The sequence below is a fragment of the Amblyomma maculatum genome, chromosome 1 (genome assembly GCF_055883805.1).
Source record: "Amblyomma maculatum isolate TAMU_Amacu chromosome 1, ASM5588380v1, whole genome shotgun sequence".
Taxonomy (NCBI): domain Eukaryota; kingdom Metazoa; phylum Arthropoda; class Arachnida; order Ixodida; family Ixodidae; genus Amblyomma; species Amblyomma maculatum.
This window is the reverse complement of record NC_139344.1, coordinates 132,382,583-132,454,671: the sequence shown is the minus strand read 5'-3', so window position 1 is coordinate 132,454,671 and position 72,089 is coordinate 132,382,583. Positions and strand designations below refer to the sequence as shown.

Genomic DNA, 72,089 nt, shown 5'->3' with positions numbered 1-72,089 from the left:
TATTCCAATCACTCTATTCTATTTATTCTATCCAATCTAATCTGTCGATTCTATTCTAGTCCACTCTTTCTGTTGTTTTAGTATTCTCTTTTGTCTATACCATAACGTTTTGTCTATTTTAATATATTGTATTCTTTTCATTCCATTCAATCCAGTCTCTTCTTTCTATTCTAGTCCATTCTATCTTTTCTATTCTGTCTATGGTATTCTGTATAATTTGTCTACACAATTCCTTTCCTTCTATTCTTTTCATGTTAGTCAACTGTTCTGTCTATTTATTTCTGCTATCTATTCCATTCTTGTTCTTTTCATTATTTACTATTCGTTCTATTCAATTCCATCTTTCTATTCTATATATTCTATTCTACCCTTTCAATTCTTTTCTGTCCATTCTTTTCTATCTATTCTATTCTAGTCCATTTTGTCTATTCCATTCTAATCTTTCCACTTTGTCTATAGTATTCTTTTTTGTCTATAGTATTCTATTTTGTCTATACAAATATATTTTACCTTTTTTATTTTAATCCAGTCTATTCTTTATATCCTAGCGCAGTCAATCTAATTTTTTATTTTTCTATCGATTCTATTCTTTTTATTCCATTTTATTCTATATTCTTCTATTCCGTCAAATCCATTCTATGTATTCAAATTTATTCAATTCTGTTCATTCTGTATTTTCTCTTCTATTCTTTCTCTTCTGTCTAAGGTACTCTATTTTGTCAATACCATTATAATTTGTTCATTCTATTCTGACCCATTCTATAATTTCTTTTGCGTTCATTGCTTTCTATTTTATACTATTCTGTCTATTCCAATCTATTGTATTCTATTTTATTCTTTCAATTCTATTTCATTCTCTTCTATTCTATTTCATTCTAATAATATTGTAGTCTGCTGTTCTGTTTATTCTATCCATTCCAGTCTTCCATTCCCTCTATTCTATGCTGTAATTTCCGTTCCGTTCTATTTTGCCTATTGTATTCTGTCTATTCTATTGTATTCTTTCTATTCCATTCTATTTTGTTTATTCCATTCTACTCTGTCAACGACATTCCATCTGTTCTGTGTATTCTAATCCATTCAGATCATTCTTTCTATTGTATTCTATTCTGTCTACTTTGTCTATTCTATTCTGTCCATTCCATTCAATTCTTTCCCTTCCATTCTATTTTATTCTACTTTGTCAACTCTATTGCGATCATTCTATTCTTTCTATTTGTATTGTATTTTGTCCAATCTGTCTATTCTTTTCTATTCCATTCTATGCTATTTCATTCTATTCTAATCTACTCTGTCAATTCTATACCGATCTTTCAATTCTATCGATTCTAATCTATTCTATCGATTCCATTCTAGTCCACCATTTCTATTCTTTTTATAGTGTTCTATGTTGTCCCTACCATTATATTTTGTGTATTCTATTCTATTTTATTCCATTTTATTCTATTCTAATCCAATCTCTTCTTTAGAATAGATCGAATGGAATTATTGGAATAGAATTGACAGGGTAGTATAAAATAGGTAGAATAAAATAGACGGAATGAAATTGATATTGATATTGAGTCCGTTCTGTCTCTTTTATTCTGTCTATTTTCTCTATTGTATTCTGTTTAATGCATTGTATTCTTTCTCTTCTACTTCGTTTCGTCTTTTCTACTGTCTTATTTTATTGCATTCATTCTATTCTATCCATTCTAATCTTTTCTATTCTGTCTATTCGATTTTAGTCAATTCTTTCTATTTGTCTTTAGCACCTATTCTATTTCAACTATACCTATATATTTTGTCCATTCTATTCTAATTCATTCTAATCTTCCTATTCCTATATAATCGAGTATATTCATTATATTCTAGTCCATTCTGTCTCTCATTCTGTCTATTCTGTCTAATGTATTCGGTTCGTTATTTCTTTACTCTATTTTGTCAATTTTATCCTATTCTTTCTATTTATTTCAATGCTTTCAATTCATTTTCATTCTATTCTAATCAGTTTTATTTTATTGTGGCAATTCCATTATATTTTATTCTTTCAATGCTGTTTTGTCTATCCTATTCTTTCTGTTCTGTTCCATTGTAATCTTTTTATTCTATTATACTGTTCTGTTTATTCATTTCCATCTATTGTAGTCTACTGTTGTGTTCATTCTATTCAGTTCTATTATACTCTGTCAATTCCTTTCTATCTATTCTGTTCTATCTACTCTAGTGCATTTTGTCGTTTGTATTTTTCATCCAATGTTTTCTACTCTATAAAACTTTATTTTTTATGCCATTATATCTTGTCTTTTTATTCTAAACCATTCTATTCTTTCTATTCTAATCCATTCTATCTAATGTTTCTGTTGTATTACAATTTTATTACATTCTGTCGTTTCCGTTCTTTTTATTTCATTTCGTCAAGTTCATTGTATTATATTCTACTCAGTAAATTCTATTCAGTGTATTCTATATATCTATACTAATTTATTCTATTCTGCTTATTAAATTCCATTTCTATTCTATTCCAGTCTGTCTATTCCATTCTATTATATTCTTGTCTGTAATGTCTATTCCACCAATTCTATTGTGGCTACTGCAGGCCATTCTAGTCTATTCTGTCCATTCTATTCTATTATTTCTTTGGTGTATAGTATTCTATTTTGTCAATTCCAATATATTTTGTCCATACTATTCTACTTCATTTCAAACAATTCTATAACTTCTATTACATTCTATGCTTTCTGTTCTATTTTATTTTGTCTATTCCAATCTATTGAATTCTATTCTGGCTATTGCATTCTAGTTTATTTTTTTCAATTATATTTAGTTATATTCTATTTCATTTAGTCTTTTTATTCTAGACTTCTGTTCTATTTATTCTAGTCCTCTGTTCTGCTTATTCTATTCTATTTATTCTAGTCTGCTGTTCTGTCTGTTCCGTTTTGCAATTCTGTTCTAGTATGTTCTGTCTATTCTATTCTGTGTTTTTTGTGTATTGTATTTTTGTCTATCCTATTCTTTCTATTCCAGTGTTTCGTTTATTACATTCTATTCTATTCTACTCGGTCACTTTTATTCTGATCATTGAATTCTATCTATTCTAAGCTTTTCTGTTTTGTCTATTCCATTCTGTCCATTCTTTCTATTCTGTTTTATTATTCTATTTTTTCTGTACCTTTATATTTTATCTATTCTATTCTTTCTATTCCATTTTATGATTTCTATTCTATTCTATTCTATTCCATTCTTTTCTATTCTATCGTTTTCATTCCGCATATTTTATTCTACCTATTTTATACTACCCTGTCAATTCTATTCCAATCATTCTATACTATCCATTCTATCCATTCTAATCTAATCTGTCTATTCTATTCTAGTTCATTCTTTCTTTTGTTTTGGTATCCTATTTTGTATATACCATAACGTTTTGTCTATTCTAATATATTGTATTCTTTTCATTCCATTCAATCCAGTCTCTCCTTTCTATTCTAATCCATTCTATCTATTCTATTCTGTCTATTTTGTCTATGGTATTCTCTATATTTTGTCTACACAATTCTTTCTCTTCTATTCTTTTCATTCTAGTCTACGGTTCTGTCTATTCTTTTCTGCTTTCTATTCCATTCTTGTTCTTTTCATTATGTACTATTCGTTCTATTCCATTCCATCTTTCTATTTTATATGTTCTATTCTACCCTTTCAATTCTTTTCTGTCCATTCTTTTCTATCTATTCTAGTCCATTTTGTCTATTCCATTCTAATCTTTCCATTTTGACTATAGTATTCTACTTTGTCTATACCAATCAATTTTACCTTTTTTATTCCAATCCAGTCTATTCTTTATATCTTAGCGCAGTCTGTCTAATGTTTTATTTGTCTATCGATTCTATTCTTTTTATTCCATTTTGTCTATTCTATTTTCTTCTATTCTATTCCGTCAAATCCATTCTATAAATTCAAATCTATTCTATTCCGTTCATTGTGTCTTTTCTATTCTTTCTCTTCTGTCTAAGGTACTCTATTTTGTCAATACCAGTATAATTTGTTCATTTTATTTTATTCTAACCCATTCTATAATTTCTTTTCCTTTCTATTTTATATGTTCTATTCTACCCTTTCAATTTTTTTCTGTCCATTCTTTTCTATCTATTCTAGTCCATTTTGTCTATTCCATTCTAATCTTTCCATTTTGACTATAGTATTCTGCTTTGTCTATACCAATATATTTTACCTTTTTTATTCTAATCCAGTCTATTCTTTATATCTTAGTGCAGTCTGTCTAATGTTTTATTTTTCTATCGATTCTATTCTTTTTATTCAATTTTGTCTTTTCTATTTTCTTCTATTCTATTCCGTCGAATCCATTCTATGTATTCAAATCTATTCCGTTCATTCTGTCTTTTCTCTTCTATTCTGTCTCTTCCGTCTAAGGTACTCTATTTTGTCGATACCTGTATAATTTCTTCATTCTATTCTATTCTAACCCATTCTATAATTTATTTTCCTTTCTATCTTATACTATTCTGTCTATTCCAATCTATTGTACCAAGATACCAGTAGAGAGTATAAAATGGAATAGAAAGAATAGAACGGATGAGAATAGAATAGATAAAATATAACGGTAGAGACAAAATAGAATACTAACAGTAGAAGGAATGGACAGAATGGAATAGACAAAATGGAATAGACAAAGCAGAAAAGCTTAGAATAGACAGAATACAATGATCAGAATAAAAGTGACCGAGTAGAATAGAATGTAATAAACGAAACAATGGAATAGAAAGAATAGGATAGACAAAATACAATAGACAAAAACACAGAATAGAATAGACAGAACGGACTAGAACAGAATTGAAAAACAGAATTGAATAGACAAAACAGCAGACTAGAATAAATAGAATGAATAGAACAGAAGACTAGAATAAAAAGACTAAAATGAAATAGAATAGAACCAAATATAATTGAAACAATAAAATAGAATGCAATAGATTGGAATAGACAAAAAAGAATAGAATAGAAAGCATAAAATGTAATAGAAGTTATAGAATTGTTTGAAATGGAATGGAATAGAATAGAATGGAGAAAATATGTTGGAATTGACAAAATAGAATACTATAGACCAAAGAGAAATAATAGAATAAAATGGGCAGAATAGACTAGAATGGACTGCTGTAGCCACAATAGAATTGGTGGAATAGACATGACAGACTAGAATATAATAGAAAGGAGTAGACAGATTGGAATAGAATAGAAATGGAATTTAATAAGCAGAATAGAATAAATTAAGATAGATATATAGAATAGACTGAATAGAATTTACTTAGTGGAATATAATAGAATAAACTAGACAAGATGAAATAAAAAATAGAAAAGACAGGATATAATAAAATTGGAATACAACAGAAACATTAGACAGAATGGACTAGAATAGACTGGATTAGAATGGTTTAGAGTAAAAAGACAAGATATGATGATATAAAAAATAGAATATTATAGAATAGAAAACATAGAATGAAAAAGACAGAAAAGACAAAATGGACTACAATTGATAGAACAGAATAGATAGAAAGGAATTGACAGAGCATAATATAATAGAATAGAAAAGAATAGATGGAATGGAATTGAGAGTAGAATAGAATAGAATGAACACAAGAGTAGACTACGATAGGTGGAAATGAATAATCAGAACAGTATACTAGAATAAAAAGATTACAATGGAATAGAACAGAAAGAATAGAAAAGACAATATAGCATTGAAAGAACAAAGTATAATGGAATTGTCAGAATAAAATAAAATTGATTATAGTAGAATAGAAATCAATAGAAAGCATAGAATTAAATAGAAAGAATACGATACAATTGACAGAATAGAGTAAAGAAATAACAGAATACATTAGACAATATAGACAGAATGGGAAAGACAGAGTGGACTAGAATAGAATGAATATACTACATTATAATGGAATAGGAAGATTAAAATGAATGCAATAAAATTGAGACAGTAGAATAGAATAGACAAAACGAAATAGAAGAGAAAGAATACAATAGAATAAACACAATACAATAGAGAAAATAGACAATAGAATAGACAGAACGGACTAGAATTGAATGGATATTACATAATAGAATACAGGGAACAGTACACTGGAATAGAGTAGACAGAACAGTAGAATATAAAAAAAGAATGAATGGTAGAAGAGAAAGAATAGAGTAGGCGAAATTGAACTCAGAAGAATAAAGTAGTATAGAATAGCCGGAATAGAATGCAATATATTAGAATAAACAAAATAGAATAGAAAGCATAGAATGGAATAGAAAGATTAGAATGGAATAGAAAGATTAGAATGGAATAGCCAGAATGAACAGAATAGACTAGAATGGATTGGATTAGACTAAATAGAATAGTGTCACGTAGTGGTGCCAAGGGCGGGCGCATCAAAAGAAGAGATAGACACACTCTTTATTGGGTTGACTTGGGCCCGAATGAGAACTAAGCAACTCGGTGGCGGCGATAGCAAAAAACTGCTCGTCGATCTTCGAACCAAGAATGTCAGTCGCACTCGTCAATGCTCGATTTAAAGGCTGCTCAGAACAATCTAGATTACGTTGAAAACTGCTATTAGCCCAACCTGGAACATTGTGAAACATATGCAAATAATCGCAATCTTCGAGACAGATCTCGACGCATCTTGCGCGACAACGAAACAGATAAATGTGCGTCTAGCGACATCGATCATTAACAACGAATACAGAACTGATACGCGATCGAGAAACAGAGTGACAAGGCCGCATGCTGGCGGCTGCAAAAAAAATACAGTTTGGTAGATTTCGCGGCATTACTCCCCTCTAAAAAAAGGCATCGTCTCGATGCCCCAAAATAAACCAAGCAACTTATATATAAACATTACAAAGTTTAAATATCGCGGATTTTTTAACGCGCGTAATAACACTTCAGACGAACAACATGTACGATTTCTGGGCGCGCGCGTTGCCATTGGGATGCTGTCGTACCGTCGGGAATTACTTCATAGTCGATTTGTCCGACGCGCCAAAGGATTGTGTAAGGCACAAAGTACGGACGCAGTAGATTTTCACTTAGTCCACGGCGGCGAATTGGAGTCCAAACCCACTCATGGTCTCTTGGATTCTACTCTGCGTGGCGTTGTCATAAGTTGTATCACCAGGTGTCGGTGGGCTGTTGGTCTTTAAAACGCAGCCATGCGAGTCATCGGGCTTCCTCTGCCCGCTGCAGGTAGGCGGCGACGTCAAAGTTATCCTGGTTGATTAAGTGCGGCAGCATTGCGTCGAGCGTCGTCGTGGGGTCCCTGCCGTACGTGGACGTGGAGTGGCGTGGAATCCTGGAACGGCCAGAATTTAAAAAAATGAAAATGCCGGGATGCAAGGATGGAGAGGGATAGCGTTATAGCGAGGAGACAGGTACAACCTTTTTTGGGGATAACCGTAGAACGGGAACAGAAAATTTCCTTCCTGAGGACGAAAGGGGAAGAGGGAGTGGAAGCAGCAGGGAGGAAGCCCTGCCGGCAGGTGCTCGCACACTCTTAGGCGCTCGATTCCACTATGGGGCGCAGGTGCGCCGACGACGGCGCGTTTCTTCCTGCTCGGTTCGTGCCGCAAGGCCCCGCTCGTGCTGACAGGCTCGGCCCTGGGCCCGCTGAATGGCCCCAAGGGGGGAAGGGGCGATGGGGGAAGGGACGCGTATTTCCATGCGATAAGAACCAGGCTGGAATGATTTCATTGGGTGCGGGCGGGAGAGCGCGCAGACATGCACTCTCGAAAAAATGTAATGACTGGAACAAAAGAAGAGCGGAAAAATAAGAGTTGCACACCGAGCAGCAGCTGAGAAGAGTAAAGCCCCAAGGGACTTTAGAGAAGAGCAAAACGTAGGCGAGAGGGGGAAAGGAGATGAAGAAAGCATGCCGCAGGCCCGCACCCGTATATATAGAGAAAAGAAAATATGGAAAGAATTCCGGCGGAAGGCAGCGGGCGCAGAGAAAAACTCTTTGATGGAGTGGGTTTCTGCTGCATACAATTGGTACCGTTGTGCGTGGCAGGCGACTGGGGCTGCTAGGCTTCCAGTTTCTGTAGGGGTGTGTGAAATGTACACCAGCAGCCCTTTCAGTTGGCGCAATGCAAGGAACGGTGCGTGGAAACAGCGCAGTAACTATAGAGCTCAGCCCGTAATCGATAATGCAGTAGAAACCTTATACGCTAACCAGACGCTGATTCGCCACTCCGCTTATATAGAAGCGATGTGGGACGTATTGCACAGTCGGCATTTCACCCTCGGTACTCGCAAACGTTTCAGATATTAAACCTTTTAAGCGTCAGATATCAATGGGTTACATTTGACGCTTTTCATGTACTTGCCCAGTAGACGACGAAAGTCAAGAGTACAAAAAATTCCTTTATCTGACTAGTTTCCGCAGTGACGTAAACTTTTATTTGCCACTTATTTTTGCCGTGGCTTCGGCTGGTTGGCGAAATGTCTCGCGAAAGCGGTTTTACGTCACGCCTTTGTTTCGCACGCGCACACTTCTTGTTCCTCAATGTTATGTCTCGTCTGCAACAGGGCAAACATCCTCGCCGATGCTCGCCAAACACCACTTCTTCCCGCTCATTTAGGCCTATTTCTCGCCGCCACTTATACATACTTCATTAAGGAAAAGGTAGCAAACCATTTAATGAATATTTAACGGGAGAGAAACATTAAAAGAAGGGGGAGAGCTTTTGCAATTCCAATAAGCTCGCGTTAGACCAGGACATACATTTTCACAGCTATTAGCATATTTTGCCCATGCTTTCACACAGCTATTTTTAACTATCGTATTCGTTACTTTCTCTGATGATGATGATGGTGGTTTTTAATGGCGCAAGGGCGACTCAGGCCAAAGAGCGCCAGACTCAAGGTTAACGGTGTACTCAAGTTTATATAATGGAATAGTTGTGATTTTTTATGAAAGAATAAAAAACAGTGGTGTATAGGGCCTAAAAATGTATTCGCTCTGTAAAATTGCTAAAAACAATGGTGTATAGGGCCTAAAAATCTCTCATTTGCGATATATAATGGATGTGCAATGTATAAGTAGATGTTTTAAAGGATCTCATCCGTCCCCTTAAGGAGGAGCGGGCTGAGACCCACGTCGATAAGAAATTTCATGTAAAAAGCCTACTTGTGATAAAAATTTAAGCACCTGTTTTAAAGGAAACATTGGGTTGTCGCCAATAAAAATGGATGGGTGTGCAGGTATTTGATGAGTGAACAAGGAGAGAAAATGACGTCTTCTTTCTTGTTCCAGTTGTACACATATGATTAAAACATGACTAACAGTGAGCCGATCACCACATCTCGAGCAGTGCGGTGCAGGAGAGTTGGTTAAAAGATATGTATGGGTTATGTATGTGTGACTAATTCTCAGCCTGCACAGGGCTACTTCTTTAAATCTGTCTTGTTTTTCTGTGGTGTATCTGCCTATCCTTGGATTTATTGTGTGTAGTTTATTTTCTGATGCTGCGTCCCATTCCTCTTGCCATTGTTGTCGAATCATGTTTTTTATGTGTGGTTTGAGGTCATGATAAGTTATCTTATCTGTCGGTATGTGAGCGTGGTATGCCATAGTATGAAGGCTTCCAATCCAACAGACCAGATTGAATTGGCCGAGATATCAAAGCTAATCAATAAGCGCAAGGTTGCCGATATAAGGAAGTATAACATGGAGAAAATTGAGCAGGCCGTAAAGAACGGGGGAGCCTTAACGCGGTAAAGAAGAAATTGGGCATAGGCAAAAACCAGATGTATGCGATAAGGGACAAGGCGGGCAACGTCATCAGGAATATGGACAAGATAGTCAAAGTAGCCGAGGAGTTCTATACAGATCTCTACAGTAGCCAAAGCATTCAGGACCGTAATGAGATTGGCGGTAGGCAAAAACAGTAAGACGTTCCACCAGTGGCGAAGGACCAGGTCAAGAATGCATTACACGCTATGAAAAGGGGGAAATCAGCTGGAGAGGATCAGATAACTACCGATTTGCTGAAGGAAGGGGGGATATCGTGTTAGAAAAACTGGCCACCCTATATACGCAGTGCCTGGTGTCATCGACAGTACCGGAACCATGTAAGAATGCAAACATTATCCTCATTCATAAGAAAGGGGACTCTAAGGGCCTTAAAAATTACAGACCAATCAGCTTACTGTCTGTTACGTGTAAGGTATTTACTAAGGTAATCGCTAATAGAATCAGGACAACCTTAGACTGCAATCAAGCAAAGGATCAAGCAGGTTTTCGGAAACGGTACTCTACTATCAATCATATCCATACCATCAATCAGGTGATAGAAAAATGCTCGGAATATAACCAGCCCTTATACATAGCATTCATTGATTACGAAAAAGCATTTGACTCAGTTGAAACCTCGGCGGTGATGCAGGCATTGCGAAATCAAGGGGTAGATGAGCCGTACGGGAAAGTGCTCGAAGATATATATATATATATATATATATATATATATATATATATATATATATATATATATATATATATAGTGGCTGCACAGCAACCGTAGTTCTGCACAAAGAAAATAACAAAATTCCCATAAAGAAATGTGTTAGGCAAGGAGACAATACCTCCCCAGTACTATTCACAGCTTGCTTAGAGGAAGTATTCAGAGACTTGGAATGGGAGCAGTTAGGGATAAGTGTAGATGGAGAATACCTCAGTAATCTCAGTTTGCTGCTGACATTGTCTTGCTAAGCAACTCAGGGTATGAACTGCAAATAATGATTGATTACCTAGAGACGGAAAGTAGAAAGGTAGGCTTGAAAATCAATATGCAACTAAGGTAATGTTCTAAGGTAATGTTCAACTAAGGTAAGGTAATACTAAGGTTATGTTCAACAGCCTCGTGAAGGAACAGCAGTTTACATTAGGTAGCGAAGTACTGGAAGTAGTAGGCGAATATGTCTGCTTAGGGCAGGTAGTAACCGCAGATCCGGACCACGAAAAGGAAATAACAAGAAGAATAAGATTGGGATGGAGCGCATTTGGCAAACACGCACAGATTATGACTAGCAGCTTACCGGTTTCGCTAAAGAGGAAAGTATATAGCAGTTTCATCTTGCGTGTAATCACCTATAGGGCTGAAACGTGGAGGCTAACCAAGAGAGCTCGACTTAACTTGAGGACAACCCTAAGGGCTATGGAAGGAAAAATGGTAGGGATAGCAGTAAGAGATAGGAAGCGTGCAGATTCGGACAGAGAGATGACTCAAATTACCGACATTCTAGTGGAAATTAAGAAGACATGGGCATGGGCAGGACATGTAGTGCGAAGAGAAGATAACCGATGGCTGCTTAGGGTAACAAACTGGATTCCAAGGGAAGGAAAGCGTAGCAGGGGAGGGCAGAAAGTTAGGTGGGTGAATGAGGTTAAGAAGTTCGCAGGGGTGAAGTGGATGCAGCTAGCACAGAACCGGGCTAAGCGGAGAAATATGGGAGAGGCCTTCGCCCTGCAGTGGGTATAGTCAGGCTTATGATGATGATGATACGCAGATATATTATTTATGAGTGCAATTAACAAACTTTCAGGAATAAACATTTTTGCTTATCTTAATTAGGCGGTTAGTTCCAATGGGCAGTTTGATGCCATGGTCCAGACAATGTCACATCCGTTTTTGAGACAAAAAAAAAAAAAAACATTTTCTAGGGCTCCGCAGTAAGATGAAATCTGACGCTTTGTGTTTTTTGTTTCGCACGTAACCAAAAAATGAACTCGCGAGGAGCGCCAAAAGTATGGCGCAAGCCCAACGTTCGCAGTTGACGTGTTCTAATGAATGCAGAACCCAATTCTAAACGCCTGTGCTGATTTCCCTGGCTAGAGAGCCTGGGCGCTTGAGCTCAGACCGCATCCGGCATTAGTGTGCTTTTTCGCGCGAAGAAGCAAACAATAATGCCACGACGACATCGGTTCTTAGAGCCGAGATAGGCTGAGCCGCAGTTTTATTTTGTATTCTCCTTTCTGTTATGGCTTCCCGGCGAACTCGATTCCAGCCTTCATCATGCATTCATTTACTCAATTAGGTTGAGCTTCCAGTCTCCTATAATCCCTGCGAATGTGGTTAATGGTGTTCGGAAAACAAAGGTTTGTCCGCGTGGCAAGGGGGGCTTGCGCGGCAGTGGCTGCATGCTATGAGGCTGTTGTTCTTGCGGTTGTTGTAACCATGTGTTAGCCTCTTTTTCTAAAAAATGAGGACGTTTGGATTTGAGGTGCCCTTGTTTTAGGTGCGCGTGTGACAAGCCCATTGTAGTGCCAGTGTTTCGAATCATATTCAATGTGTGGAAGTGCCGCCGGAGTTTAAAGCGTCACGTCACACCGTATAAATTGTGGGAATGGCCACGCCAGCACCACTCCGAAGCTTCACTGGCTATGAATTAGATATTGTAAGCCCGTGTTTCAGGGCGGAAATGAACGCGGAACCGACTTTAAGACTTTATGCTGCCCAGCATCGTGCTCGCTGTGTGCAGTATCGTATCAAGTTCATATTATTTAATTGATTTAAGAATATACTGGATCAGTACATGTGCTTACAAAAGGAAATTCGTCACGTAGTGGAACCGATCATTTTGGCATCGGTGTTCTAGCTTGCGTTTTGTCGCGCTGGAAGCTCAGTCTGAGGTAAATTTCCAATGAGTGGGGATACAACACGGCTTCGAGGCCACTTTAAAGACACAGCTGTCACCGTATAATGTGCGGCTTAACCAAGAACTGTCATCAAATGACTAAGAAAGTGCTCGGTTTTTTAAAGTTTTGCCTAAATAAATGTGATAAATAACCGGAATTTCTGAGTATAATTCTTCGGACAGACGAGGTCCACTATTGCAGGGACATGAATGTCATTTCGCACAATGGCCATTATTGGTGCGACAATAACCCCCATTGGCTACGTCAACACAAGAAGCATGTAAGGTGGACGGCAAATGCTTGGTGTGGCATCAGTAAAAGGCGTATTGTCAGTCCCTACTTCATTGAAGGAAGCCTTAGTTGTAAAAAGAACACATGCAGCCTGCGGTCTAAAAGGCGTGTCTGTAAATTTCACTCTGAGTTACCAGTGGTAGTTGGAAAAAGAAAGCAAATGATGAATTGAGCATGACGAAGCCCGGTAGAGACTTTCGCCATTCCTGGCAAGCACATTTCTCTGCCAGTGGATGGGGGAGAGGGGGTGAGGGAGAGGTTCGTGTCCTCCAAGATAGCCCGATTTTAACGCGATAGCGTAAGGAGCTCGTGTCGCAGAAAAGCTGGTGTTGTCGGCGTCGGCGGCGGCGTTCGCCGTGAGCGATAATTCCCGGCATGCACTTCACAAATAAAAAGAAACTTCCAAGATGGGCTGGGTGGGAGTGTGAGACGGAGTGTGAGACGGAGACGCTACCACTTAGCCATGAGGTTTTTTTTTTTTTTTTTTTATTTCCTGCTTAGACATACATCGCTACACAACAAAAGTGAAAGAACACTTGAGTAGAATGTACATGGCGTCGGTATGGGCTAAAACTTCCAGCCAAACCTTGACTGATGTAAAGATGCTAAAAACTCTTTATGTTCATAAGGGGCTCAATTCTCGATACCCATTCGGGCACCGGGTACACATTCTTGTGGGTTGCCACGAACGCCGCAACGGATTCGCAGAAGTACTGGCCTTGCATCAATGTCGGCGTGTCGCGCTGCCATGCAGGCTTTCCATATACAGTGCAATGCCATCAGCATTACTGTGTCGAAAGGGACGCCTTCATCATTTTCCACAGCTAGGAAACGAATTGCTCGGGGGTCTAGTGGCAGGTCTTTTTTCAGTGTTCTTTGCAGTATGTCCCAAAAGAACACGCCACCCAAACACTCCAAGAAGTGCTCGACGGTTTCGGGCTTTCTGCATAAAAAACAACGCACTCTCCAGGGAACCTACAGTCCCTTTTCCTCCATCCAGGTTTTTACCTCTAAGGTTCCGGTGTGGAGCCCAAAGAAAAAGGACTTTGCGCCTGGAGCCACATGCATTCTCTTTACGCGCTTTAAAACGTCGCTACCGGGATTGGCACTGTACATGGTGCGATACAGTGGTACAGGAAAAACTACGTCTGCAAGGTCCTTGTACAACTTTTTGCGCTTTACTACAGCTAAATAATCGCGTGAGAATCGCGCACTTAAGAAATTACAGGCCGCTACGACCCCCTTGAGAAAACCAACAACACTTGCGGTTACGTATTCGGTAGAAACAACAAAATCGGGTAGGAGTTTGCTTAATCTGGTCTGTAACACAGTGCGTAAAAAAGGGTCCTTCACGTCTCGAAGGAAGCAGAAACGATTAACTACCTGCCGCAGGTATAAATGCGACAAGCCAAGGCCTCCATTACAAACACTACGGAAGAGGTTTGTACGGCTTGTCCTCTCCCATACCGACCCCCACACAAAGACAGCAAATATGCGGTGAAACTTTTGCACATTAGCGCGCGAGCAGTGCAGAACACTTAGCACATACCACAATTTACTAACAAAAAACACATTGCACACAGTGCTGCGTGCGAACATGGACAAGTCGCAACCTTTCACCCTCTCCGTCCTATCACGCATTTCCCCAACTTGATTCCGCCAGTAGGGCTCACTGTCGCGGTAAAACTAACGGAGCGCCTAGGTACTTCGCGGGTGTACTAAGCCATTGCATATTGGCGAAAGCACCAGGAGTCTCTGGCCAAGTACCATGCCAAAATCAAAGGCACTTAGCCCAATTGACAGCACTTCCGCTGGCAGCACAGAAACGCTTCACAATATCCACAGTTTTCAAAATGCTCTCATAGTCAACGCAGAAAACCGCAACGTCATCGGCATATGCAAGTAGTTTGACCTCGGCTTGCTGTAGTTTGAAGCCTTTGATATAGCAAGTCCCGATGATACTGACGCAAAGGGGTTCTATGTACATATCAAAGAGTAGACGCGAGAGGGGGCAACCCTGGCGCACAGATTGTTGCACCTCGATGCGCAATCCCACCGACTTGTTAATTATTAGCCGCGTCATGCAACCACTGTACGCCATTTTGACACCCTCTGTGATGACTGTTCCGACGTTTACATGTTGTAAAATGGTAAACAGAATTTCATGTGGCACTCGGTCGAACTCTTTCTCCAAATCGAGCTGGAGCATTGCGACGCGCATGTGTAGAGCATCGCAGTAATCCAGCACGCATCTCGCCGTGTGGATGTTTGTGAATATTGATCGGTCTCTGACACCGCACGTCTGATGTGGTCCAACTATATCCTTCATAACCGTTTGAAGTCTTTTAGCGAGTACTTTCATGTATATCTTATAGTCAACATTGGTTAAGGTAATAGGACGATAGGCAGTTACTTGCCTTAATGCGGCTCGATCATCTGTTTTGGGGATCAGAACTGTATGAGTGGACAGGTATGAAGGCGGTAGACGCTTTCGTTCGTAAGCATCATCTAAAACTCGAACCAATATAGGCGCTAGTTCCTGCTTAAAAGCTTTGTAAAAATCAGCGCTTAATCCATCTGGCCCCGGGGATTTCCCTCGTGTTAAGTCGTCAATTGCCAACTCTATTTCATCGGCTGTAATCGGGTGCTCTAACCTCTCTTTTGAGTTGTCATCAATTCTGGGAATCAAATTCAGGAATCCTGCCTTGAAGCTGTTTGAGTCGACCCCTCTACGCATGAATAAGACTGTATAGAAAAGTGTGAAAGCATGCTCTATGTCGTGTTTTCCTTTTACGATAACTCCGTCCTGTTCAATTTCAGAAATCATGTTCTTGCTGGCCCATTTGCGTTCCATTGCCAGGGTCCTTTTAGTTGGGGCCTCACCGGTTATCACTTTATCTGCTGATGCTTGAAAGCGGTACAAAAGCGCTTCCAGTGAATGCGGCGTTGCCTTAGAAACGTGCCGTAGAACGTTATACTGCGGTGTATATCGGTAATTATGAGCATGTTACAGAAGTCGCAGTTACACGAGTAGCGAAGTACGTTTCCGCTACATTCCTTCTGCGCTCTGCGCACATGCAGAGCCATCTTGCGGCAAACACAGAAGAACCCCTCCTCGCAATGTGCGGCGCTGCCCCGACACGTGGCGCGCCACTCGCCCCTGACGTTTCGCCGTGCACCCTCACGGGTTGTAGAATCAAGCGTCTTTCCTTTCTTTAGATCACTATCTTCGCTCACCCGCTTCTCCCCTTCGGGCCGCGCGGGTACCGGTGCGAAGATGCCCCAATACTCTTGCGTTTAATAAATTTTCTCGCTCTCTCCCCTTCCAACATCCAGCGTGCGCCACTCGAACAGTGGTGTTTAGGCGACGCGGCTGGTCTTTCCGCTCACAGCGCGATTGCTAGGTGCAGCGTCTGATGCCGGACGCCTCTGACGTGATCGCTGCGCCGCAGCGATTCTGCTGGGAAAGCGTCCCCTGCGATGTGTGCCGAGCTGCTTCCGAGGAATCATGCTTCTGCGTGGTGCTCCCAAGCGAGATAGAGGACGATCCCATCAAGGCGTCAGCCCCATGATCGCGTCCGCCTTCATGGCGCGTCGCTGCCCGGTTTTCTCCCAAAGCCGCAAAGTCCGACGCGGGGCGCCTCATCAGTGATTGCTGCGCCGTAGCGCATTGTCTTACACTCCTTGGCAGGTCGACGGGTGTTGTATTGCAGGGCCTTGCGCGCGCGCTCTTGAGACGCGTGTGATGGAAGCGGCGCCGTCTACCAGTGCCGGTCACGCTACAGTGTCTTGCTCATCAGCGTCTTCCTCGCCGGCGAGCACTGATGGACCATCTCCGTCAACTGGTGTTCGACCACGAGGAAGGCTGCACAAGACGGAGGCACAGAAGGCGGAGACCAAAGCTCGCCATGCTGAGGCCATGCGACGAAAGCGGCGTGGGAACGCCGAGCTGCGGGAACGAGAGGTTCAGGAGAAACGGCAACGGCGGACCGTGAGCCCGGAATTCAGGGCAAGGGACGCCGAGGCAATGCATCTTAAACGTGCCGAAGATGCATACCGAACGGCAAGGGAAGCCGCAGCCAAAAGGCAGCAACGACATTCAAACGCCGCGCTGAGAGCCAGGGAGGCTGTGCACTTAGAAGTGTGGAGTATGAAAACTATGTCTTTGTGTGACTCAAGAGCATACCCAGCGAATGAGTGGGCGGTGCGAACGAGGTAAAATAACGCTATCGCGTTCCACTCTTGAAGGCGAAGCTTAAGCGTCCTCCAAATTTTTTCACTGCTAGTTACCGTCTGGAGAAATGCTAAGTACGAAGTTTTCAAGATATCGGTAAACCAACCTCGAAGACCTGATGTCGCACGTCAGTACATTAGCTGAGGAGATTCAAGGAGAGATGCTCATTTCTGCATTGAAGTTCTTTAAAGACAGCGTTCTTCTGTGTATCATAATGGACGGCAATAAGTTCGAACACATCATGTGCAACTCATTTCCTGCCATCCCAAGGATTATTGCTTTCCTGGGGCATGCAAGTGGAGCTGCAACAAACTGAGTCATTAAAGCTAACCAGTTCGGTTTATTCCTCGTTTTTATGCAGGCAACTAGAAAGTGCAGGCTTAGCATCGGCCGTCGAGGACCACCAGTCCGTAAAACAGGAGACGTGTGTGATCCAGCACACAGAAACCGTGTCCAGCGCACTTGTGCAAAGCAGTCCGGGCGAAATGCCAATGTTTTCAGCAATCTTTTCAACTTACGAATATTTTTTTTCCTTTTTTTTTTTTCATCTGACAAGCCAATAAATATTGCGTAAAAGAAATAGACGCTCGACAAAAAAATGCAATGCATGTCAATATACCGGCACAATTTAGCGTTTAACAGCCATCTAAACGCTGCCATACAAGTGTGGCGTTATTTCATTGACAATGCTAGCGATCAATTAAAAAAAACTTTAAAAGTTCTTTCCAAAGGTAACCCGACAGACAGAGTTCCAGGACAGAGCTTATCAGTGTTTCCACAGCGACGTTGGTATAGCTGACGAATATCATTTTCCTTACATCACACGACGAAGCAGACGATATCGCCGGCCGTGGCCAAAGCAAAGCGCCTAGGCTCCGTAGCTAGAAATATTAGCACATACGTTTCAAATTTCGCGCTGCAATCGTTACCTGGCGTCACCAGCTGACGTTGCGCTTCCGCCATTCTTACAGCGCTCCTTGCGTGCTCAGTTTAGGCTGCGTGCGGAAAAACGTTTCGGATTTCATCCAGCTGCATGGCTCTAGAAAAACGAGTTTTTCTTCGTTTCAATAACTGATTTGGCATCGTCTCGTTCACGTCTTAAAACTACCCACTGCAACTAACCGCCAAACTATGATAATTAAAAAGTTAATTAGTGAACTTTTGTTAATCACACTCGTAATTAGAGGCGTTTTGCCGCAAGTTCTGTCTGCTAGAACACAAAGTGTGTTCCAGCAAATATTGTTTCTGTTTTGAGACTACCACTTTTTAAAATCACTTAAGTCTTCGCCGAATATATAACACAGCCTCTAAGGATTACTATTTACCCATGGCATGCACAAATCCACACATATATACAAATACATACATATTACACATATATACATATTGGTAACACTCGTGTAGTCATACATGCGTCATGATTGCAGATTGCAACTGGTTTAAACAACAAGAAAATCAAACACGTGGTGGCACGACATTATCGACAATTCTACGGAGCCCACGCGTGCTCAAAAGTGCATCACCATTCATCGAATTAGTAATCATACCAAGGCACGTGGCTAACCTGCACCAACTAGGTGGTCACAATACGTGCGCATTACAAAAAAAAAAAAAAGAAAGAGACAGAGAGAGAGAGAACTGAGTAAAAAGATACCAGCCATTTCGCGGCTTATCTTCTTAAGTTGCAGTAATCAGAAATAGCTTTCCTAACCTTTCGTTAATACCTGACTACAAAGTCTTAACTTTCTGAATTAAATATTTTCTTACTTCAAGGCCGCAATGTGATCTAAACCCAGATTCCAATATAGTGACCTTTAATTGATTGAATGATGACCCTGAATGCTTACATGCTTGTACAATAGTAGGTTAAGTAGGTTTGTACTGTGCGCCTTGTGATTGTTAAAACGCAAACAAAATGTCGCAGTCTGTCCTATATAGTAGAGTTGGCAGGTGGACCATTCAAGCAAGTAAATTACATTGGCAGTGCCACAGGTTATTTTGCCTTTAATTTGGTAGTTGGAAGCCGTGTTATAAACTACTGAGATGTTCTCGAACTACTGAGGGTGGTTCTCGAAGAAGTCAAAATATCACCTAAATTTTAAGCACTTCTGAATACAACTCTGGGCGGTTCCCTAAAGATGCTTTTAGGCGGTAACTTTGCATCAGGATGTCGTGCTGTCTCCTTCTGTACCTCAGAACACCTGTAACGTAAAAGAGAGGCTGAGTAGTTTAAAAACCAAGTTAGCTTACTGTTTCGAGACAAGATCGCTTGTTGAATAAAGTAATGACTCGCGGTCAAATGCTTCTGCGCGTTTAAAGGCACCGTCAATTAACTTTGCGGGATATTTTTGTTTAATTAGGAGATGTCGAAGGTCTTCGCAATTCGTGTAGAAGCCTGATGGTTTGTAACATATCCTTTTAAAACGAACGGCCTTACTGTATGATATACTAGTATTGCCATGTTTTACATGGCTGCTGTTAACGGGAAGATGCATGCTGTTGACAGTCAGTAGCTTTTCTATAAAGTCAAGTAGTTTGTGTTTCAGCGTAAAACGACACTGTTACACCAAGAAAACTAATAGTTGAAGCAGACTACGAGTGTGTCAAAGAGATTGATGGATGAAAATTATTGAAATCTGCATTAAATGCAAAGAGTTGTTGCTCGCCACGCTGCCAGTTAATAAAAATATCATCAGCAAACCGCCTGAAAAGAACGGTTTTAAAGGACGAATATCAAGGAACTCTGTTTCAAGGCACCCCAAGAAGAAATTTGAATTATTATTACCTTTTGTGGTACCCACTGAAGTCTAACCTGAACGTAGTTGAAATCATTAAATACGAAATTTTTAGGCTTAAGTATGAGCCTCCACAGAGCCCCCAATATCAAAATATCAACAGGTCTATGAGGGCAGTATTCATCATAGGCGGCATTTACGGACCGAATACCATCGCTATGCGGTATTTTGTATTCTGCGAATTGATATCCAAGATAACAAGAAGCGAGCCAGGTGGGATATTACAGCCACTGATATCAGCTAGAAAATGAGTGGTATCCTTTGAAGGGAACTTGGCAAGAATTGTGTGAATGAGGGAGTTGACATAGCGCGAGAGGTTTTCGGTGATCGTTCCAACACCAGAATGTATAGGTCCCTCTCGATTGTTCTTCTGAACGTTTGGGAATACGTAAAATCTGCCGGCAATTGGATTGAGAGGAATCAGTGAGTTCACTATTCAATATGTAATTTTGCCAGCCTTCAACAGTCCATCTAGTGTGTCAATGACCACTGATGTGAATTGCGATGTTGGATCAGCATCTAGGCGGTTATAAAATGTGTCGTAATCTAGTTGTCCCAGAACTTAACTAAAGTAATCTGACGTATTGATAATAACAATGGCACCCACCTTGTCTGCCGGCTTTACACAATGTCCGTGGATGTCGCTAGTTTTAAATCGAAATCATTACTTCGCTATGTTCAGATTTCTGTCCGCAGGCAGCGTCAGCAAAATCGTGTCCGCAGTAGTTGTGCGTAATTGAGAAGCGATAGAAGTTAATGAGTGGTGTCAATTGATAGAGTGTGTCATAATGTTGTGTCCAAAAAATAGTTAAACCGAGACGTTTATTGTTATTAATTACAGGCAAAAAAATGTAAAAGTTGTCCGCTGAAGTTTTGAGTATTTCAGAACCGGTAGAGAATAATGAGTGGTGTCAATCGGTAGAGGGTAATCGATAGAGGGACATAGTGTTCTGTCCGAAAAAATAATCAGGTCAACAAGTTATTAGGTAATTAATTACAGGCAACAAATGCAAAAGTAAATGCAGAAATTATCTCATTTGCCAATGGATTGACGCCCCATTTAAATGTATGAAATACTGAAACAGTTAATTAAAGTAGTCAGTAGAGATTACTTGTAGGATGTGACGGCACGCCAACCGGAAGCGAAGGCGACAAAAGGGCTTAAGAAAGGATTTGCGTGAAACTTGAAAGTACGGAAGACTAAAATGGGTGAACAAAAAATGAATTAATGTGACGTCAACGATGTGACGTCACGCAACTGAATCTAGCGCCTAAAAAGGCACAGGAAGCGATTTGCACGAGGTTTGAAACCGCCAAAGACCAAAATGAATACACAAGAAGTGAACTATTATGACGTAGAAGATGTGTCGTCACGCAACCGGAGGTTCAACCGAAAAAGGGCATAGGAAGGCATTGGCGTGCAATTTGAAAGTACCAAAGACAAAAATGTGTAACCAAAAAGTCAATTTAGTAACTAGAAGCAACCAGAAGCAACCAACAACAGTATCCGTGCTTTCGCATGACTCCAATGCAGACTCTGCAGCGCCCTTTAATTTTTTTTTTTTATTGCTGCCGTATTCATGAGACCATAAATTGTGCCTGAAAGGCACTTTATCCTTATATGTTCCTAATATATCCTGCTGCAACGCTTTTATATACATGTCTAGATATTTTTTACGTTGTACTGCAGGAGTGCAGTGTTCAGACGAGGTCAATGCATTTTCCCAGTCATTCGCAACGGGATGGTCATGAAAATACTCTCGAAGTCTCAGTCTGCGTGAGAAGCTTCGCAGGTTTTTGCAAGAGTAAACTCCTTATATCTACCGGATGCGAGGCAAAAGTTCAGCCCACGCGACTGGAGATTTCATTCAGCCCTGGAGAAGATAGCACTGGATAGAAAGACGAAACTGGCCGAGGGCGGCGGTCGCGCTTCATTTATGGTATCAGTTTTAGATGTGGCAGCGGAACAGTAAAGCTACATGCCTATGGGTGGAAATACATTATCGCGTTCAATTTTGTTTTGTTTTGCCTTTGTGATCTCCGCAGTTTTTATTTCATACTCGTCCAGTAGGAATTACTCACATCTTTGAAATATACAAGACGAAACAAGTTGCTTTTCTTAATTTCGCGAATACTTTCCTGTTGACCTTTAATGGTCAGTGACAATACCCGTTAGGTCAAGTGCTGTGTTATTTAAAACCGTTTGCCATTTGTATTTGTTACGGACTGACATTTCAGAGTTTTCTGGCTGCATAATAATTTTAAGTCCTCTTGGCACAGGGGAAGCATCTGCGCACAGTTTTAGAGAGGTGGCATGCAGCTCCGAACGAATGCGTTTTTCACCTATTTTCCTAATTTTAAAGATGTGTATCAATAATGTCGAGTTCGAATCACCTGGTAGTCAGTCTTCCAGCTGCGTTGATCCAGGTTATCCTTTAACCTTGCTGCGCAGAGGGTACCGTCGCTCTGTGGTGTCGGTGGGTGTAGCAGTCGGTAGCGTGGACGCCTCGTTGACTGAAGGGACCGGTGTTCGTCGGTAGAAACTAGAGTACAGGCAGTGTCCTATATTTATACGCGAGGTCTCTCAGTATCTTCACTGATAACGCTGAGCATCTAATAATAACCGAACTAATGTAGTTAATACTCATGCAGGCACACATGCGTCCTGATGCAGATTACAACTAGTTGAAAATAACAAGGAAATGATAACACGTGGTGGCCCAACATTATCGAGAATCCTACGGCGCCCACGCGTACGCAAAAGTGCATCACCATCCGTCAAATTAGTAAGCATACCAATGCACATGGCTAAACTGCGACAATGAGCGGGTCACAATACCTATGCATTAAAAAAAAGAAAGAAACACACACAGTGGGACAACGGAGTATTAATGATCATTCAATCAATTAAAAATCACCATCTTGGAATCTGGATTTCGATCGCATTCGATTTCGATCGCATTCGAATCTCGATTTCGATCGAGGACACTGCTTGTAGTCTAGTTTCTTCCGACGAAGGCCGGTCCCTTCAGTCTACGAGGCGTCCATGCCACCGACTGCTGCACCCACCGACACTACGGAGCGTCGGTAAGTAGCAGATAGGCTGATTGCCCGGTGATGCGAACTCGACATTAACTAGAAACCTCCTTAAAGTGAGGAAATCAGTTGAAAAAACGCACCCATTCGAAGCTGGATGCCACCTCTCTAAAAGCGTGCGCAGATGCTTCCACTGCGCCAACAGGCCTTAGAATTGTTATGCAGCCAGCAACCTCTGAAATGTAAGCCTGTAATAAAGATAGATGGCAAACGGTTCTAAATAAGGCAGCACTTGACCTATGGTTATTGCCACTGACCTAGCAGGTCAACAGCAAAATCTTCGCGAAGTAAAGAAAAGCAACTCCTTTCCTCTTGTATACTTCAAACAAGTGAGTTAGCCCTATTGGACCAATACGAAAAGAAAAAGATTGCATAGATCGCAAAGGCAAAACTAGAAAAAAATGGTCCGTAGTAATGTATTTCACCCATAGGCATGTTGCATGACTGTTCCGCGGTCACATCTAAAACTGATACCATAGACGAACCACGACCGCCACCCTCGGCGAGTATTGTCATTCTATCCAGTGCTAGCCTCTCCAGCGCTGAAGGGAGTCTCTTGTTGCGTGAGCTATTGCCTTCGTCGAAACACTGGACTCCTCCAGTACAACGTAATAAATACCGAGGAATGTATATAAAAGCGGTGCAGCGGGACATATTTGGAGCGCATATAAGAATAAAGGGCCTTTCAGGCACAATTTATTGCCTGATGAATCGGCAGCAATAAAAAAAAAATTGAGTTCTGCAGAATGAGCATTGGAGTAATGCGAAAAGACGGATGCTGTTGTTAGTTGCTCCTGGTTGCTTCTAGTTGCTTAATTCACTTCTTGTTTACCCATTTCATTCTTTGGTACTTTCAAATAGCACGCCGATATATCTTCCTGTGCTGTTTTTCGGCTCGACTTCAGGTTGCGTGGCGTCACATCCTATAGACGTACCCTTAATTGATTGATTAATTTAACTATTTTATTATTTGATACTATCAAATGTGGCGTCAAGCCATTGGCTATAGACCATTTCAGCCCTTACTTTTACATTGGTTGCCTCCAGTTATTTACCTAATAACCTTTTTGGCCTAATTATTTCTTCGGACACATCATTACGTCACCCTCTATCGATTGACACCACTCATTAACCTCTATCAAATCTCAATTACTCACCACTGCTGCGGACACGATATTCCTGACGCGGTATGCGGACAGAATTCTGAATATAGCGAAGTAATGATTTCGCACTAAAACCAGCGACATCCACGGAAATTTTGATAAAGCCGGCAGACAAGGGGGGTACGTGCCATTGTTATTATGAATACGTCAGATTACTTTAGTTAAGGCCTGGGACAACTAGATGACGACACATTTTATAAACGCAAAGGTGCTGATCCAACAACGCAATACAAATCAGAAGTCACGGACGCACCAGATGGACTGTTGAAGGCTGCAAAAATTACATATTGAATAGTGAACTCAGATTCCTTTCAATCCAATTGCCGGCAGGTTTTACTTATTACTAAAAATTCATAAGATCAACCCAGGGCAACCTATACATTCTGGTGTTGGAACGATCACCGAAAACCTCTCGCGTTATGTCGACTCCCTCATTAACAAAATTCCTGCCAAGTTCTCTTCATAGGATACCACTCATTTTCTAGCTGATATCAGTGGCTTTAATAACCCACCTTGCTCGCTTCTTTTTACCTTAGATGTCACTTCACTGTATACAAATATACCGCATAGCGATGGTATTCAATCCATAATGAACTCTTATGATAAAAATGCCCTCATAGACCTGTTGAAAGTTCGGCATCAGGTACTCTGTGGAGGCTCATACTCAACATTAAAAAATTTCTAATTTTATGACTCTCCCTGCGTTCAGGTTGGTGGTACTTCAATGGGCACCAGAATAGGTCCTAATTATGCCAATATCTTCATGGGGTGCCTTGAAACAGAGTTCCTTGATATTCGTCCGTTAAAACTGTTTTTTTCAGGCGCTGTATCGATGATATTGTTACGGGCGAAGAAGACGCGCGCAATGGCGTGGCCAGGCGCGCTCGCGCTAGGCCCGCCACCATTCATTAAACGTCATCTACCATCGCCATCGGTCATGTTCTGTCTCTTTCCCGTAACAATTATTTTATAATCTGGCAGCACGGCGAGCAATAACTATTTGCATTTAATGCAGATTTTAATAATTTTCATCCATCAATCTCTTTCACGTACTCGTACTCGGCTTCAACTATTAGTTTTCTCTATGTGACAGTGTCGTTTTACGGTGAAACACTAACTACTTGACTTATAGGAAACGTACTGACTGTCAACAGTATTTTAACTTTAACGGCAGCCATGTAAATCATTGCAATAATAGTATTCCATACAGTTAAGTCGCTCGTTTTAAAAGGATATGTTCCAAGCCATCTGGCTTCTGCGGGAATTGTGAAGAACTTCGACACGTTCTAACTAAACAAAAATATTCCGCAAAGTTAATTGACGGCGCCGTTAAACTCAAAGAGGCACTTGACTGCGAGTCATTACTTTATTCAACAGACAATCCTGTCTCGGAACAGAAAGCTAACTTGGTTTTAACCTAATCAGCCTCTTTCCCTAATGTAACAGGTGTTCTAAGGAGATTTCACAAGATCCTGATTCAAAGTTACCGCCTAAAAGGCACCTTCCGAGAACCGTTCCGAGCGGTATTCAGACATGCTAAAACTCTGCATGATATTTTGACTTCTTCGAAAACAACCCGTCCCGATTTTAGTGGATGTACACCATGCAATAAATCTCGCTGTAAAATATGTTCCCAAATGACAACAGTCAATAGTTGTTAGCACGGCTTTCAACTACCGTATCAAAATTAAAAGCATCTTCACCTGTGACACTGCCAATGTAATTTACCTGCTTCAATGTTTCGCCTACCAGCTCCTTTATTTAGGGCACACTGCGACGATCTTTAGATCGCGTTTATCAATCGCAAAGCAGACAGCACAATCCTAGCCCTCCTACCACTGTCCAAGCGTGTAAGCATTCAGGCTCATTCAATTTATCATATTAAAGTCACTATATTGGAATCTGGGTTTCGATCACACTACGACCGCGAAGTCAGAGAATCATTTTTAATTCACAAGTTTAAGGCTGTGTCGTCATATAAACGAAAGCGTAGGAAAGCTATGTTGACTATCTATGTAACACTATTTCTAAATTCTGCCACTTTTAAAGATCAGCCGCGAAATGACTGGTATCTTACTACTCCATTCTCTCTCTCTCGCTATTTTTTTATAAAGTGTACGTATTGCGACAACCTCATTGTCTGCTGTTTAGCTACGTGTCTTCGTATGATTACCAGTTCGATGAATGGTGATGAACTTTTGCGCTCGCGTGGGCTGCGTAGGATTCTCGATAATGTGCCACCACGTGTTATCATTTTCTTGTTATTTTAAACCAGTTGCAATCTGGATCATGACGCATGTATGACTGCGTGAGTTTTACCTACATTAGTTTGGTTTATTGTTAGATGGTCACCGTCATCAGTACTGATACTGAGAGACCTAGCGTATAAATATAGGACACTACCGGTATCCTAGTTTCTTCCGACGAAGACCGGTTCCGCGGCCGATCTTCAATACATTCTTCTTTTCCCGTCTGACCTTTTTTGAACGTGTTCTCAACCAACCTCAAATAATCTCCCTGCCGCAGCTTCGCGTGATTCCGCTCTCGAAACGGTATGATGGATGAATGGATGGAATATAGGTGCCCCCTTTGAAACGGGATGGTAGCAGTTGCTACCATGCTCAATTTTATCCCGATATCTTAATTATTGTTTTAGATTGGTTAACTATACCTTCAATCTATTTATTGAATTTTTGTTTCTACATTAATATTATTATGTCACTTTTCTGCTCTTAAGCCACTAATCTTCCAGTCGTTTTTTGCTAGTTTCCACCGCCGGTTTATTCACCCGATTACCGGTATCTCTAAACCCCAGAGCTTCAGGAAGAGTGACTGCGCCTGCATCGACTTCTGGATGGATACCATTACATTCTAGTATAATATGGTCAATTGTTTCAATGGAGTTACCACATACAGAGCATGCGTCATCTTCATTGTTAAATTTTGTTTTTAGCTGCGTGATCTATGCCACCCTGAACTAGCTTCAAAAAGTAGGGCACTGCGTCTTGAGTTATCGAAGAAAGCTTCCATCCTGATCTGCCTTTTCCACTTTGAGCATAATTCCACACTCTGTTCCTTTTCCATCGAATTTATCCAATATTTAAATTCTGTGTTTTTCACTTGTTGCTTGATGCTCTTTATTTCTTCGTCCTTGTGACCAGTATACTTACTGGTTAGTATCATAGTTTTTTTCCTACATTGTGAGTCAACGCTTTTTAGGTATATGAATTTAAATACTTTAGCTGCCCATCTGTTACTGTCCAATTTCCTCCGGCGCTCCTCATATAACATTTTACTCTGAGTTTCCCATACTTCGAAAGATGCCAACTTTCAGTGACAGTTCTTATTTTCTCCATGTTATACTTCCTTATATCGGCCACCTTGTGCTTATTGATTAGCTTTGATATCTCGGCCAATTCAATCTGGTCTGTTGGATTGGAAGCTTTCATACTCTGGCTTTTCTTAATCAAATCTTTCGTCTTCTTAGACAGCTTACCAGCATCCTCTCAACCTATCCTACCGGCTACTTCTACTGCACATTCAGTAGTGATATCTATGAAATTATTGTTCATTGCTTCCCGGGTAATGTCGCCATCCTCATTTAGAGCTGAAGATATATTCTGTGGCGAGATCCTGAACTCTTCTGCCCTCTCTCTCACCGCTAATTCATTGATGGGTTTCTTTTTTAGTAATCTGTTGCGTTAATTCTTCATATTTAGGCTGATTCGGGACCTCACCATCTCGTGGTCTCTCCATCGCACTTCCTGATTACCTCTACATCTTGCATAATGGCGGGTGTTGAACACATTATGAAGTCAATTTCATTTTTAATCTCCCCTTTGGGACTTTTCCATGTCTATTTCCGGTTCTTCTGTTTGCTGAAGAAGGTATTCATGATTCTTAAGTTATTGCGCTCTGCAAACTAGAAACTCCCGCCTGCTATTACTCGATCCAAAGCCATAGTCACTTACTGCCTGGTCTCCTGCCTGCTTTTTCCCTACCTTGGCATTGAGGTCGCCCATTAGTACAGTATACTGCGTCTTTACTTTTCGCATTGCCGATTCTACATCATTGTAGAAGCTTTCAACTGCCTGGTCATCATAACTACATGTAGGTGCATTGGCCTGTACAGCCTCTCTCTTATGCATAGGAATACAGGAAGTGGATCGGGGGAGGGGGGGGGGGGTGCTTTTTGTACACTTATGTTCGACAGACTCCAACAATCATTAGTGAGATAAATTTTACTGAACCGTGGGAAAAATTTATCTGCAAATTTGTGGAGCATCACCAAAATTTCCACTCATCGTTGGCTCAGTGTTCCGAACATTATTCATACTTTCGTCATTTGGTTTACGCTGGAAAACTATGAGTCTAATTATATAGTGTGTGCTGCAAGAGCTAACAGTTGACTGTTCCTTACGATAAGACTAAAAGAGGGGAAGAATTGGTCCCATTACTAAGTTTCATAACTGTCAGCTCCTGTGCGCTGACCGTACATCTCCTAACGGAGGTCTTTCTAAGAGAGAACAAAACTCATGTAACATCGAAGCCAAGGCATAACTTTCTCTGCCTGCGATTGAGATTCGTGATGAAAGCGTCGCCCCGACGTACAAAGGCGCCGAAGGCCAAGAGGCTACAAGATTAACAAAAGAGATAAAATGGCTAACTATGCCTCATGGTAACTCTTCGAGGTATCTCTGGGTCGCCTCTCGCTGATTGCGCGACGCCAGATGCATATCATTGAAATTCTTAGTGCTTGCAGTGGAGCCCTTGATGTTGTATCCTGGACTAAACTCTTTCCCAAGCTTCCTCGCCACCGCTTAAGCATGGTTTCCTCTGAAAAGGGCGCCGCGCCGCCACTATGAAAGATTTAGTTAGAATTTCTGAGGACGTCTGCCTCTTGGAGCGACTTTTTCTTCTCCTTTTTCTGCACGAAGGCATGCATGGTGGAGTCGACCATATTGAACGCAGGTGATGTCAGCATGTGTTTACGTAATTGGTGGCCCGTGAAAAGGGAAAACAAAACCATTTGCCGTTGAAATGCGCGCTATTCAGTTTTTATTTGCAAAAGCTATATAAAAATCGAGATGAGGAGCAAAATGAAAAGAGTTTTTTCCCTACTCTTGGCAGATATACTTTGCTGTGCCCGTGAATGGATGGCCAAAAAAAAAAAAAGATACAGCGGCCGATTTTCTTTTTCTTTTTCGATCTATTATTCTGCATCTCTGCGTCTGATAGCTGCAGACTGGTACGATATCAAATACCACAAGGAGAGAAAGTAACCGACATACCGACAATGAGCGAAAGTAACGAATACAATAGTTAAAAAATAGCTGTGTGAAAGCATGCGCAAAATATGCTAATAGCTGTGAGAGTGTATGACCTGGTCTAACGCGAGCTTATTGGAATTGTAAAAACTCTGCCCCTTCTTTTAATGCTTCTCTACCATTAAATATTCATTAAAATAGTTTACTACATTTTCCTTAATGAAGTATGTATAAGTGGCGTCGAGAAAGAGGCCTAAATGAGCAGGAAGAAGTGGTGTTTGGCGAGCATCGGCGAGGATGTTTGCCCTGTTGCACACGAGACATAACACTGCGGAACAAGAAGTGTGCGCGTGCGAAACAAAGGCGTGACGTCAAACCGCATTCGCAAGACATTTCGCCGACCAGCCGAAGCCACGGCAAAAATAAGTGGCAAATAAAAGTTTACGTCACTGCGAAAACTAGTGAGATAAAGGAATTTTTTGTACTCTTGACTTTCGTCGTGTACTGGGCCAGTACACGAAAAGCGCCAAATGTAACCCATTGCTATCTGACGCTTAAATGTTAAATATCTGAAACGTTTGCGAGTACCGAGGGCGAAATGCCGACTGTGCAATACGTCCCATATTGCTTCTATTTAAGCGGAGTGGCGAATGAGCGTCTCGTTAGCGTTTAAGGTCTCTACTGCATTATCGATTACGGGCTGAGCTCTATAGTTATTGCGCGGTTTCCACGCACCGTTACATGCATTGCGCCAACTGAAAGGGCTGCTGGTGTACATTTCACACCCTCCTCCAGAACCTACAGAAACTGGAAGCCTAACAGCCCCAGTCGCCTGCCACGCACAAACGTACCAATCGTATGCAGCAGAAACCCACTCCATCAAAGAGGTTTTCTCTGCGCCAGCTCCCTCCCGCCGGAATTCTTTCCATATTTTCTTTTCTCTATATACGGGTGCGGGCCTGCGGCATGCTTTCTTTGTCTCCTTTCCCCCTCTCGCCTACCTTTTCCTCTTCTCTAAAGAACCTCGGGGCTTTACTCTTCGCAGCTGCTGCTCGGTGTGCAACTCTTTTATTTTTCCGCTCTTCTTTCATTCGAGTCATTACATTTTTGTCTAGAGTGCATGTCTTCGCGCTCTCCCGCCCGCACCCAATTAAATCATTCCAGCCTGGTTCTTGTCGCATGGCAATACGCGTCCCTTCCCCCATCGAAACCCTTGGGGCCATTCAGCGTGCCCAGTTCCGAGCCTGTCAGCACGAGCGGGGCCTTCCGGCACGAACGGAGCAGGAAGAAACGCGCCGCCCTCGGCGCACCTTGCGCTCCATTGTGGAATCGAGCGCGTAAGAGTGAGCGAGCACCTGCCGGCAGGGCTTATTCCCTGCTGCTTCCACTCCATCTTCCCCTTTCGTCCTCAGGAAGGAAACTTTCTGTTCCCGTTCTACGGTTATCCCCAAAAAATGCGGCATCTGTCTCCACGCTATAACGCTATCCCTTTCCATCCTTCCTTCCTCCGGCATTTTCATTTTTTTTTTAATTCTGGCAGTTCCAGGATTCCAGGACTCTCCACGTCCACGTACGGCAGGGAGCCCACGACGACGCTCGACGCAATGTTGCCGCACTTAACCAACGAGGACAACTTTGACGTCGCCGCCTACCTGCAGCGGGCAGAGGAAGCCCGATAACTCGTACGGCTGCGTATTAAACACCAACAGCCCACCGACACCCGGTGATACAACTTATGACAACGCCACGCTGAGTAGAATCCAGGAGACCATGAGTGGGTTTGGACTCCAATTCGCCGCAGTGGACTAAGTGAAAATCTACTGCGTCCATACTTTGTGCCATACTCAATCCTTCGCTGCGTCGGACAAATCGACTATGAAGTAATTCCCGACGGTACGACAGCATCTCAATGGCAACGCGCGCGCCCAGAAATCGTATATGTTGTTCGTCTGAAGTGTTATTACGCGCGTTAAAAAATCCGCGATGTTTAAACTTTGTAATGTTTATATATAACTTGCTTTGTTTATTTTGGGGCATCGAGACGATACCTTTTTTTTAGAGGGGAGTAATGCCGCGAAATCTACCAAACTGTATTTGTTCTTTTTTTGCAGCCGCCAGCATGCGGCCTTATCACTCTGTTTCTCGCTCGCGTATCAGTTCTGTATTCTTTGTTAATGATCGATGTCGCGAGACGCACATTTATCAATTTCGTTGTCGCAGAAGATGCATCGACATCTGTCTAGAAGATTGCGATTATTTGCGTATGTTCGAGGTTGGGCTAATAGCAGTTTTCAATGTTATCTAGATTGTTCTGAGCAGCCTTGAAATCGAGCATTGACGAGTGCGACGGACATTCTTGGTTCGAAGATCGACAAGCAGTTTGTTGCTATCGCCGCCACCGAGTTGCTTAGTTCTCATTCGGGCGCAAGTCAACCCAATAAAGTTTGTGTCTGTGTCTTCTTTTGATGTGCGTGGCCTTGGCACTACTACATGACACTGTTCTATTTTGTCTAATCCAATCCATTCTAGTCTATTCTGTTCATTTTGTCTATACCATTCTAATCTTTCTATTCCATTCTAATCTCTCTATTGCATTCTATGGTTTCTATTCTATTCTGTTTATTCTAATATATTGCATTCTATTCAGGCTATTCCATACTACTTTATTCTTTTAGCTCTATTTCGCCTATTCTATTCTTTCTCTTCTACCATTCTATTCTTTTCAATTTAATCTACTGTTCTGTCCACTCTATTCCAGTCTACTGTTACCTGTTTTCTATTCTGTAATATCCATTCCATTCTAGTCCGTTCTGTCTATTCTATTCTGTCTATTTTCTCCATTGTATTCTGTTTATTCTATTGTATTCTTTCTCTTGTATTTCGTTTCGTCTATTCCATTCAACTCTGTCAATTGCATTCCATCTAATCAATATCTAGTCTATACTATTCTACTGTCTCAATTTTACTGCATTCATTCTATTCTATCCATTCTAATCTTTTCTATTCTGTCTATTTCATTTTAGTCAATTCTATTTGTATTTAGCACCTATTCTATTTCGTCTATACCTATATATTTTGTCTATTCTATTCTAATTCAGTCTAATCTTCCTATTCCATTATAATCTAGTATATTCATTCTATTCTAGTCCATTCTGTCTATTTTGTCGAATGTGCTCTGTATTTTCTTTACTCTATTCTGTCAATTTTATCGTATTCTTTCTATTTAATTCTATGCTTTCTATTCATTTCTATTCTATTCTAATCAATTTTATTTTATTCTGGCAATTCCATTATACCTTATTCTTTCAATGCTATATTGTCTACTCTATTCTTTCTGTTCTATTCTACTGTAACCTTTTTATTCTTGCATACTGTTCTGTTTATTCATTTCCATCTATGGTAGTCTACTGTTGTGTTCATTCTATTCTATTCTACTCTTTCAATTCCATTCCGTCTATTCTTTTATATTCTATTCTTTTATACTATGTCAATTCCTTTCTATCTATTCTGTTCTGTCTATTGTAGTCCATTTTGTCTTTTCTGTCTTTTTCATTCTGTTTTCTATTCTATAAAATTCCACTTTTTATACCCTCATATCTTGTCTTTATTCTAAACCATTCTAATCTTTCTAATCCAGTCTATTCTTTCTATTCTGGCTATTCTGTCTAATGTTTCTGTTGTATTCCAATTTTATTTTATTCTGTCTTTTCTATTCTTTTTATTCCATTTCGTCTAGTTCATTCTAATATTTTCTACTCAGTAAATTCTATTCAGTCTATTCTATATATGTACTCTAATTTATTCTATTCTGCTTATTAAATTCCATTTCTATTCTATTCCAATCTGTCTATTCCATTGTATTATATTCCAGTCTGTCATGTCTATTCCACCAATTCTATTGTGGCTACTGCAGTCCATTCTAGTCTATTCTGTCCATTCTATTCTATTATTTCTCTTTGGTCTATAGTACTCTATTTTGTCAATTCCAATTGCATTCTACTTTATTTTTTCAATTGTATTTAGTTCTATTCTATTTCATTTTAGTCTTTTCATTCTAGTATTCAGTTGTTTATTCTATTTATTCTAGTCTGCAGTTGTGTCTACTCTATTCTGTTTTTCAATTCTGTTGTAGTCCGTTGTCTATTCTATTCTGTGTTTTTCGTCTATTCTATTTTGTCTATCCTATTCTTTTTATTCCATTGTTTCGTTTATTACATTCTATTCTATTCTACTCGGTCACTTTTATTCTGATCGTTGTATTCTATCTATTCTAAGCTTTTCTGTTTTGTCTATTCCATTCTGTCCATTCTTTCCATTCTTTTTTTATTATTCTATTTTGGTTGTGCAGGTAAATTTTATCTATTCTAATCCGTTCTATTCTTTCTATTCCATTTTATGCTTTCTATTCTTTTGTATTCTATCAATTTCATTCCGTGTATTTTATTCTACCTATTTTGTACTACCCTGTCAATTCTATTCCAATCACTCTATTCTATTTATTCTATCCAAGCTAATCTGTCTATTCTATTCTAGTCCATTCTTTCTGTTGTTTTAGTATTCTATTTTGTCTATACCATACCGTTTTGTCTATTCTATTCTAATATATTGTATTCTTGTCATTCCATTCAATCCAGTCTCTTCTTTCTATTCTAGTCCATTCTATCTATTCTATTCTGTCTATGGTATTCTGTACAATTTGTCTACACAATTCTTTCTCTTCTATTCTTTTCATGTTAGTCTACTGTTCTGTCTATTCCTTTCTGCTTTCTATTCCATTCTTGTTCCTTTCATTATTTACTATTCGTTCTATTCCAATCCATCTTTCTATTTTATATGTTCTATTCTACCCTTTCAATTCTTTTCTGTCCATTCCTTTCTATCTATTCTCGTCCATTTTGTCTATTCCATTCTAATCTTTCCATTTTGTCTATACCAATATATTTTACCTTTTTTATTCTAATCCAGTCTATTCTTGATATCCTGGCGCAGTCTGTCTAATCTTTTATTTTTCTATCGATTCTATTCTTTTTATTCCAATTTGTTCTATTCTATTCCGTCAAATTCTTCTATTCTATTCTATTCCGTCAAATCCATTCTATGTATTAAAATCTATTCTATTCTGTTCATTCTGTATTTTCTCTTCTATTCTTTCTCTTCTGTCTAAGGTACTCTATTTTGTCAATACCATTATAATTTGTTCATTCTATTCTATTCTGACCCAATCCATAATTTTTCCTTTCGATGCATTCTATTTTATACTATTCTCTCTATTCCAATCTATTCTATATTACCCATTATATTCTATCTATTGTATTCTATATTATTCTTTCATTCTATTTCATTCTCTTCTACTCTATTTCATTCTATTAATATTGTAATCTACTGTTCTGTTTATTCTATCCATTCCAGTCTTCCATTCCCTCTATTCTATGCTGTTTTTTCCATTCTGTTCCATTTTGGTTATTGTATTCTGTCTATTCTATTGTATTCTTTCTATTCCATTCTATTTTGTTTATACCATTCTACTCTGTCAACTACATTCCATCTGTTCTGTGTATTCTAATCTATTCAGTTCATTCTTTTTATTGTATTCTGTCTACTCTGTCAATTCTATTCTGTCCATTCCATTGTATTCTTCCCCTTCCATTCTATCTTATTCTACTCTGTCAACTCTATTGCGGTCATTCTATTTTTATTGTATTTTGCCCAATTTTTCTATTCGGGCTATTATATTCCATGCTATTTCATTCAATTCTAATCTACTCTGTAAATTCTATACCGATCTTTCAATTCTATCTATTCTAATCTGTTCTATCAACTCCATTCTAGTCCACCATTTCTATTCTTTTTATAGTGTTCTATGTTGTCTATACCATTATATTTTGTATATTCTATTCAATTTTATTCCATTTTATTCTATTCTAATCTAATCTCTTCTTTAGAATAGATAGAATGGAATGATTGGAATAGAATTGACAGGGTAGTATAAAATAGGTAGAATAAAATAGACAGAATAGAATAGAAAAGAATGGAATAGAATAGAAAGCATAAAATGGAATAGAAAGAATAGAACGGATGAGAACAGAATAGATAAAATATAACGGTACAGACAAAATAGAATACTGAAAACAATAGAAAGAATGGACAGAACGGAATAGACAAAACAGAAAATCTTAGAACAGACAGAATACAATGATCAGAACAAAAGTGACCGAGTAGAATAGAATGTAATAAACGAAACAATGGAATGGAAATAATAGGATAGACAAAATACAATAGACAAAACACACAGAATAGAATAGACAGAACGGACAAGAACAGAATTGAAAAACAGAATAGAATAGACAGAACAGCAGACTAGAATGAATAGAATAAACAGAACAGAAGACTAGAATAAATAGAACAGAAGACTAGAATAAAAAGACTAAAATGAAAGAGAATAGAACTAAATATAATTGAAAAATAAAATAGAATGCAATAACCAGAATAGAATAAAATAGATTGGAATAGACAAAAAAGAATAGAAAGCATAGAATGTAATAGAAGTTATAGAATCGTTTGAAATGGAATAGAATAGAATGGACAAAATATATTGGAATTGACAAAATAGAATACTATACACCAAAGAGAAATAATAGAATAGAATGGACAGAATAGACAAGAATAGACTGCAGTAGCCACAATAGAATTGGTGGAATAGACATGACAGACCAGAATATAATAGAACGGAATAGACAGATTGGAATAGATTAGAAATGGAATTTATTGAGCAGAATAGAATAAATCCGAATAGATATATACAATAGACTGAATATAATTTACTGAGTAGAATATAATAGATTGAACTACACGAAATGAAATAAAAAGAATAGAAAAGACAGAATATAATAAAATTGGAGTGCAAAAGAAACATTGGACAGAATGGACTAGAATGGAAAGAATAGAATGCAATATATCAGAATAAACAGAATAGAATAGAAAGATTAGAATGGTAAAGACAGAATGAACAGAATAGACTAGAATGGATTGGAATAGACTAAATAGAATAGTGTCACGTAGTTGTGCCCAGGGCGGGCACATCAAAAGAAGAGACAGACACACTCTTTATTGGGTTGACTTGGGCCCGAATGAGAACTAAGCAACTCGGTGGCGGCGATAGCAAAAAACTGCTCGTCGATCTTCCAACCGAGAATGTCCGTCGCACTCGTCAATACTCAATTTAAAGGCTGCTCAGAATAATCTAGATAACGTTGAAAACTGCAATTAGCCCAACCTGGAATATTGAAGAAACATACGCAAATAATCGCAATCTTCGAGACAGATCTCGACGCATCTTGCGCGACAACGAAACAGATAAATGTGCGTCTCACGACATCGATCATTAACAAAGAATACAGAACTGATACGCGATCCAGAAACAGAGTGATAAGGCCGCGTGCTGGCGGCTGCAAAAAAAGAACAAATACAGTTTGGTACATTTCGCGGCATTACTCCCCTCTAAAAAAAGGCATCGTCTCGATGCCCCAAAATAAGCAAGACAACTTATATATAAACATTACAAAGTTTAAACATTGCGGATTTTTTAACGCGCGTAACAACGCTTCAAACGAACAACATGTACGATTTCTGGGCGCGTGCGTTGCCATTGGTGATGCTGTCGTACCGTCGAGAATTACTTGTGTATGGCACAAAGTATGGACGCAGTTGATTTTCAGTCCACGGCGGCGAATTGGAGTCCAAAACCACACATGGTCTCCTGGATTCTACTCAGCGTGGCGTTGTCATTAATTACATCACCGGGTGTCGGTGGGCTGTTGGTCTTTAATAAGCAGCCATGCCAGTCATCGGGCTTCCTCTGCCCGCTGCAGGTAGGCGGCGACGTCAAAGTTGTCCTCGTTGGTTAAGTGCGGCTGCATTGCGTCGAGCCTCGCCGTGGGCTCCCTGCCGTACGTGGACGTGAACGTGGAGATGCGTGGAATCCTGGAACGGCCAGAATTTAAAAAAATGAAAATGCCGGTAAGGAAGGATGGAGAGGCATAGCGTTATAGCGAGGACACAGATGCCGCCCTTTTTGGGGATAACCGTAGATCGGGAACAGAAAGTTTCCTTCCTGAGGACGAAAGGGGAAGAGGGAGTGGAAGCAGCAGGGAGGAAGCCCTGCCGGCAGGTGCTCGCACACTCTTACGCGCTCGATTCCACTATGGGGCGCAGGTGCGCCGACGGCGACGCGTTTATACCTGCTCCGTTCGTGCCGCAAGGCCCCGCTCGTGCTGACAGGCTCGGTCCCGGGCCCGCTGAATGGCCCCAGGGGTTTCGATGGGGGAAGGGACGCGTATTGTAATGCGACAAGAACCAGGCTTCGGGTGTGGGCGGGAGAGCACGCAGACATGCAATCTCGAGAAAAATGTAATGACTCGAACGAAAGAAAGGCGGAAAAATAAACGAGTTGCACACCGAGCAGCAACTGAGAAGAGTAAAGCCCCAAGGGACTTTAGAGAAGAGCAAAACGTAGGCGAGAGGGGGAAAGGAGACGAAGAAAGCATGCCGCAGGCCCGCACCCGTATATAGTGAAAAGAAAATAAGGAAAGAATTCCGGCGGGAGGGAGCGGGCGCAGAGAAAAACTCTTTGATGGAGTGGGTTTCTGCTTCATACGATTGGTACGCTTGTGCGTGGCAGGCGACTTGGGCTGTTAGGCTTCCAGGTTCTGTAGGTTCTGGAGGGGTGTGTGAAATGTACACCAGCAGCCCTTTCAGTTGGTGCAATGCATGTAACGGTGCGTGGAAACAGCGCAGTAACTATAGAGCTCAGCCCGTAATCGATACTGCAGTAGAGACCTTAAACGCTAACCAGACGCTCATTCGCCACTAGGATTTAATAGAAGCCAGTCGGCATTTCGCCCTCGGTACTGGCAAATGTTTCAGATAGTAAACCTTTTAAGCGTCAGATATAAATGGGTTACATTTGGCGCTTTTCATGTACTGGCCCAGTAGACGACGAAAGTCAAGAGTACAAAAAATTCCTTTATCTGAATAGTTTTCGCAGTGACGTAAACTTTTATTTGCCACTTAATTTTGCCGTGGCTTCGGCTGGTTGGCGAGATGTCTTGCGAATGCGTTTTGACGACACGCCTTTGTTTCGCACGGGCACACTTCTTGTTCCTCAATGTTATGTCTCGTCTGCAACAGGGCAAACATCCTCGCCGATGCTCGCCAAACACCACTTCTTCCTGCTCATTTAGGCCTCTTTCTCGGCGCCACTTATACATACTTCATTAACGAAAAGGTAGTAAACTATTTTAATGAATATTTAACGGTAGAGAAACATTAAAAGAAGGGGCAGAGTTTTTACAATTCCAATAAGCTCGCGTTAGAGCACGCCATACATTCTCACAGCTATTAGCATATTTTGCGCATGCTTTCACACAGCTATTTTTTAACTATTGTATTCGTTACTTTCTCTCATTGTCTGCATGTGAGCGTGGTATTTGATATCGTACCAGTCTGCAGCTATCAGACGCAGAGATGCAGAATAATAAATCGAAAAAGAAACACAAAATCTGCCGCTTTATTTTTTTTTTTCGGTCATCCATTTACGGGCACAGCAAAGTATATTCGCGAACAGTAGGGAAAAAACGCTTTTCAATATGCTCCTCATCACGATTTTTTTATAGCTTTTGCAAATGAAAACTGGATCGCGCGCATTTCAGCGGCAAATGGTTTTGTTTTCCCTTTTCACGGGCCACCAATTACGTATACACATGCTGACATCACATGCGTTCAATATGGTCGACGCCACCATGCATGCCTTCTTGCAGAAAAAGGAGAAGAAGAAGTCGCTCCAAGAGGCAGACGTCCTCAGAAAATCTAACTAAATCTTTCATAGTGGCGGCGCGGCGCCCTTTTTAGAGGAAACCATGCTTAAGCGGTGGCGAGGAAGCTTGGGAAAGAGTTTAGTCCAGGATACAACATCAAGGGCACCACTGCAAGCACTAAGAATTTCTATGATATGCATCTGGCGTCGCGCAATCAGCGAGAGGTCAGCCCGAGATACCTCGAATAGTTACCATGAGGCGTAGTTAGCCATTTTATCTCTTTTGGTAATCTTGTAGCCTCTTGGCCTTCGGCGCCTTTGTACGTCGGGGCGACGCTTTTATCACGAATTTCAATCGCAGGCAGAGAAATTTATGCCTTGGCTTCGCCGTTACATGTGCTTTGTTCTCTCTTAGGGAGACCTCCGTTAGGAGATGTACGGTCAGCGCGCTGGAGCTGACAGTTATGAAACTGAGCAATGGGACCAATTTTACCACTCCTTTAGTCTTATCGTAAGGAACAGTCAACTGTTAGCTCTTGCAGCGCACGTTATATATAATTAGACTCATAGTTTTCCAGCGTAAATCAAATGACGAAAGTATGAAAATTGCTCCAAACACTGAGCCAACGCATGAGTGGAATTTTGGTGATGCTCCACAACTTTGCAGATAAAGGTTTCCCACGGTTGAGTAAAATTTATCTCACTAATGATTGTTGGAGTCTGTCGAACATAAGTGTACAAAAAGCACCCCCCCCCCTCCCCCGATCCACTTCCTGTATTCCTATGCATATGAGAGCTTTTTTTTTTGGTTTTTTAATACCACTTCGGCCTTTACATGGAGGTTATAAAAAATTACCTCACTGGCTCCTTCAAAGGCATACTCACAGCCGTTGTAGTGCGTTGTTGCACCCGATCGGGTCTTCGTGCCCTTCGAATGTAACCGGCGGTGCTCAGCGAGCGCTGAGTGAGAGGCTGTACAGGCCTATGCACCTACATGTAGTTATGATGACCAGGCAGTTGAAAGCTTCTACGAAGATGTAGAATCGGAAATTCGAAAAGTAAAGACTCAGTATACTGTACTAATGGGCGACTTCAATGCCAAGGTAGGTAAAAAGCAGGCAGGAGACCAGGCAGTTGGTGACTATGGCTTTGGTTCGAGGAATTGCAGCGGGGAGTTACTACTTTGCAGAGCGCAATAACTTAAGAATCATGAATACCTTCTTCAGCAAACGGAAGAACCGGAATAAGAGATGGAAAAGCCCCAACGGGGAGACTAAAAATGAATTTAACTTCATAATGTGTTCAACACCCGCCATTATGCAAGATGTAGAGGTAATCGGGAAAGTGCGATGCAGTGACCACAAGATGGTGAGGTCCCGAATTAGCCTAATTTTAAGAAGAAACGAAACAGATTACTAAAAAAGAAACCCATCAATGAATTAGCGGTGAGGGAGAGGGCAGAAGAGTTCAGGATCTCGCCACAGAATATATCTTCAGCTCTAAATGAGGATGGCGACATTACCCGGGAAGCAATGAACAATAGTTTCATAGATATCATTACTGAATGCGCAGTAGAAGTAGCCGGTAGGATAGGTTGAGAGGATGCTGGTAAGCTGTCTAAGAAGGCGAAAGATTTGATTAAGAAAAGCCAGAGTATGAAACCTTCCAATCCAACAGACCAGATTGAATTGGCCGAGATATCAAAGCTAATCAATAAGCGCAAGGTGGCCGATATAAGGAAGTATAACATGGAGAAAATAAGAACTGTCACTGAAAGTTGGCATCTTTCGAAGTATGAGAAACTCAGAGTAAAATGTTATATGAGGAGCGCCTGAGGAAATTGGACAGTAACAGATGGGCAGCTAAAGTATTTAAATTCATATACCTAAAAAGCGTTGACTCACAATGTAGGAAAAAAACTATGAAACTAACCAGTAAGTATACTGGTCACAAGGACGAAGAAATAAAGAGCATCAAGCAACAAGTTGAAAACACAGAATTTAAAAATTGGATAAATTCGATGGAAAAGGAACAGAGTGTGGAATTATGCTCAAAGTGGAAAAGGCAGATCAGGATGGAAGCTTTCTTTGATAACTCAAGACGCAGTGCCCTACTTTTTGAAGCTAGTTCAGGGTGGCATAGATCACGCAGCTAAAAACAAAATTTAACAATGAAGATGACGCATGCTCTGTATGTGGTAACTCCATTGAAAAAATTGACCATATTATACTCGAATGTAATGGTATCCATGCAGAAGTCGATGCAGGCGCAGTCACTCTTCCTGAAGCTCTGGGGTTTAGAGATACCGGTGGTCGGGTGAATAAACCGGCGTTGGAAACTAGCAAAAAACGACTGGAAGATTACTGGCTTAAAAGCAGAAAAGTGACATAATAATATTAATGTAGAAACAAAAATTCAATAAATAGAATGATGGTATAGTTAACCAATCTAAAACAATAATTAAGATATCGGGAGAAAAATGAGCATGATAACAACTGCTACCATCCCGTTTCAAAGGGGACGCTCCTATATTCCATCCATTCATCCATCATACCGTTGCGAGAGCGGGATCACGCGCAGCGGCGGCAGGGAGATTATTTGAGCTTGGTTGAGAACACGTTCAAAAAGGTCAGACGTGAAAAGAAGAATGTATTGACGTTTCGGTCGCGGAACCGGTATTCGTCGGAAGAAACTAGGATACAGGTAGTGTCCTATATTTATACGCTAGGTCTCTCAGTATCAGTACTGATGACGGTGACCATCTAACAATAAACCAAACTAATATAGGTAACACTCACGCAGTCATACATGCGTCATGATCCAGATTGCAACTGGTTTAAAATAACAAGAAAGTGATAACACGTGGTGGCACATTATCGAGTATCCTACGCAGCCCACGCGAGCGGGAAAGTGGATCACCATTCATCGAACTGGTAATCATACGAAGACACGTAGCTAAACAGCAGACAATGAGGTTGTCGCAATACGTACACTTTAGAAAAAAATAGCGAGAGAAAGAAAATGGAGTAGTAAGATACCAGTCATTTCGCGGCTGATCTTTCAAAGTGGCAGAATTTAGAAATAGTGTTTTTTAGATAGTCAACATAGCTTTCCTACTCTTTCGTTTACATGACGACACAGCCTTAAACTTGTGAATAAAAATGATTCTCTGACATCGCGGTCGTAGTGTGATCGAAACCCAGATTCCAATATAGTGGCTTTTATAAGATAAAATGAATGGACCGGAATGCTTACACGCTTGGACAGTGTTAGGTTGGCTAGGATTGTGCTGTGCGCTTTGAGATTGATAAACGCGATCTAAAGATCGTCGCAGTGTGGGCTAAATCAAGGAGCTGGTAGGCGAAACATTGAAGCAGGTAAATTACATTGGCAGTGTCACAGGTGAAGATGCCTTTAATATTGCCTTTGAAGATGCCTTGAAGATGCCTTTAAGTTGAAAGCCGTGCTAACAACTATTGACTGTTGAAATTTGGGAACATATTTTACAGCGAGATTTATTGCATGGTGTACAGCCACTAAAATTGGGACGGGTTGTTTTCGAAGAAGTCAAAATATCATGCAGAGTTTTAGCATGTCTGAATGCCGCTCGGAACGGTTCTCGGAAGGTGCCTTTTAGGCGGTCACTTTGAATCAGGATGTTGTGAAATCTCCTTAGAACACCTGTTACATTAGGGAAAGAGGCTGAATAGATTAAAACCAAGTTAACTTACTGTTTCGAGACAGAATTGTTTGTTGAATAAAGTAATGAATCGCGGTCAAGTGCCTCTTTGAGTTTAACGGCACCGTCAATTACCTTGCGGAATATTTTTGTTTAGTTAGAACGTGTCGAAGTTCTTCACAATTCCCGCAGAAGCAAGATGGCTTGGAACATATCCTTTTAAAACGAGCGGCCTAACTGTATGGAATACTATTATTGCAATGCTTTACATGGCTGCCGTTAAAGTTAAAATACTGTTGACAGTCAGTAGGTTTCCTATAAGTCAAGTAGTTAGTGTTTCACCGTAAAACGACACTGTCACATAGAGAAAACTAATAGTTGAAGCCGAGTACGAGTGCATGAAAGAGATTGATGGATGAAAATTATTAAAATCTGCATTAAATGCAAATAGTTATTGCTCGCCGTGCTGCCAGATTATAAAATAATTGTTACGGGGCGGCAAGCCACTGAAGAAAAAGGACAGAACATGACCGATGGCGATGGTAGATGACGTTTAATGAATGATGGCGGGCCTAGCGCGAGCGCGCCTGGCCATGCCATTGCCCGCTTCTTCGCCCGTAACAATATCATCAATACAGCGCCTGAAAAGAACTGTTTTAACGGACGAATATCAAGGAACTCTGTTTCAAGGCACCTCATGAAGATATTGGCATAATTAGGACATATTCTGGCACCCATTGAAGTACCACTAACCTGAACGTAGGGAGAGTCATAAAATTAGAAATTTTTAAGCTCGAGTATGAGCCTCCACAGAGTGCCTGATGCCGAACTTTCAACCGTTCTATGAGGGCAGTGTTTATCGTAAGCGTTCATTATGGATTGAATACCATCGCTATGCGGTATATTTGTATACAGTGAAATGACATCTAAGGTAAAGAGAAGCGAGCAAGGTGTGTTAATAAAGCCACTGATATCAGCTAGAAAATGAGTGGTATCCTATGAAGAGAACTCTGAAGGAATTTTGTTAATGAGGGAGTCGACATAACGCGAGAGGTTTTCGGTGATCGTTCCAACACCAGAATGTATAGGTTGCCCTGGGTAGTCCTTATGAATTTTTAGTAATAAGTAAAATCTGCCGGCAATTGGATTGAGAGGAATCTGACTTCTCTATTCCATATGTAATATTTACAGCCTTCAACAGTCCATCTAGTGTGTCAGTGAATTCTGATTTGTATTGCGTTGTTGGATCAGCACCTTTGCATTTATAAAATGTGTCGTCATCTAGTTGTCCCAGGCCTTAACTAAAGTAATCTGACGTATTCATAATAACAATGGCACCCCACTTGTCTGCCGGCTTTATCACAATTTCCGTGGATGTCGCAAGTTTTATTGGGAAATCATTACTTCGCTATATTCAGATTTGTCCGCAGACCGCGTCAGCAAAATCGTGTCCGCAGCAGTGGTGAGTAATTGAGATGTGATAGAGGTTAATGAGTGGTGTCATTCGATAGAGGGTGACGTAATGTTGTGTCCGAAAAACTAATTAGGCCAATAAGGTTATTAGGTAAATAACTGGAGGCAACCAATGTAAAAGTAAGGGCTGAAATGGTCTCATTAGCCAATGGCTTGGCGCAACATTTGATAGTTTTCCAAACATGTACCAACTCGCCCCAAAAAAAGTGTTAATGAAGCACATTTGATAGTATCAAATATTAAAATAGGTAATTAAATCAGTCAATTAAGGTTAGTCAATAGGATGTGACGCCACGCAACCTGAAGTCGAGCCAAAAAACAGCACAGGAAGACATTGGCGTGCTATTTGAAAGTACCAAAGAATGAATTGGGTAGACAAGAAGTGAATTAAGCAACTAGAAGCAACCAGAGACAACCAACAACAGCATCCGTCTTTTCGCATTACTCCAATGCTGATTCCGCAGAACTCACTTTTTTTTTTAATTGCTGCCGATTCATCAGGAAATAAATTGTGCCTGAAAGGCACTTTATTCTTATATGCGCTCCAAATATGTCCCGCTGCACCGCTTTTATATACATTCCTCGGTATTTATTACGTTGTACTGGAGGAGTCCAGTGTTTAGACGAAGACAATAGCTCACGCAACAAGAGACTCCCTTCAGCGCTGGAGAGGCTAGCACTGGATAGGATGACAATACTCGCGGAGGGTGGCGGTCGCGGTTCATCTATGGTATCAGTTTTAGATGTGACCGCGGAACAGTCATTCAACATGCCTATGGGTGGAAATACATTACTACAGACCATCTTTTTCTAGTTTTGCCTTTGCAATCTATGCAGTCTTTTCCCTTTCGTATTCGTCCAATAGGGCTAAGTCACTTGTTTGAAGTATACAAGAGGAAACGAGTTGCTTTTCTTGATTTCGCGAAGATTTTGCTGTTGACCTGCTAGGTCAGTGGCAATAACCATAGGTCGAGTGCTGCCTTATTTAGAACCGTTTGCCATCTATCTTTGTTACAGGCTGACATTTCAGAGGTTGCTGGCTGCATAATAATTCTAAGGCCTGTTGGCGCAGTGGAAGCATCTGCGCACGCTTTTAGAGAGGTACCATGCAGCTCCGAATGGGTGCGTTTTTCAACTGATTTTCTATCTTTAAGGAGGTTTCTAGATAATGTCGAGTTCGCATCACCGGGCAATCAGCCTTTCTGCTACGTACCGCCGTTCCGTAGTGTCGGTGGGTGCAGCAGCCGGTGGCATGGACGCCTCGTAGACTGAAGGGACCGGTCTTCGTCGGAAGAAACTAGACTACAAGCAGGTTCCTATATTTATACGCTAGGTGTCTCAGTATCAGCACTGATGACGGTGACCATTGAATAATAAACCAAACTAATATAGGTAACACTCATGCAGTCACACATGGGCAATGATGCATATCACAACTCGTTTAAAATAACAAGAAAATAATAGCTCGTGGTGGCACGTCATTACCGAGCATCCTACGGAGCCCACGCGTCCGCAGAAGTGCATCACCATTCATCGAATTAGTAATCATACCAAGGCACGTGGCTAAACTGCAGACAATGAAGTAGTCAGAATTCGCGCACATAAAAAAAATGAAGCAGACAGAAAGAGAGAAAACGATTATCTGACATCACGGTTGCAGTGCGGTCGAAATCCCGATTCCAGGATAGGGATCTTTAATTGAATTAATGATCCTCATTACTCCGTTGTCTCTCTGTGTGTGTTTCTTTCTTTTTTTTAATGCATAGGCATTGTGACGCCCTCATTGTCGCAGTTTAGCCACGTGCCTTGGTATGCTTACTAATTCGACGGATGGTGATACACTTTTGCACACGCGTGGGCGCCGTAGGATTCTCGATAATGTGGGGCCACCACGTGTTATCATTTCCTTGCTATTTTCAACTAGTTGTAATCTGCATCAGGACGCATGTGTGCCTGCATGAGTATTACCTACATTAGTTCGGTTTATTGTTAGATAGTCAGCGTTATCAGGGAAGATACTGAGAGACCTCGCGTATAAATATAGGACACTGCCTGTACTCTAGTTTCTTCCGACGAAGACCGGTCCCTTCAGTCAACGAGGCGTCCCCGCTACCGACTGCTACACCCACCGACACCACAGAGCGACGGTACCCTCTGCGCAGCAAGGCTAAAGGATAATCTGGATCAACGCAGCTGGAAGGCTGACTACCAGGTGATTTGAACTCGACATTATTGAGACACCTCTTTAATATTAGGAAAGTAGTTGAAAAACGCATTCGTTCGGAGCTGCATGCCACTTCTCTAAAAGCGTGCGCAGATGCTTACCCTGTGCCAAGAGGCCTTAAAATTGTTATGCAGCCAGCACACTCTGAAATGTCAGTCCGTAACAAATACAGATGGCAAACGGTTCTAAATAAGACAGCACTTGACCTAACGGGTATTGTCACTGACCATTAAAGGTCAACAGGAAAGTATTCGCGAAATTATGAAAAGCAACTTGTTTCGTCTTGTATATTTCAAAGATGTGAGTTAGTCCTACTGTGCGAATACGAAAAGAAAGACTGCAGAGATCACGAAGGCAAAACTAAAAAAAATTGTACCTTGTAATGTATTTCCACCCATAGGCTTGTTGCTTTACTGTTCCGCTGCCACATCTAAAACTGATACCATAAATGAAGCGCGACCGCCGCCCTCAGCCAGTTTTGTCTTTCTATCCAGTGCTAGCTTCTCCAGGGCTGAATGAAATCTCCAGTCGCGTCGGCTGAACATTTGCCTCGCATCCGGTAGATATAAGGAGTTTGCTCTTGCAAAAACTTACGAAGCTTCTCACGCAGCCTGAAACTTCGAAAGTATTTTCTTGACTGTCCCTTTGCGAAAGACGAGGATAATTCATTGACCTCACCTGAACTCTGCACTCCTGCAGTACAACGTAATAAATATTTAGACACGTATATAACAGTGGTGCAGCAGGTCATATTAGGACCATATAAAGATAAAGTGCCTTTCCTGCACAATTTATGGTCTCATGAATACGGCAGCAAAAAAATATAAAGGGCACTGCAGAGTCTGCATTGAAGTCATGCGAAAGCACGGATACTGTTGGTGGTTGCTTCTGGTTGCTTCTAGTTACTAAATTGACTTTTTGGTTACACATTTTCGTCTTTGGCACTTTCAAATTACACGCCAATGCCTTCCTATGCCCTTTTTCGGTTCAACCTCCGATTGCGTGACGTCACATCTTCTACTTCATATTAATTCACTTCTTGTGTATTCATTTTGGTCTTTGGCGGTTTCAAATCTCGCGCAAATCGCTTCCTGTGCCTTTTTAGGCGCTACTTTCGGTTGCGTGACGTCACATCGTTGACGTCACAATAATTCATTTTTTGTTCACCCATTTTAGTCTTCGGTACTTTCAAGCTTCGCGCAAATGCTTTCCTATGCCCTTTTGTCGCATTACTTCCGGTTGGCGGGCCGTCACATCCTAGAAGTAACCTCAACTGACTGCTTTAATTAACTATTTCAGTATTTCATACATTAAAATGTGGCGTCAAGCAATTGGCAAATGAGATCATTTCTGCATTTACTTTTGCATTTGTTGCCTGTAATTAATTACCCAATAACTTATTGACCTAATTCTTTTTTCGGACAGAACACTACGTCCCTCTATCGATTACCCTTCACCAATTTTACACCACTCATTATTCTCTACCTGTTCTGAAATACTCAAAACTGCAGCGGACAACTTTTACATTTTTTGCCTGTAAGTAATACCCTAATAAACTTTTCGGATTCACTATTTTTGGACACAACATTATGGCACACTCTATCGATTGACACAACTCATTAATTTCTCTACCTTGTGCTAAGCACATCATGCTGTTGGCAGCTTAAGCGCCATTGGATCTAAAACAACCCAAGTTTTTAAAAGGAGATTTTTTAAACAAATTAGTTTTTACCACACTCATTTTCCCATTTCTTGCAAAACAAAACTTTCACCTTGCTCGTGGCGCATGATAGCCTTAGTTGCTTATGCGCCAAAAAACCCAACACAACACAACACTCATTAATTTCTATCACTTCTCAATTGCTCACAACTACTGCGGACACGATTTTGCTGACGCTGCCTGCGGACAGAAATCTGAACATAGCGAAGTAATGATTTCGATTTAAAACTAGCGACATCCACGGAAATTGTGTAAAGCCGGCAGACAAGGTGGGTGCCATTGTTATTATGAATACGTCAGATTACTTTAGTTAAGGTCTGGGACAACTAGATGACGACACATTTTATAACCGCCTAGATGCTGATCCAACGTCGCAATACACATCAGAGGTCATTGACACACTAGATGTACTGTTGAAGGCTGGCAAAATTACATATTTAGTAGTAAACTCAATGATTTCTCTCAATCCAATTGCCGGCAGATTTTACTTATTCCCAAACGTTCAGAAGAACAACCTAGAGGGACCTATTATACATTCTGCTGTTGGAACGATCACCGAAAACCTCTCGCGCTATGTCAACTCCCTCATTCACACAATTCTTACCAAGTTCCCTTCGAAGGATACCACTCATTTTCTAGCTGATATCAGTGGCTGTAATATCCCACCCGGCTCGCTTCTTGTTACCTTGGATGTCAATTCACAGAATACAAAATACCGCATAGCGATGGTATCCGGTCCGTAAATGCCGCTTATGATGAATACTGCCCTCATAGACCTGTTGATACTTTGACATTAGGTGCTGTGTGGAGCCTCATACTTAAGCTTAAAAATTTCGTATTTAATGATTTCCACTACGTTCAGGTTAGACTTCATTGGGTACCACAATAGGTAATAATAATGCCAATTTCTTCTTGGGCTGCCTTGAAACAGAGTTTCTTGATATTCGTCCGTTAAAACCGTTCTTTTCAGGCGGTTTGTTGATGACTCTTACTCGGCTTCAACTAATAGGTTTCTTGGTGTAACAGTGTCGTTTTACGCTGAAACACAAACTACTTGACTTTATAGAAAAGCTACTTACTGTCAACAGCATGCATCTTCACGTTAACAGCAGCCGTGTAAAACATTGAATACTAGTATTCCATACAGTAAGGCCGTTCGTTTTAAATGATATGTTACAAACCATCCCCCTTCTGCGGGAAAGGCGAAGACCTCCGACATCTCCTAATTAAACAAAAATATCCCGCAAAGTTAATTGACGATGCCGTTAAACGCACGGAAGCATTTGACCGCGAGTCATTACTTTATTCAACAAACGATCGTGTCTCTAAACAGTAAGCTAAGTTGGTTTTTAACCTACTCAGCCTCTCTCTTTAACGTAACAGGTGTTCTATGTAGACAGCACGACATCCTGATGCAAAGTTACCGCCTAAAAGCATCTTTAGGGAACCGCCCAGAGTTGTATTCAGACGTGCTTAAAATTTGGGTGATATTTTGACTTCTTCGAGAACCACCCTCAGTAGTTTTAGAACATCTCAGTAGTTTATAGCACGGCTTGCAACTACCAAATTAAAGGCAAAATCACCCGTGACACTGCCAATGTAATTTACTTGCTTGAATGGTCCACCTACCAGCTCCACTATATAGGACAGACTGCGACATTTTGTTTGCGTTTTAACAATCATAAGGCGCACAGTACAAACCTACCCAACCTACCATTGTCCAAGCATGTAAGCATTCAGGGTCAATCATTCAATCAATTAAAGATCACTATATTGGAATCTGGGTTTAGATCACATTGCGACCTTGAAGTCAGAGAATTTTTAATTCAGAAAGTTAAGGCTGTGTCGTCAGGTATTAACGAAAGCGTAGGAAAGCTGTTTCTGATTACTGCAACTTAAGAAGATCAGCCGCGAAATGGCTGGTATCTTATTACTCCGTTCTCTCTCTCTGTCTCTTTCTTTTTTTTTATTTTGTAATGCGCACGTATTTTGACCACCTCATTGTCCGCAGTTTAGCCACGTGCCTTGGTATGATCACTAATTCGATGAATGGTGATGCACTTTTGAGCACGCGTGGGCTCCGTAGAATTGTCGATAATGTCGTGCCACCACGTGTTTGATTTTCTTGTTTTAAACCAGTTGCAATCTGCAATCATGACGCATGTATGACTACACGAGTGTTATCAATATGTATATTTTGTGGAAGAAGGCCAGGTCGAGACGGCAAGGTCGAGACTGCAAGGCATGGGATGCCGTCCGTGTCCGGCGTTTATTCCGATGGACAAAACCCAAGCGCGCGCCGGAGCCGGCGCCGCGGGACGATGACGATGGTATGTACAAGAGGAAAAAGACGATCATGGTGTGTACAAATGAAAGAAGATCCGTGGAGGGCTCACACAATCTCCGGGGGTCGGAAGCGGTCAGCCTGGCCGCTCCTAATCAACCGATGTACCGCGGCGCACAAACGGCTTCAAGCGAGATACATGAACAATTTCAGTTCAACGGTGGCGTCGGTCGGCTGGGGGATCAACAGGTGTGACTTGGTAGTTTACTGGCAACGTTTGGGTGGTGACCTTGTAGGCCCCAACGTAGCGACTCTGAAATTTATCACTAAGGCCAGGGGTGCGCAGTGGTGTATAGAGCAGTACTTCCTCACCAGGACGAAAAGAGACCACGCGATGCTTCGAATCGTAGCGACTCTTGCGGTCTTGCTGGCACGCTTTTGTGTTGAGGCGGGCAAGATGACGGGATCGGGCCACACGGGATAAGAACTGGGCTGGTAATGATGAGGAGTAATCGGGTGTAGAGAAGAAGGAAGTGTCGAGGATTGTAGTGGGAGGACGGCCGAAAACGAGGAAAAATGGGGAGTAACCGGTAGTCCGCTGTACACCAGTATTATAGGCTAATGTGACGAATGGTAGAACAGTATCCCAATTTCGATGATCCGGTGTGATGTACATGGATAGCATATCCGATAGGGTGCGATGAAATCGCTCAGTCAGTCCGTTAGTCTGGGGATGGTAGCTTGAGGTTGTCTTATGCAGGGCGGATGACGCACGAAGAACTTCGGATACGACTGTCGATAAAAAGGCCGTCCCGTGGTCACTTAGAAGCATCCGAGGAGCGCCATGACGCAATACAATTGACCGCAAAAAGAAATTAGCTACTTCTTCGGCGGAACCAGTCGGTACAGGGGCCGTCTCAGCATAGAGTGTAGGGTGGTCAACAGCTGTTATAATCCAATGGTTACCCCCATCGGAGAAAGGTTGGGGACCATATAAGTTGATTCCGACTATGTCGAATGGCGTGGCGGGACATGGAAGAGGCTGTAGGAGGCCAGCGGGCGAAGAAGTCGGCCGCTTGCGACGTTGCCACAGGTGGCAGGAAGTGACGTATTTAGCTGCGGTAGAAGATAGGCCAGGCCAAAAGAATCGTCTTTTCACGCGGTCATATGTTTTGTTAAAACCAAGGTGACCGGCAGTAGCGTCATCGTGGAAAGCCGCCAGTATACGTGGGCGAAGCGCATGCGGCACGACTGGGAGCCAACGAGTTCCATCAGGCGTAGCGGCGTAGTATGCCATCTTCGAGCTTGAAATTGCGAAGCTGTCGGCGAAGCCTAGCATTGGGCGGTTTCGAAGCGCCGATAAGGCGGTTGATGATGGACCGGCAGTAGGCATCAGCTAATTGCTGCGAGCGGAGTGCGTGTTTGTGTTCAGAATCCTCAAAAGAAACTGTTGTGATATGCGTCGGGGGAAGAGATGGTCGGCTGTGGTCAGAGGTAGAAATGCGTTGTGAAGAAAAACGGCAGGCTGATTCCGTAAGTGGGTAGCGTGAAAGAGCGTCGGCGTCTTGGTGTTGGCGACCCGATTTATAAACGACGTCGAAATTGTATTCTTGCAGGCGTAGAATCCAGCCACCGAGTCGGCCTGTCAAATTTTTCAGTGAAGACAACCAGCAAAGAGCATGGTGATCGGTCACAACCTTGAAGTGCCGACCATAGAGGTAGGGGCGAAGCTTTTGAACAGCCCTAACGACGGCAAGACATTCCTGCTCGGTAGTGGAGTAGTTTTTCTCAGCTGGAGTCAAGGTCCGACTGGCGAAGGCAATGACTTTCTCACGCGAAGTTGCATCGCGCTGCAGAAGGGCAGCGCCAAGACCGTCACCACTGGCATCAGTGTGCAGGATGGTAGGAGCGCTGTCGCTGAAGTGGCCAAGAACCGGATCTGATATCAGGGCGTGCTTTAGGTCGGTAAATGCAGTGTTGCACTGTTCAGTCCACACGAAAGAGCTGCGCACTTTAAGTAGTTCATGAAGTGGCGCCGCAATAGTTGCGAAATGCCTTATGAAACGCCGGAAATATGACGCCAGGCCGAGGAAACTGCGCAAATCTGCAGTCCGTTGCGGGCGAGGAAAGTTCAAGATCGCGCTGATTTTATCAGGGTCTGGACGAATGCCATCATGGCTAAACAGATGTCCCAATATTTTATTTTCCTTCTGTGCAAAGTGGCACTTCTCGGTGTTGAGCTGAAGGCCCGCTGAAGAAAGACACGTCAGGACTTCATTCAGGCGCGTGAGATGGTCGTTAAAAGTTGCCGAAAATATAATAATGTCGTCCAAGTAACATAAACATGTTCTCCATTTTATTCAGATAGGTTTTATGCGCACAAAAAGACGACACAAAAAGACAAGGGAGACAGGACGGAGCGCTCCGTCCTGTCTCCCTTGTCTTTTTGTGTCGTCTTTTTGTGCGCATAAAACCTATCTGAGTATGAACCAACTAGCCCCACAACGCATATTACTCTCCATTTTAGGCCACGAAGTACCCTATCAATCATTCTTTCAAATATCGCTGGTGCGTTACACAGGCCTAAGGCCATAACATTAAACTCGTAAAGTCCATCGGGAGTTGCGAAAGCGGTTTTTTCTTTTTGTCGCCCTCATGCATAGGTATTTGCCAATAACCTGAGCGGAGGTCCAAGGTCGAGAAATATTCGGCGCCTTGGAGAGAGTCAAGGGCGTCATCTATTCGCGGTATCGGATAGACATCTTTACGGGTAATTTTGTTAAGTGCGCGATATTCAACACAAAATCGTACCGATCCGTCCTTTTTTTTAACTAATACTACTGGGGAGGACCATGGGCTTGTTGATGGACGAATAATATCGCGACGGAGCATGTCATCCACATTTTCTTCGATTACTGTTCGTTCCGAGAGAGAAACCCGATAAGGTCGTCGGCGTACGATCGAGTTACCTTCAGTAATGATGCGGTGGTGTGCAACACTAGTCCGTCCCAGTGGTGGGGAAGTGGCATCAAAAATGACTTAATGGGCTTGAAGCAATTCCAGCAATTTTTTGCGTCGGTGCGGCATGAGGTCCGGATTGATTGTCTTCGACAGCATGAGAAGAGAGACGTGCGATGAATCACGTTGCTGAGGTAGCGGGGCGGTGAGCACCATCATGGACATAGGATGAGCATCCACTATGCATGGCAGGGAAGTTCCTTTATTCAGCACGAGGGATTCACGGGATGTGTTCGTGGCAGCTACTATCGCTGAGCCACTGCGGAATCGTACAAGACTTGATGGGAAGGCAATTCCACGTGCAAGATGACGATGAGATGGTTCGATGAGTACATCCCCGTCAGTGATGTGTTCCGAAACAACGGTAACAAGCTTTTCGCACTGTAGAGGCAATGCAGTATCAACTGCGGCAATGAGGAATGACGTCCTTCAGAAATGTCAGATTAAAAATTACTGTCTGTCATATGAATGACACGGTCGCCACAAGAAATTAACGCTGAAGTGGTCGACAAAAAATCCCATTCAAAAATCATCTGATGTGCACACGGTGAAAGCACAGCAAACTGCACATGGTGGCGGACGCCGTCTATAGGAATTCGAACTGTACACTTTGCTGAAGGATGTAGAGGGACGTCATTTGCTCCACGAAGTTGAGGTCCATCATATGGTGTCGTTACTTTCCGCAAACGGTGGCACAAATCAGCACGAATAACAGAAATTGCAGCCCCTGTGTCAATCAAAGCTTCGACCGGTAATCCTTCAGTTAAAACGGAAATCATATTGTACGGGCGATGAGGAGGACTTTTGGTAAGTTCGCATAGTGCAGTTTCACCTCCGGAAACTGCATCGCTTAGTTTTCCCAATGACGGACAAGAACAGTTGTTGCTGGTCGAAGTGGAGAAACAGAGCGGCGGTATGGGGAAAGGGACCGGCGTCGGGATACATTGGCACCACTTGGTTCAGACGAGGATACCGGCGGTGGAGAGGATCGACTAGGTGTCCTGGGAATAGGTCGTCGCTGATAATATGAGGGTACGTCAGTTTCGAAGACGTCGTAACCACGCCGCTCGTTCTGAATGCGTCGACGACAGAAGCAGGGTATATGTCCTCGTATTCCACAGTAGTAGCACACTGGGCGAGAGGGGCGCCAAGGTGCGTAATAGTGTGGCGTAGGCTGAACCGTCGTCACGGCGTTCATGTGGTTGTAGGGCGATGCCAGTTGGGGCGGCGGAACAAAAGGAGAGGGTGATGCTGTGACGTGCGCGTAAGTCGATGCTGGGCGGGGTGCAGGAGGGTCGGACGCCATATGGTCGTGTGATGGTTGCCAGCTCATCTTTAATGATGTTGCGGAGACCGGAGTCATTAGAAGGTACGGAAGAATGATCGCACCCATGTCGACAGACAGGCTTGAGGGCATGGAGCTCCTCCCGGATGATGGCTCGAATCAGTGCCCGCAGATCCAGGTCAGCAGAGGTCGGGCCAGTAGCAATGCCGGACTGCAATCGGGAGGACTGCAGCTGGTCGATGCGTTGGCAGGTCGCAATAATGGCGTCAACAGTAGAAGGATTCTGGGCAATCTGGTCGTTATAAGCCACATAATTATTTCCTTTCAAGATGTGGTGTACGCGTTCAGGTTCCGGCATGGAGAGACTAATACGCCGGCAAAGTGCAAGTATGGCCTCTATGTATGACGCGTACGACTCATCGGGACCTTGGAGGCGAGGCGAGCTTGTTCTTCGCGACCTCAGTCTGAACTGCTGGGTCCGGAAATATTGGCAAAACTGCTGCTTGAATGTGGTCCAGTTAGTGGTGTGGGGTTCGCGGTTAATAAACCAGGTTCTGGCGACCTCAATGAGGTAGAAAGAAACATTCAGAAATTTTAGAGCATCGTCCCACCGGTTGTAGTTACTGTAGCGTTCATAGGTGTCCAGCCAGTTATCGACGTCTTCATCGCCACGACTAGCGAACAGCGGCGGGTCGCGTTGTCGTATGGGCACAGTCGGAAGGGCTAGTGCACCCGAGGTAGAGGGTCCTGCCGATTCGTGGGTACTCTTCGTAGACATAACGATGGTGGTAGGCGGTAAACAGCGACCGAAACGTAGCTCCAGCGAGAGGCAGGGCACAAAACGGCAAGGGGATCAAGTCTCACCTCCACCATTTGTGGAAAAAGGCCAGGTCGAGACGGCAAGGTCGAGACGGCAAGGCAACGGATGCCGTGTCCGGCGTTTATTCCGATGGACAAAACCCAAGCGAGCGCCGGAGCCGGCGCTGCGGGTCGATGATGATGGTATGTACAAGAGGAAGAAGATCACGGTATGTACAAATGAAAGAAGATCCGTAGAAGGCTCACAATATGTGTAATATGTATATACTTGTATATATTTATGTATTTCTGCATACCATGGGTAAATAGTAATCGTTAGAGGCTGGGTTAAATATACGGCGAAGATTTTAAGTGATTTTAAAATGCGGTAGACTCAAAACAGAAACAATATTTGCTGGAACACAGTTTGTGTTCTACCAGACAGAACTTGCGGCAAAACCCCTGTAATTACGAGTGGGAGTAACAAAAGTTCACTAATTAACTTTTTAATTATCAGAGTTTGGCGATTAGTTCCAGTGGGTAGCTTTAAGACGTGAACGAGACGATGCCAATTCAGTTTTTCAAACGAAGAAAAACTCGTTTTTCTTGAGCCATGCAGCCGGATGAAATCTGAAACGTATGTACTAATCTTCCTAGGTACGGAGCCTCGGCGCTTTGCTTTGGCCACAGCCGGCGATATCGTCTGCTTCGTCGTGTGATGTAAGGAAAATGATATTCGTCAGCTATACCAACGTCGCTGTGGAAACACTGATAAGCTCTGTCCTGGAACTCTGCCTGTCGGGTTACCTTTGGAAAGAACGCTTAAATCTTTTTAATTGATCGCTAGCATTGTGAATGAAATACCGCTACACTTGTATCGCTACACTTGTAGCGTTTAGATGGCTCTTAATCGCTAAATTGTGCCAGTATATTGACATGCATTGCATTATTTTGTCGAGCGTCTATTTCTTCTACGCAGTATTTATTGGCTTGTCAGATGAAAAAAAAAAGGAAAAAAATATTCGTAAGTTGAAAAGATTGCTGAAAACATTGGCATTTCGCCCGGACTGCTTTGCACAAGTGCGCTGGACACGGTTTCTGTGTGCTGGATCACACACGTCTCCTGTTATACGGATTAGTGGTCCTCGACGGCCGATGTTAAGCCTGCACTTTCTAGTTGCCTGCATAAAAACGAGGATTAAACCGAACTGGTTAACTTTAATGACTCAGCTCGTTGCAGCTCCACTTGCATGCCCACGAAAGCAATAATCCTTGGGATGGCAGGAAATGAGTTGCACATGATGTGTTTGAACTTATTGCCGTCCATTATGATACACAGAAGAACGCAGTCTCTAAAGAACTTCAATGCAGAAATGAGCATCTCTCCGGGAATCTCCTCAGCTAATGCATTGACGTGCGACATCAGGTTTTCGAGGTTGGTTTACCGATATCTTGAAAACTTCGTACTTAGCATATCCCCAAACGGTAACTAGCAGTGAAAAATCGGGCTACCTTGGAGGACAGTAACCTCTCCCCCCCCCCCTCTCCCCCATCCACTGGCAGGGAAATGTGCTTGCCAGGAATGGCGAAAGTCTCTACGGGGCTTCGTCATGCTCAATTCATTATCTGCTTTCTTTGTCCAACTAAGACTGGTAACTCAGAGTGAAATTTATTGATACTCCTTTTAGACCGCAGTCTGCGTGTGTTCTTTTTGCAACTAAGGCTTCCTTCAATGAAGTAGGGACTGACAATACGCCTGTTACTTATGCCACACCAAGCATTTGCCGTCCACCTTGCATGCTTCTTGTGCTGACGTAGCAAATGGTGGTTATTGTCGCACCAATAATGGCCATTGTGCGAAATGAGATTCATGTCCTTGCAATAGTGGACCTCGTCTGTCCGAAGAATTATACTCAGAAACTCCGGTTATTTATCACATTTATTTAGCAAAACTTTAAAAAACCGAGCACTTTCTTAGTCATTTGATGACAGTTCTTGGTTAAGCCGCACATTATACGGTGACAGCTGTGTCTTTAAAGTGGCCCCGAAACTTAAGCCGCGCTGTATCCCCACCCATTGGAAATTTACCTCACACTGAGCTTCCAGCGTGACAAAACGTAAGCTAGAACACCGATGCCAAAATGATCGGTTCCACTAGGTGACGATTTTCCTTTTGTAAGCATGTACTGATCCAGTATATTCTTGAATCAATTAAATATTGATATGAACTTGATACGATTCGGCACACAGCGGGCACGATCCTGGGTAGCATACAGTCTTAAAGTCGGTTCCGCGTTCTTTTCCGCCCTGAAATAGGGGCTTACAATATCTACCTTCTAGGCGTTGAAGTTTCAGAGTGGTGCTGGCCTGCCCATTCCCACAATTTACACGGTGCGACGTGACCGTTTAATCTTCGGCGGCACTTCCGCACATTGAATATAATTCGAAACACTGGCACTACAATGGGCTTGTCACACGCGAACCTAAAACAAGGGCACCTCAAATCCAAAAGTCAGCATTATTTAGAAAAAGAGGCAAACACATGGTTACAACAACCGCAAGAACAACAGCCTCATAGCATGCAGCCACTGCCGAGCAAGCACCCCTTGCCACGCGGACAAACCTTTGTTTTCCGAACACCATTAACCACATTCGCAGGGATTATAGGAGACTGGAAGCTCAACCTAATTGAGTAAATGAATGCATGATGAAGGCTGGAATCGAGTTCGCCGGGAAGGCATAACAGAAGAGGAGAATACAAAATAAAACAGCGGATCAGCCTATCTGGGCTTTAAGAACCGATGTCGTCGTGGCATTATTGTTTGCTTCTTCGGGCGAAGAAGCACACACTAATGCCGGATGCTGTCTGAGCTCAAACGCCCAGGTTCCCTAGATGGGAAATCAGCACAGGCGTTTCGAATTGGGTTCTGCATTCATTACAACACGTCAACTGCGAACGTTGCGCTTGGGCCATACTTTTGGCGCTCCTTGCGCGTTCATTTTTGGATACGTGCGAAACAAAAAACAAAAAACCGTCGGATTTCATCATGCTGCGGAGCCCTAGAAAATGTTTTTTATTCGTCTCAAAAACGGATGTGACATTGTCTGGACTATGGCATCAAACTGCCATTGGAACTCACCGCCTAATTAAGATAATCAAAAACGTTTATTCCTGGAAATTTGTTAATTGCACTCATAAATAATATATCTGCGTACATCATCATCATCATAAGCCTGACTATACCCACTGCAGGGCGAAGGCCTCTCCCATATTTCTCCAATTAGCCCGGTTCTGTGCTAGCTGCATCCAGTTAACCCCTGCGAACGTCTTAACCTCATCCACCCACCTAACTTTCTGCCGCCCCCTGCTACGCTTTCCTTTCCTTGAAATCCAGTTTGTTACCCTAAGCAGCCATCGGTTATTTTCTATTCGCACTACATGTCCTGCCCATGCCCATTTCTTCTTAATTTCCACTAGAATGTCGCTAACGTGAGTAATTTCTCTGACCAGCTCTGCACGCTTCCTATCTCTTAATGTTATAACTACCATTTTTCGTTCCATAGCCCTTAGGGTTGTCCTCAACTTAAGTTGAACTCTCTTGGTTAGCCTCCACGTTTCAGCCCCTTAGGTGTTTACAGGTAAGATGCAACTGCTATATACTTTCCTCTTTAGCGATACCGGTAAGCTGCTATCCCCTATCGCATACATCTAGTTTTTGCCTATGCCCAATTTCTTTACCGCTTTAAGGCTTCCCCCGTTCTTTACGGCATGCTCAATTTTGTCCATGTTATACTTCCTTATATCGGCCACCTTGCGCTTATTGATTAGCTTTTATATCTAGGCCAATTCAATCTGGTCTGTTGGATTGGAAGCTTTCATACTCTGGCTTTTCTTAATCAAATCTTTCGTCTCCTTAGACAGCTTACCAGTATTCTCTCTACCTATCCTACCGCCTACTTCTACCGCACATTCAGTAATGATGTCACTGAAATTATTGTTCATTGCTTCTAGGGAAATGTAGCCATCCTCATTTAGAGCTGAAGATCTATTCTGTAGCGAAATCTTGAACTCTTCTGTCCTCCCTCTCATCGCTAATTCATTCATGGGTTTCTTTCTTACTAATCTGTTGCGTTCCTCCTTCATATTTAGGCTAATTCGGGACCTCACCATCTTGTGGTCACTGCATCGCACTTTCCCGATTACCTCTACATCTTGCATAACGGCGGGGATTGAACACATTATGAAGTCAACTTCATTTTTAGTCTCCCCGTTGTGACTTTTCCATGTCTATTTCCGGTTCTTCCGTTTGCTGAAGAAGGTATTCATGATTCATAAGTTATTGCGCTCTGCATACTAGTAACTCTCCCCTGCTATTCCTAGAACCAAAGCCATAGTCACCTACTGCCTGGGCTCCTGCCTGCTTTTTCCCTACCTTGGCATTGAAGTCGCCCATTAGTACAGCATACTGCGTCTTTACGTTTCGCAGCCCCGATTCTACATCTTCGTCGAAGCTTTCAACTGCCTGGTCATCATAACTACATGCAGGTGCATAGGCCTGTACAGCCTCTCACTGAGCGCTTGCTGAGCACCGCCGGTTCCATTCGAAGGGCACGAAGACCCGATGGGGTCAAAAAACGCACTGCTACGGCTGTGAGTATACCTTTGAAGGAGCCAATGAGGTAATTGTTTATAACCTCCATGGAAAGGGCGACCAGGTATTAAAAAAAAAAAAACTGTCATATGCATAGGAATACAGGAAGTGGATCGGATGAGGGGGGGGGGGGGGGGGGGTGCTTTTTGTACACTTATATTCGACAGACTCCAACAATCATTAATGGGATAAATTTTACTGAACCGTGGGAAAACTTTATCTGCAAAGTTGTGGAGCATCACCAAAATTCCACTCACGCCTTGGCTCAGTGGTCCGAGCATTATTCACACTTTCGTCATTTGGTTTACGCTCGAAAACTATGAGTCTAATGATATAGTATGCGCTGCAGAAGATAACAGTTGACTGTTCCTTGCGATAAGACTAAAGGAGGGGAAAAATTGGTCCCATTACTGAGTTTCATAACTGTCACCTCCTGCGCGCTGATCGTACATCTCCTAATGGAGGCCTCCCTAAGAGAGAACAAAGCACATGTAACGGCGAAGCCAAGGCATAAATTTCTCTGCCTGCGATTGAGATTAGAGATGAAAGCGTCGTCCTAACCTACAAAGGCGCCGAAGGCCAAGAGGCTACAAGATTGCCAAAAGAGATAAAATGGCTAACTACGCCTCATGGTAACTCTTCGAGGTATCTCTGGCTCACATCTCGCTGATTACGCGACGCCAGATGCATATCATAGAAATTTTTAGTGCTTGCAGTGGTGCCCTTGATGTTGTATCCTGGACTAAACTCTTTCCCAAGCTTCCTCGCCACCGCTTAAACATGGTTTCCTCTAAAAAGGGCGCCGCGCCGCCACTATGACAGATTTAGTTAGAATTTCTGAGGACGTCTGCCTCTTGGAGCGACTTTTTCTTCTCCTTTTTCTACAAGAAGGCATGCTTGATGGCGTCAACCATATTGAACGCAGGTGATGTCAGCATGTGTATACGTGATTGGTGGCCCGTGAAAAGGGAAAACAAAACCATTTGCCGTTGAAATGCGCGCCATTTAGTTTTTATTTGCAAAAGCTATAAAAAAAATCGAGACGAGGAGCATATTGAAAAGTGTTTTTCCCTACTCTTCGCAGATATACTTTGCTGTGCCCCTGAATGGATGACTGAAAAAAAAAAAAAAAAAAAAAAAAAAAGATAAAGCGGCCGACTTTTTTTTCTTTTTCTATCTATTATTCTGCATCTCCGCGTCTGATAGCTGCAGACTGGCACGATATCAAATACCACGCTCACATATCGACAATAAGAGAAAGTAACGAATAGAATAGTTAAAAAATAGCTGTGTGAAAGCATGCGCAAAATATGCCAATAGCGGTGAGAATGTATGACCTGGTCTAACGCGAGCTTATTGGAATTGTAAAAACTCTGCCCCTTCTTTTAATGTTTCTCTACCGTTAAATATTAATTAAAATAGTTTACTACCTTTTCCTAAATGAAATACGTATAAGTGGTGCCGAGAAAAAGGCCTAAATGAGCAGGAAGAAGTGGTGTTTGGTGAGCATCGGCGAGGATGTTTGCCCTGTTGCAGACGAGACATAACATTGAGGAACAAGAAGTGTGCCCGTGCGAAACAAAGGCGTGTCGTCAAAACGCATTCGCAAGACATCTCGCCAACCAGCCGAAGCCACGGCAAAACTAAGTGGCAAATAAAAGTTTACGTCACTGCGAAAACTATTCAGATAAAGGAATTTTTTGTACTCTTGACTTGCGTCGTCTACTGGGCCAGTACATGAAAAGCGCCAAATGTAACCCATTTATATCTGACGCTTAAAAGGTTTACTATCTGAAACATTTGCCCGTACCGAGGGCGAAATGCCGACTGGCTTCTATTTAAGCCTAGTGGCGAATGAGCGTCTGGTTAGCGTTTAAGGTCTCTACTGCAGTATCGATTACGGGCTGAGCTCTATAGTTACTGCGCTGTTTCCACGCACCGTTACATGCATTGCACCAACTGAAAGGGCTGCTGGTGTACATTTCACACACCCCTCCAGAACCTACAGAACCTGGAAGCCTAGCAGCCCCAGTCGCCTGCCACGCACAAACGTACGAGTCGCATGCAGCAGAAAACCATTCCATCGAAGAGTTTGTCTCTACGCCCGCTCCCTCCCACCGGAATTCTTTCCATATTTTCTTTTCTCTATATACGGGTGCGGACCTGCGGCATGCTTTCTTCGTCTCCTTTCCCCCTCTCGCCTACGCTTTGCTCTTCTCTAAAGTCCCTTTGGGCTTTACTCTTCTCAGCTGCTGCTCGTTGTGCAACTCTTTTATTTTTCCGCTTTTCTTTCGTTCGAGTGATTACATTTTTCTCGAGAGTGCATGTCTGCGCGCTCTCCCGCCCGCACCCGATGAAGTCATTCTAGCCTGGTTTTGTCGCATGGCAATACGAGTCCCTTCCCCCATCAAAACCCGTGGGGCCATTCAGCGTGCCCAGGGTCGAGCCTGTCAGCACGAGTGGGGCCTTCCGGCACGAACGGAGCAGGAAGAAACGCGCCGCCGTCGGCGCACCTTGCGCTCCATTGTGGAATCGAGCGCGTAAGAGTGTGCGAGCACCTGCCGGCAGGGCTTCCTCCCTGCTGCTTCCACTCCCTCTTCCCCTTTCGTCCTCAGGAAGGAAACTTTCTGTTCCCGATCCACGGTTATCTCCAAAAAAGGCGGTATCTTTGTTTTCACTATAACGCTATGCCTCTCCACCCGTCCTTCCCGGCATTTTCATTTTTTAAAATTCTGGCCGTTCCAGGATTCCACGCAACTCCACGTCCACGTACGGCAGGGAGCCACGACGACGATCGACGCAATGCTGCCTGACTTAACCAACGAGAACAACTTTGACCTGCAGCGGGCAGAGGAAGCCCGATGACTCGCATGACTGCGTATTAAAGACCAACAGCCCACCGACACCCGGTGATACAACTTATGGCAACGCCACGCTGAGTAGAATCCAGGAGACCATGTGTGGGTTTGGACTCCAATTCGCCGCCGTGGACTAAGTGAAAATCTACTGCGTCCATACTTTGTGCCATACACAAGTAATTCCCGACGGTACTACAGCATCACCAATGGCAACGCGCGCGTCCAGAAATGGTACATGTTGTTCGTCTGAAGTGTCATTACGCGCGTTAAAAATTCCGCGATTTTTAAACTTTGCAATATTTATATATAAGTTGCTTTGTTTATTTTGGGGCATCGAGACGATGCCTTTTTTTAAAGGGGAGTAATGCCGCGAAATCTACCAAACAGTATTTGTTTTTCTGCAGCCGCCAGCATGCGGCCTTATCACTGTTTCTCGATCGCGTATCAGTTCTGTATTCTTTGTTAATGATCGATGTCGTGAGACGCACATTTATCAGTTTCGTTGTCGCGCAAGATGCGTCGAGATCTGTCTCGAAGATTGCGATTATTTGCGCATGTTTCTAGGAACTGCGGGAACGAGAGGTTCAGGCGAAACGGCAACGGCGGACCGTGAGCCCGGAATTCAGGGCAAGGGAGGCCGAGGCAATGCATCTTAAACGTGCCGAAGATGCATACCGAACGGCAAGGGAAGCCGCAGCCAAACGGCAGCAACGACATTCAAACGCCGCGCTGAGAGCCAGGGACAACATCAAGGGCACCACTGCAAGCACTAAGACTTTCTATGATATGCATCTGGCGTCGCGCAATCAGCGATAGGCGAGCCAGAGATACCTCGAAGAGTTACCATGAGGCGTAGTTAGCCATTTTATCTTTTTTGTTAATCTTGTAGCCTCTTGGCCTTCTGCGCGTTTGTACGTTGGGGCGACGCTTTCATCACGAATCTCAATCGCAGGCAGAGAAATTTATGCCTTGGCTTCGCTATTACATGTGCTTTGCTCTCACTACGGGAGACCACCGTTAGGAGATGTACTGTCAGCGCGCAGGAGCTGACAGTTATGAAACTGAGTTATGGGACCAATTTTTCCCCTCCTTTAGTCTTATCCTAAGGAACCGTAAACTGTTAGCTCTTGCAGCGCACACTATATAATTAGACCCATAGTTTTCCAGCGTAAACCAAATGACGAAAGTATGACTAATGCTCGGACAACTGAGCCAACGCGTGAGTGATATTTTGGTGATGCTCCACAACTTTGCAGATAAAGTTTTCCCATGGTTCAGTAAAATTTATCTCACTAATGATTGTTGGAGTCTGTCGAACATAAGTGTACAAAAACACCCCCCGCCTCCCCCGATCCCCTTCCTGTATTCCTATGCATATGAGAGTTTTTTTTTTAATACCACTTCGCCCTTTCCATGGAGGTTATAAACAATTACCTCATTGGCTCCTTCAAAGGCATACTCACCGAAGTAGCAGTGCGTTGTTGCACCCCATCGGGTCTTCGTGCCCTTCGAATGGTGCCGGCGGTTCTCAGCGAGCGCTCAGTGAGAGGCTGTACAGACCTATGCACCTACATGTAGTTATGATGTCCAGGCAGTTGAAAGCTTCTACGAAGATGTAGAATCGGCAATGCGAAACGTAAAGACGCAGCATACTGTACTAATGGGCGACTTCAATTCCAAGGTAGGGAAAAAGCAGGCAGGAGACCAGGCAGTAGGTGACTACTGCCTGGTCTGAAGTCTGAAGTCTTCTTCTCCTGTGTTCCCGTCACGTTGTTTGCACGGTCAACCTATAATTAATCCCCAACAAGTCCAATCTGCTGTCTCGTGTAGCAACCCGCGATACATTAGTGATGCGGGAGAGATCCCACTTAGGATCTCAATCTACTCTGTCCCTTGTAGCAAATTCAATGGCAGCTGATAGGGCATTATGCTTCAGCATCTGGACTTTTTAACCTCAGCGCAGCTTTCATTTCAGAGGAAGCGAGTGCATTTCCACTCCTCGCTGCTGTCTTTGCCTGATGCGAGCTCAGCAGATAAAATTAGAGGGTCTCTTAGATGTCTGTTAAGCGGAGGACGGCGAAAGCCTACTCTGCTCCTATCATTTGCCTCTCATCGTTTGCCACAGTTCGTCATTTCAAGTCGTCGTTTGATATATTGGTCGTTTCTAAGTCATCATGAATCTGCCTGCGCAGTCATTGTAGTCCTTGTTACATATAACTAAGCAGGTTACTCATTTAGAAACAGCTGTGGTCATTACATGTCGTCGTTTCATATATTGGTCATTTCGTAGTCAACTTCCGCCCATTGAATATAATTCGAAACACTGGCACTACAATGGGCTTGTCACAGGCGCACCTAGAACAAGGGCACCTGAGATCCAAAAGTCAGCATTTTTTAGAAAAAGAGGCTAACACATGGTTACAACTGCCGCAAGAACAGGCTCATAGCTTGCAGCCACTGCCGCGCAAGCCCCCCTTGCCACGGGACAAACCTTTGTTTTCCGAACACCATTAACCACATTCGCAGGGATTATAGGAGACTGGAAGCTCAACCGAATTGAGTAAATGAATGCATGATGAAGGCTGGAATCGAGTTCGCCGGGAAGCCATACCAGAAGACGAAAATACGAAATAAAACTGCGGCTCAGTCTATCTGGGCTCAAAGAACCGATGTCGTCGTTTCATTATTGTTTGCTTCTTCGGGCGAAGAAGCAAACAGTAATGCCGGATGCTGTCTGAGCTGAAACGCCCAGGTTCCCTACATGGGAGATCAGCACAGGCGTTTCGAATTGGGTTCTGCACTCATTAGAACACGTCAACAGCGAACGTTGCGCTTGCACGATACTTTTGGCGCTCCTCGTGCGGTCATTTTTGGTTACGTGAGAAACAAAAAAACAAAAACGTCGGATTTCATCATGCTGCGTAGCCCTAGAAAATGTTTATATTCGTCTCAAAAATATATGTGACATTGTCTGGATAATGGCATCAAACTGCCCATTGCAACTAATCGCCTAATTAGTATAATTAAAATCGTTTATTCCTGAAAGTTTGTTAATTGCACTCATAAATAATATATCTTCGTATCATCATCATCATAAGCTTGACTATACCCACTGCAGGGCGAAGGCCTCTTCCATATTTCTCCAATTAGCCCGGTTCTGTGCTAGGTGCATCCACTTAAGCCCTACGAACTTCTTAACCTCATCCACCCACCTAACTTTCTGCCGCCCCCTGCTACGCTTTCCTTCCTTTGCAATCCAGTTTGTTACCCTAAGCAGCCATCGGTTACCTTCTCTTCGCACTACATGTCCTGACCATGCCCATGTCTTCTTAATTTCCACTAGAATGTCGGTAATTTGAGTTATTTCTCTGACCAGCTCTGCACCATTTTTCGTTCCATAGCCCTTAGGGTTGTCCTCAACTTATGTCGAACTCTCTTGGTTAGCCTCCACGTTTCAGCCCCATAGGTGATTACAGGTAAGATGCAACTGCTATATACTTTCCTCTTTAGCGATACCGGTAAGCTGCTAGTCATAATCTGTGAGGGCTTGCCAAATGCGCTCCATCCCAATTTTATTCTTCTTGTTATTTCCTTTGCGTGGTCCGGATATGCGGTTACTACCTGCCCTAAGTAGACATATTCGCCTACTACTTCCAGTACTTCGCTACCTAATGTAAACTGCTGTTCCTTCCCGAGGCTGTTGAACATTACCTTAGTTCTCTGCATATTGATTTTCAAGAATACCTTTCTACTTTTCGTCTCTAGGTAATCAATCATTATTTGCAGTTCTTCCCCCGACTTGCTTAGCAAGGCAATGTCATCAGCAAATCTCAGATTACTGAGGTATTCTCCATCTAAACTTATCCCTAACTGCTCCCATTCCAAGTCTCTGAATACTTCCCCTAAGCAAGCTGTGAATAGTACTGGGGAGGTATTGGCTCCTTGCCTAACACCTTTCTTTATTTGAATTTGGTTATTTTCTTTATGCAGAACTATGGTTGCTGTGCAGCCACTATATATATCTTGCAGCACTTTCACGTACGGCTCGTCTACCCCCTGATTTCGCAATGCCTGCATCACCGCCGAGGTTTAAACTGAGTGAAATGCTTTTTCTTAATCAATGAATGCTATGTATAGGGCAGGCTATATTCCGAGCATTTTTCTATCATATGATTGATGGTATGGATACGATCGATAGTAGAGTACCGTTTCCGAAAACCTGCTTGATCCTTTGCTTGATTACAGTCTAAGGTTGTCCTGATTCTTTTAGCGATTACATTAGTAAATACCTTATACGTAACAGACAGTAAGCTGATTGGTCTGCAATTTTTAAGGTCCTTAGAGTCCCCTTTCTTATGAATGAGTATGTTTGCATTCTTACATGGTTCCGGTACTGTCGATGACACCAGGCACTGTGTATACAGGGTGGCCAGTTTTTCTAACACAATATCCCCCCTTCCTTCAGCAAATCGGTAGTTATCTGATCCTCTCCAGCTGATTTCCCCCTTTTTGATAGCTTCTAATGCTTTCTTGACCTCGTCCTTCGTCACTGGTGGAACGTCTGACAGTTTTTGCCTACCGCCAATCTCATTACGGTCCTGAATACTTTGGCTACTTTAGAGATCTGTATAGAACTCCTCGGCTACTTTGACTATCTGGTCCATATTCCTGATGACGTTGCCCGCCTTGTCCCTTATCGCATACATCTGGTTTTTGCCCATGCCCAATTTCTTCTTTACCGCTTTAAGGCTTCCCCCGTTCTATACGGCATGCTCAATTTTCTCCATCTTATACTTCCTTATATCGGCCACCTTACGCTTATTGACTAGCTTTTATATCTCGCCGCCAATTCAGTCTGGTTTGTTGGATTGGAAGCTTTCGTACTCTGGCTTTTCTAAATCAAATTTTTCGTCTCCTTAGACAGCTTACCAGTATCCTCTCTACCTATCCTACCGCCTATTTCTACCGCACATTCAGTAATGATATCTCTAAAATTATTGTTCATTTCTTGTAGGGTAATGTCGCCATCCTCATTTAGAGCTGAAGATCTATTCTGTAGCGAAATCCTGAACTCTTCTGCCCTCCCTCTCACCGCTAATTTATTGATGGGTTTCTTTTTACTAATCTGTTGCGTTACTTCTTCATATTTAGGCTAATTCGAGACTCTTCATTTTGTGGTCACTGCATCGCACTTTCCCGATTACCTCTACATCTTGCATAATGGCGGGTGCTGAACACATTATGAAGTCAATTTCATTTTTAGTCTCCCCGTTGATACTTTTCCATGTCTATTTCCGGTTCTTCCGTTTGCTGAAGAAGGTATTCATGATTCTTATGTTATTGCGCTCGGCAAACTAGTAACTCCCCCCTGCTATTCCTCGAACCAAAGCCATAGTCACCTACTGCCTGGTCTCCTGCCTGCTTTCTCCCTACTTTGGCATTGAAGTCGCCCATTACTACGGTATACTGCGTCTTCACGTTTCGCATTGCCGATTCTACATCTTCGTAGAAGCTTTCAACTGCCTGGTCATCATAACTACATGTAGATGCATAGGCCTGTAAAGCCTCTCACTGAGCGCTCGCTGAGCACCGCCGGTTCCATTCTAAGGGCACGAAGACCCGATGGGGTCCAAAAACGCACTGCTACGGCTGTGAGTATGCCTTTGAAGGAGCCAATGAGGTAATTGTTTATAACCTCCATGGAAAGGGCGACGTGGTATTAAAAAAAAAAAAGCTCTCATATGCATAGGAATACAGGAAGTGGATCGGGTGAGGGGGGGGGGGGGATGCTTTTTGTACAATTATGTTCGACAGACTCCAACAATCATTAGTGAGATACATTTTACTAAACCATGGGGAGACATTATCTGCAAAGTTGTGGAGCATCACAAAAATTCCACTCACTCGTTGGCTCAGTGGTCCGAGCATTATTCACACTTTCGCCATTTGGTTTACGCTTGAAAACTGAGTCTAATTATATAGTGTGTGCTGCAAGAGCTAACAGTTGACTTTTCCTTACGATAAGACTAAAGGAGGGGAAAAATTGGTCCGATTACTCAGTTACATAATTGTCAGCTCCTGTGCGCTGACCGTACATCTCCTAACGGAGGTCTCCCTAAGAGAGAACAAAGCACATGTAACGGCGAAGCCAAGGCATAATCTCTGCCAGCGATTGAGATTCGTTATGAAAGCGTCGCCCCAACGTACAAAGGCGCCGAAGGCCAAGAGGCTACAAGATTACCAAAAGAGATAAAATGGCTAACTACGCCTCATGCTAACTATTCGAGGTATCTCTGGCACACCTCTCGCTGATTGCGCGACGCCAGATGCATATCATAGAAATTCTTAGTGCTTGCAGTGGTGCCCTTGATGTTGTATCCCGGACTAAACTCTCTCTCAAGCTTCCTCGCCACCGCTTAAGCATGGTTTTCTCTAAAAAGGGCGCCGCGCCGCCACTATAACAGGTTTAGTTAGAATTTCTGAGGACGTCTGCCTCTTGGAGCGACTTTTTCTTCTCCTTTTTCTGCAAGGCATGCATGGTGGCGTCGACCATATTGAACGCAGGAGATGTCAGCATGTGTATACGTAATTGGTGGCCCGTGAAAAGGGAAAACAAAACAATTCGCCGTTGAAATGCGCGCAATTCCGTTTTTATTTGCAAAAGCTATAAAAAAATCGAGATGTGGAGCATATTGAAAAGCGTTTCTTCCCTACTATTCGCAGATATACTGTACTGTGCCTGTGAATGGATGACCGGAAAAAAAAAAGGTAAAGCGGCCGACTTTTTTTTTCTTTTTCGTTCTATTATTCTGCATCTCTGCGTCTGATAGCTGCAGACTGGTACGATATCAAATACTACGCTCAAATACCGACAATGAGAGAAAGTAACGAATACAATAGTTAAAAAATAGCTGTGAAAGCATGCGCAAAATATGGTAATAGCTGTGAGAATGTATCACCTGGTCTAACGCGAGCTTATTGGAATTGTAAAAACTCTGATCCTTCTTTTAATGTTTCTCTACCGTTAAATATTCATTAAAATAGTTTACAACCTTTTCCTTAATGAAGTATGTATAAGTGGCGCCGAGAAAGAGGCCTAAATGAGCAGGAAGAAGTGGTGTTTGGCGAGCATCGGCGAGGATGCTTGCCCTGTTGCAGACGAGACATAACATTGAGGAACAAGAATTCTGCGCGTGCGAAACAAGCGCGTGACGTCAAACCGCATTCGCAAGACATTTCACCAAGCAGCCGAAGCCATGGCAAAAATATGTGGCAAATAAAAGTTTACGTAACTGCGAAAAACTAGTCAGATAAAGGAATTTTTTATACTCTTGACTTTCGTCGTCTACTGGGCCGTACATGAAAAGCGCCAAATGTAACGCATTGATATCTGACGCTTAAAAGGTTTAATATCTGAAACGTTTGAGAGTAGCGAGGGTGACATGCCGACTGTGCAATACGTCCCATATCGCTTCTATTTAAGCGGAGTGGCGAATGAGCCTCTGGTTAGCATTTATGGTCTCTACTGCATTATCGATTACGGGCTGAGCTGAAACGGCTGCTGGTGTACATTTCACACACCCCTCCATAACCTACAGAAACTGGAAGCCTAGCAGCCCCAGTCGCCTGCCACGCACAAACGTACCAATCGTATGCAGCAGAAACCCACTCCATCAAAGAGGTTTTCTCTGCGCCAGCTCCCTCCCGCCGGAATTCTTTCCATATTTTCTTTTCTCTATATACGGGTGCGGGCCTGCGGCATGCTTTCTTTGTCTCCTTTCCTCCTCTCGCCTACCTTTTCCTCTTCTCTAAAGAACCTCGGGGCTTTACTCTTCGCAGCTGCTGCTCGGTGTGCAACTCTTTTATTTTTCCGCTCTTCTTTCATTCGAGTCATTACATTTTTGTCTAGAGTGCATGTCTTCGCGCTCTCCCGCCCGCACCCAATTAAATCATTCCAGCCTGGTTCTTGTCGCATGGCAATACGCGTCCCTTCCCCCATCGAAACCCTTGGGGCCATTGAGCGTGCCCGCGGCCAAAGCCTGTCAGCACGAGCAGGGCCTTGCGGCACGAACGGAGCAGGAGGAAACGCGCCGCCGTCGGCGCACCTGCGCCCCATAGTGGAATCGAGAACGTGTGTGTGCGAGCACCTGCCGGCAGCGCTTCCTCCCTGCTGCTTCCACTCCCTCTTCCCCTTTCGTCCTCAGGAAGGAAACTTTCTTTTCCCGTTCTACGGTTATCCCCAAAAAAGGCGGCATCTGTGTCCTCACTATAGTGCTATGCCTCTCCATCCGTCCTTCCCGGAATTTTCATTTTTTAAAATTCTAGCCGTTCCAGGATTCCACGCAACTCCACGTCCACGTACGGCAGGGAGCCCACGACGACGATCGACGCAATACAGCGGCACTTAATCAACCAGGATAACTTTGACGTCGCCGCCTACCTGCAGCGGGCAGAGGAAGCCCGATGACTCGCATGGCTGCGTATTAAAGACCAACATCCCACCGACACCCGGTGATACAACTTATGACAACGCCACGCTGAGTAGAATCCAGGAGAATATGTGTGGTTTTGGACTCCAATTCGCCGCCGTGGACTGAAAATCAACTGCGTTCATACTTTGTGCCATACACAAGTAATTCTCGACGGTACGACAGCATCACCAATGGCAACGCACGCGCCCAGAAATCGTACATGTTGTTCGTCTGAAGTGTTACGCGCGTTAAAAAATCCGCGATGTTTAAACTTTGTAATGTTTACATATAAG

At 42.6% G+C, this 72,089-nt stretch overlaps 1 protein-coding gene across 1 annotated transcript; it reads left to right on the top strand.

The window, feature by feature from the left end:
* The first annotated feature begins 16,887 nt into the window (after positions 1–16,887).
* Positions 16,888–63,361, top strand: LOC146203950 (uncharacterized). Its single transcript, XM_084603725.1, has 3 exons — positions 16,888–17,116; positions 46,550–46,698; positions 63,213–63,361. The coding sequence occupies exons 1-3, from the start codon at positions 16,888–16,890 to the stop codon at positions 63,330–63,332; spliced, it is 498 nt and encodes a 165-aa protein (XP_084459851.1). The 3' UTR covers positions 63,333–63,361.
* Positions 63,362–72,089: the final 8,728 nt, after the last annotated feature.

What these genes read in the sequence shown, in the direction of transcription:
- LOC146203950 (XM_084603725.1), top strand. Translation starts at nt 16,888, where the DNA reads ATGCGACGAAAGCGGCGTGGGAACGCCGAGCTGCGGGAACGAGAGGTT. An exon ending in TGTGCACTTAGAAGTGTGGA is followed by an intron (nt 17,117 to 46,549) that starts GTATGAAAACTA and finishes CCTGTACTCTAG; the next exon opens with TTTCTTCCGACGAAGACCGG. An exon ending in GCTGGAAGGCTGACTACCAG is followed by an intron (nt 46,699 to 63,212) that starts GTGATTTGAACT and finishes TGGCCGTTCCAG; the next exon opens with GATTCCACGCAACTCCACGT.